This window comes from Rutidosis leptorrhynchoides, chromosome 11 (genome assembly GCF_046630445.1).
Source record: "Rutidosis leptorrhynchoides isolate AG116_Rl617_1_P2 chromosome 11, CSIRO_AGI_Rlap_v1, whole genome shotgun sequence".
NCBI lineage: Eukaryota > Viridiplantae > Streptophyta > Magnoliopsida > Asterales > Asteraceae > Rutidosis > Rutidosis leptorrhynchoides.
Genome location: NC_092343.1, coordinates 94,909,322 through 94,981,410, shown reverse-complemented (window position 1 = coordinate 94,981,410; position 72,089 = coordinate 94,909,322). Strand labels below are relative to the sequence as shown.

Sequence of the window (72,089 nt, the reverse complement as noted above, 5' to 3'; positions counted from 1 at the left end):
ACATGTTAATAATATATAGTTTCCAACAAAAATGTTAAGTAATCATTTTTAAAGATAACACGGTCGAAGTCCAGACTCAATAATGCATCCTAACAAACTCGATAAGACACACTAATGCAAATTTTCTGGTTCTCTAAGACCAACGCTCGGATACCAACTGAAATGTCCCGTTCTTATTGATTAAAAACGTTCCATATTAATTGATTTCGTTGCTAGGTTTTGACCTCTATATGAGACGTTTTTCAAAGATTGCATTCATTTTGAAAACAAACCATAACCTTTATTTCATAAATAAAGGTTTAAAAAGCTTTAAGTAGATTATCAAATAATGATAATCTAAAATATCCTGTTTACACACGACCATTACATAATGGTTTACAATACAAATATGTTACATCGAAATCAGTTTCTTGAAAGCAGTTTTTACACAATATCATACAAACATGGACTCCAAATCTTGTCCTTATTTTAGTATGCAACAGCGGAAGCTCTTAGTATTCACCTGAGAATAAACATGTTTTAAACGTCAACAAAAATGTTGGTGAGTTATAGGTTTAACCTATATATATCAAATCGTAACAATAGACCACAAGATTTCATATTTTAATACACATCCCATACATAGAGATAAAACTCATTCATATGGTGAACACCGGGTAACCGACATTAACAAGATGCATATATAAGAATATCCCCATCATTCCGGGACACCCTTCGGATATGATATAAATTTCGAAGTACTAAAGCATCCGGTGCTTTGGATGGGGTTTGTTAGGCCCAATAGATCTATCTTTAGGATTCGCGTCAATTAGGGTGTCTGTTCCCTAATTCTTAGATTACCAGACTTAATAAAAAGGGGCATATTCAATTTTGATAATTCAACCATAGAATGTAGTTTCACGTACTTGTGTCTATTTTGTAAATCATTTATAAAACCTGCATGTATTCTCATCCCAAAAATATTAGATTTTAAAAGTGGGACTATAACTCACTTTCACAGATTTTTTACTTCTTCGGGAAGTAAGACTTGGCCACTGGTTGATTCACGAACCTATAACAATATATACATATATATCAAAGTATGTTCAAAATATATTTACAACACTTTTAATATATTTTGATGTTTTAAGTTTATTAAGTCAGCTGTCCTCGTTAGTAACCTACAACTAGTTGTCCACAGTTAGATGTACATAAATAAATCGATAAATATTATCTTGAATCAATCCACGACCCAGTGTATACGTATCTTAGTATTGATCACAACTCAAACTATATATATTTTGGAATCAACCTCAACCCTGTATAGCTAACTCCAACATTCACATATAGAGTGTCTATGGTTGTTCCGAAATATATATAGATGTGTCGACATGATAGGTCGAAACATTGTATACGTGTCTATGGTATCTCAAAATTACATAATATACAATACAAGTTGATTAAGTTATGGTTGGAATAGATTTGTTACCAATTTTCACGTAGCTAAAATGAAAAAAATTATCCAATCTTGTTTTACCCATAACTTCTTCATTTTAAATCCGTTTTGAGTGAATCAAATTGCTATGGTTTCATATTGAACTCTATTTTATGAATCTAAACAGAAAAAGTATAGGTTTATAGTCGTAAAAATAAGTTACAAGTCGTTTTTGTAAAGGTAGTCATTTCAGTCGAAAGAACGACGTCTAGATGACCATTTTAGAAAACATACTTTCACTTTGAGTTTAACCATAATTTTTGGATATAGTTTCATGTTCATAATAAAAATCATTTTCCCAGAATAAAAACTTTTAAATCAAAGTTTATCATAGTTTTTAATTAACTAACCCAAAACAGCCCGCGGTGTTACTACGACGGCGTAAATCCGGTTTTACGGTGTTTTTCGTGTTTCCAGGTTTAAAATCATTAAGTTAGCATATCATATAGATATAGAACATGTGTTTAGTTGATTTTAAAAGTCAAGTTAGAAAGATTAACTTTTATTTGCGAACAAGTTTAGAATTAACTAAACTATGTTCTAGTGATTACAAGTTTAAACCTTCGAATAAGATAGCTTTATATGTATGAATCGAATGATGTTATGAACATCATTACTACCTCAAGTTCCTTGGATAAACCTACTGGAAATGAGAAAAATAGATCTAGCTTCAAAGGATCCTTGGATGGCTTGAAAGTTCTTGAAGCAGAATCATGACACGAAAACAATTTCAAGTAAGATTTCCACTCGAAATAAGATTGTTATAGTTATAGAAATTGAATTAAAGTTTGAATATGATTATTACCTTGTATTAGAAATATAACCTACTGTAAGTAACAAAGGTTTCTTGATCTTGGATGATTACTTGGAATGGATTTAGAAAACTTGGAAGTAAACTTGCAATCTTGGAAGTATTTTTGATTTTATGAAACTAGAACTTTTGGAATTTATGAAGAACACTTAGAACTTGAAGATAGAACTTGAGAGAGATCAATTAGATGAAGAAAATTGAAGAATGAAAGTGTTTGTAGGTGTTTTTGGTCGTTGGTGTATGGATTAGATATAAAGGATATGTAATTTTGTTTTCATGTAAATAAGTCACGAATGATTACTCATATTTTTGTAATTTTATGAGATATTTCATGCTAGTTGCCAAATGATGGTTCCCACATGTGTTAGGTAACTCACATGGGCTGCTAAGAGCTGATAATTGGAGTGTATATACCAATAGTACATACATCTAAAAGCTGTGTATTGTACGAGTACGAATACGGGTGCATACGAGTAGAATTGTTGATGAAACTGAACGAGGATGTAATTGTAAGCATTTTTGTTAAGTAGAAGTATTTTGATAAGTGTCTTGAAGTCTTTCAAAAGTGTATGAATACATATTAAAACACTACATGTATATACATTTTAACTGAGTCGTTAAGTCATCGTTAGTCGTTACATGTAAATGTTGTTTTGAAACCTTTAGGTTAACGATCTTATTGAATGTTGTTAACCCATTGTTTATTATAACAAATGAGATGTTAAATTGTTATATTATCATGATATTATGATATATAATATATCTTAGTATGATATATATACAGTTAAATGTCGTTACAACGATAATCGTTACATATATGTCTCGTTTCGAAATCATTAAGTTAGTAGTCTTATTTTTACATATGTATTTCATTGTTAATACACTTAATAATATATTTACTTATCATTTAACATAATTAACCAAGTGTATCAATATCTTAATATGATTCATATGTACCTAGTAAGACGTTGTTATAACGATAATCGTTATATATATCGTTTTCGAGTTTCTTAAATTAATAGTCTCATTTTTATGTATATAACTCATTGTTAAAATACCTAATGAGATACATACTTATAATAAAATCATGTTAACTATATATATACCCATATATATGTCATCGTATAGTTTTTACAAGTTTTAACATTCGTGAATCACCGGTCAACTTGGGTGGTCAATTGTCTGTATGAAACCTATTTCAATTAATCAAGTCTTAACAAGTTTGATTGCTTAACATGTTGGAAACACTTAATCATGTAAATAACAATTTCATTTAATATATATATAAATAAACATGGAAAAGTTCGGGTCACTACAGCCAAAACATTGTGAGCTGGAAAAGTTTCCCATGCGATCGCATGGGAATTACACTGCCCAGCCATGCGATCGCATGGCAGTGGAAATCAGGCCAGGTCTATAAAGCTCGCAAGTTTTGTTCGAATTTATTTACTTTCTTCTTCTCAAATCTCTCTGTCTCTCAATTATATTATTATTATTATTATTATTATTATTATTATTATTATTATTATTATTATTATTATTATTATTATTATTATTATTATTATTATTATTATTATTATTATTATTAATATTATTATTATTATTATTATTAAGATTAATATTATTATTAATCTTAATATTATTAGTAGTAATATTATTAATTAGTATTATACATAAAATACTACGACGAGGTCATGCGCATGTCACTTTCAAAATGGGTTTTCGAGCGGGATAGAGTTAAGAAAACTATGGGTTATAGCTATGGAGGTTATGGATAATGTTCATGAGTATTGTTTGCAAATCAACCCTAGTGTTTATCATCTCTGTTGCGTCTACGTACTTTCCTGCAATATTGAATCACAATATTGATACGTGAGTTTCATATGATCCCTTTTACTCAATATATTTTTGGGCTGAGAATACATGCGACTGTTTATAAATACTGAAAATACTAGATTTATATGCATGAGTTTCATTTGCTACCTTTTTATTTGCTTTTGCAATCTATATTTTTGGACTGAGAATACATGCACTTTATTTTAAACGCAATGGATACAAGTACATACTAAATTCTACACCGAGTTTGAACCGGAAATCCCTTAGCTTTGGTAACTAGTAACTACCAGTTTATGAACTGGTGGGCGCGAATAGGTGTATATGGATCCATAGGGCTTGACATCCCCGTCTGTTCCAGGTATAGAAACCCTAGCCTGAACTATAAAACAGACGTATGCTATTTGAGTGTATTGTACATGTTGGTTGCATGTATGTTAAAACATGGGTACTTATTATAACGTTAAAGCTTAGTTACCAGGGTGCTCAATTTTGTAGAATATTTTGATAAATGTTTCTGGATGAAATAACTGAAATCTTGTGATCCACTTTTATATACAGATTATGCGAAACACTAAAACTATGAACTCACCAACCTTTGTGTTGACACTTGTTAGCATGTTTATTCTCAGGTTCCTAGAAGTCTTCCGCTGTTTGCTTATATGTTAGACAAGCTATGTGCATGGAGTCTTACATGGCATATTTATCAAGGAAACGTTGCATTCACCAAATCATCACCATGTATCTTATTTTGACTGCATTGTCAATGGAAGTACTATTGTAAACTTATTTACGGTGATTGTCTATATGTAAAAATCATCAGATGTCGAAAACCTTTGATTTAAATATTCATTTATGGTGTGCCTTTTCAAAAGAATGCAATGTTTACAAAACGTATCATATAGAGGTCAAATACCTCGCAATGAAATCGATGAATGACGTGTTCGTCCATATGGATTTGGAGCGATTGTCACAGTACCTGTTAATACAATATTTCGCCAAGTACCTTGGTGAGTGAAATCACCTCCTAACGTTAGGCCACCGCAAACACCATAAAGACTATGAATAACCTTAGCCCAAAGGGATGTTGTTTCGGTTTTAAACATCCACCACCATTTTTCCAATAAGGCTAAGTTTTTCGCGTTTAAGGACCCAATATTTAACCCCCCGTTCTCATAGTTGTTTAAAATATTTTCCCATTTTACCCACGATATTTTGTTGCATGTCCCGGACCCGCCCCAAAAAAAATGATCTCCTCACCCTCTCGAGTAATTTAATCACACATGGCGGAGCGCGAAAGAAAGAAAAGTAGTACAATGGGAGACTATTAATGATCGATTTAACGAGGACTAATCTTCTTCCAAATAACAACGAACACATTTTCCATCCCGATAACCGATTATTGAACTTTTCAATGACCAACTCCAATTTTTGAGTCTATTCATTTTCGAACCAATTGGTAGACCAAGGTATGTGCATGGAAATTTACCAACTTTGCATCCTAGGTAATTTGCAATGATATTCACTTCCTCATGATCCACCCCAACACCGAACACACTACTCTTTTGAAAATTAACCTTTAGGCCCGAGGCAAGTTCGAAGAATTTAAGAAGATTTCCAAGACTATTGACGTTTACCCTACTCCATTCACTGAAAAAAAATGGTGTCGTCCACATATTGCAAATGCGATACCATACCAAAACCTTATCATTACCAACTTCGACGCCCTTGAAAAGACCTTTATCAACCGTAACTTTTGTGAGTATATTCAAACCCTCCGCCGCTAGAATGAAAAGAAAATTAGATAACGGGTCTCCTTGTCGTACACCGCTTCCTATTGAAAATTCTCGTGTTGGGGAGCCATTAACTAGGATAGAAACGGAGGCCGATCTAAGACAACTTAAAATCCATTCTCGTGTTGCTAGCTATTTGGTCTTATTTTTCCGTTTCTATTGCTTGTTTGTGTTACTGTTATCAGTTGCAATTTGCAAGTGTCTTGATCTTCACTGTTGCGGTGAAGTGACCCGTAATAAAAGTTTTATTATTCTTAAAAAAGAAAAAACTTAAATCACAATCAATAATTATGTATAACTGAAAATTAATAAGTATAATAGTGAATTTTATAATAAAGATAAAATGTGTTAATTGTTAATATATACCTTGTGTCCTTAGATCATAAGTTAGTTACTACTCTCACCCTTATATCAAATACTATTCCACCATAATCATATACAAAGTAATATGTATTTAAATAATGTTAAATATTACTTAGTTGAAAAGAATCACTAATCATTTCCTGATAACATAAACAATAAAAACTAAAATGATTTAAATACTGTTGTAAAGAATAAATTTTTTTTTTTTGAAAAGCCAGTAATATATAGCAGAAGGAAAAAGAAACAACAACAAAGCTTGGACAAGAGCAGGCCAAGCAAAAAACACGAGAAAAAACGGAAACGAAGCTAAACTAGGGAGCAAAGATTGTAACCCATACAACGACAAAAACTAAGAGAATAAATACATAGACGGGTTGGATAACCAACAATGCCAATCGATGATCTTTCCTTTAAGCCTACACGAAATCCATTCGAACGACATAACTTGAATCTCATTAACGATAACCGGGGCAATAATTCCTTTACCTTGGAAAACCAACATATTACGATTCTTCCATAACAAATACACACAGATCCACTCCACGGCCTGCCAAATTTTTGAGCCAAGAGAAGACATAGCATGTGACGACTTACCACGAAGAGAATCAACAATGTTTAGAGAAGGATTATTTCCAAGATTCAACCACTTGAAAATACGAGCCCAAACATCAAAGGAGAACTTACAATCGAATAATGAGTGTTCCACCGATTCAAGACCATTATCACAAACGGGACATCGAACGCTATGTAAATCAACCCCTCTTTTGTCAAGCTCGGCTCTAACCGTAATCCTTTTTTTCAACGCTCTCCAAACGAAAACTTCAAGCTTTTTTGGAACAAGATTGTTTCTCAAAGTTTCTTGAGGAGAATGAGAGTCATTGTCAAGCAACTCTTTATCAATGAGATGCGATAATTTTTTGACCTCAAACAACCCATTACTAGCAAGCGTCCATCGCCAAGATTCATGTTTTGAGAAATCAAAGGGAATTGCAAGCAATGAGTTTTTTAGCTCAATGAACTCATCACCTGTACGACCTGTAGGAATTCTCGACCAAGACCAAATGAACCGAACACCATTGTTGCTGACTGAGCTAGAATTCTGACCCACCTAAACTGAATGGACCAGATCGAGGCCTGAAACTGAGGCCGAAAGGGTCTGACTACCATGAACCGAGGCTGAAATAGGCGTTGGAACTGCTGCTGAAGTATGAGCTGATGAAGAGCCTGCTGGGACTGCTGTTGCATGAACACAATTACCCTCTGGATTAGCCGTAGACAACTGATGTTGTTGCTGATCTACTGGAGTTGTTGTACGATGTTGCTGATCTACTGGAGCTGCTGTTACTCGATCGCTAATCTTCGCCTGTTTGTTAGTTTCAAACCTGTATAGCCTTGAAAACAAAATTTTGAGACTGTCTGAACCGCACCACACGTCATCCCAAAATAACGTGGATCTTCCATCACCTATACTTTTCAAGAATGAATTCTTGAAAGGAATATTTAGATCTTCGATTTGGTTACCTGCAAGAATGATGTTATTCCAAACTCCCGAGGTCGAGGGATGAGCATGCCCATCACCCGACCGCAAGCCACCATCAATTCCATAGATACTACGAATAATTTTGACCCAAAGGCAATTGGTTTCAGTATAAAACCTCCACCACCATTTGGCCAAAAGAGAAAGGTTTTTGCTCTTTAAAGAGCCAATGTTTAAGCCCCCCGCCCATATGGTAAACAAGTGGAACCCCATTTAACCCAAGGAATTTTTGATCCCGAAAGATCCCCACCCCAAACGAATGACCGTCTCACTCTCTCAAGAAGTTTTAGCACACATGGCGGAGCCCGAAAGAGAGCAAAATAATACAAAGGGAGACTATTGAGAACCGATTTTAAAAGAACTAATCTTCCACCAAAAGACATCGATCTCATTTTCCAATCCGCAAGTCTCTTTTTTACTTTCACAATAATCGGATCCCAATCATTCAATTTTTTCATTTTAGCACCAGTGGGGAGACCAAGATAAATAAAAGGGAATTTACCGGCTTGGCAACCCATACGACTAGCTAAATTTTCAACTTCTACCGAATTAACTCCCACACCATAAAGACCACTTTTGTGAAAATTAACTTTTAAACCCGAGGTTAACTCAAAACAATTCAAGATATTTATGAGATTTCGGGCATTGACTCTCGACCATTCTCCAAAAAACATCGTGTCATCCGCATATTGTAAATGCGAGATTATAATTTTATCCCTACCAATTTCAACTCCTTTAAATAGACCTCTAAAAACCGCGGCTTTAGTAAGAATATTAAGCCCTTCGGTGGCTAGAATAAAAAGAAATGGTGAAAGCGGGTCCCCTTGTCGCACACCTCTACCAATTGCGAATTCTCGGGTCGGAGAACCATTAATAAGAATGGAAATACTAGCCGATCTTAAACAAGCTGAAATCCACTTACGCCACTTTGAACCAAACCCCATACTAGCCATAACCTCCATTAGAAAATCCCAATTTAAACTATCAAAGGCCTTTTCAAAATCAACCTTAAAAATTAGCGCTTTCTTGTTATTGGACTTCAAGAATTTGATAGATTCATTTGCCACGAGAGCACCATCCAAAATATATATCTCCTTTAGAAACGCACTCTGTTCTGAACCAACAAGTCTTGGCACCACATTTTTAAGACGATTGGAGAGTATCTTAGCAACAATTTTGTAAAAACTTCTGATAAGACTTATGGGCCGGTAATCACCAAGTGTAATAGGATCACTTTTTTTAGGCACAATGGTTACAAAGGAGGCGTTGCAACCCCTTGAAAATTTGCCCTTGTCCCAAAACCAAGAGATAGCATTGATCATATCGACTTTAATAACATCCCAAAATTTCTTGAAAAATCTAAGGTTGAAACCATCCGGTCCCGGGGCTTTTGTGGAACTACAATCATTAATAGCTTCTAAAATCTCCCCTTCTCCAATAGGTGCCTCTAACCCGTTTGCCTCCTCCAATGACAAAGACGGAAAGACTAAATTATCAAGACTAAACCTAGGCCCCGAACTCTCTTCGAAAATATTCTTAAAATGATTGAAAGCCGCCTCCTTAATAACATGAGGATCTTCACACCAAACACCATTTATAGATAAACCCCTAATATTATTTTTGTTATAGCCTCTTTTGATTATCGAGTGGAAGTACTTGGTATTTTCATCACCACATAGAATCCACCGAAACCGGGCCTTTTGTTTTAGCATGTTTGTTTTAACTTTTTCTCGACGGAACCATTCTTTTCGCGCATTTAACCATTGTAGTCTTTCCACATCAGTAACTTGCCCCAATTCAGCCCTAAGCTCGAGGGTGTTGGCAATCGATTTATACATCTCAATCTCCCCCTCTAAATTGCCAAACTTTTGAGAACTTTTCGCCTTTAAAGCTAGTTTGATCTTTTTCATTTTATTTCTAAGACAACAATCCAATCGAGATCCCCCACCACCATTTTCAGCCCACACTTCTGTTATAATGTCATCAATGCCCTCAATATCAAGCCACTCATCAAACACTTTAATTGGTTTTGGACCAAAATTTCTATCATCATCTTTGAGAATGATCGGACAATGATCGGATTTTCCTCGATCTAAAGCAACTACCGAAAAACACGACCATAAATTGTGGAACACATCATTGGCAAGGAATCGGTCAAGCTTACTAAATTTGAGACCATCATCGCTAACACGGGTAAAAATTCGACCACCCAACGGGATATCAATTTACTTGGACTTTTCAATGAATTCGTTGAACCTCTTCGCTCTACTTTCAATAAAGTTAGTATTGAATCTTTCATTAGCATTTTGAACTTCATTAAAGTCACCACAAACGATCCAAGCATCAGTCGAGTCATTTGTGATCACATTATGTAAGAACTCCCACAACTTCACTTTATTATGATTCTCATGGGGGCCATATACGTTTATAATGTTAAACTCAATCCCCGAACTCTTCCATGTACCACGAACCCCAATACAAAATTTAGAAATACACGAGTTAGCAACATCAAAATAATCCGTATCCCAAATAATTAGTTGACCACCCGATTTTCCAACCATTTCTTTTTGTATAAAATCACAATTATTGCTTCCCCATAACCCCCGAACCCAATTAAGATCTAGCTTATGAAGCTTAGTTTCCTGTAGCATCACAATATTAGGTTTTTCTACACGACAGAGATTTTTAAAGCAACCAACTTTACTTTCAGTCCCGACCCTAAAATCCCTAATATTTAGAGAGAGAATCTTCATTAAAGACAAAAGAAAGAACGATCAGAAAATACATAAGAGGCCAAAGATATTAGTGAGTGGATTTTTCCACCCACTTAAGCCCAATTCGATGTCCAAATTCCTTTACACCATCAATAGAAACAGAGAACGAGGAGGCAGAGGAATTAGAAACATGCCTGGAAGAAGTAGATTGTTTTGGATTCGGCTTTGGGACTTCAGCACAAGAGGTACAAGTTGATCTTAAACCCTTGGCACCCTGCTCTTTTCTAGCGACATATTTCCAATTCATTATCCTAGAAGAGGCTTTCCAATTACGAATACCTGTTCTGCAGTAATCGTTTCTTTGTGGGGCATTTGACTTCTTTTTGTTCGAACAGTGTTTATGATCAATTTAAGTAGGGTTCTTTTTATTTTTCTTGAACACCTTAATATCTTTTAACTGATCGGCCTGATGGGTAATAGGTTTAGCATTATTAGGCTCATCCATCTTATCCTCCAGTCCACTATAATCTTTAGATAAATGACCTATATCTTCCTGGGCCACCAACTTGGGACCAATAGGTGTAGATGGGATATCACAATCTAAATCAATTAGTCCAGTCCTAACTGGGCTGAAAACCTGATTTAAATTTTGGTCCATTTCAGGCCCATTATTCTTTCCCATTGAAACAGTCCCATCTTGGCCCACGACACCCTTCATATCCCTAAACGTATCCTGCACAACACTTTTACCTGAACTGTTTTTGTGGGGCTCGATATCTTCACCTACCGCATCATTACTTTTGCTTTCTTTTGAGAAGTTGAAATTATTAACATTCCAACGTTCAAACTCATCCTCTTTATTGTCACTGACATGATCTTTTGTCTCCCCACTGAGATTGTCTTGGAGATTGGACCCCGTATTCAAACATCCAGACTCTTGATCTTCAACCTTACGATTGTCTGACATATTCATCTGATCGGAATTAGCTACCGGAGAAGGATCGCCGGTTACGTGATTCTGAACAAGGTTGTGTTCTTCTACAAGACCTTCTTCAAATAACTGATAATCATCGTCTGACATATCAAATGTATCATCAATAAAATCGTCATCCGAACTACTTTTATTTTTTGCTTCTTTTTCGTCATTAACCTCACCAGTGCTAACCAGTTCTGGTTCCAGTTGAATAATTCGAGTACTACTCTCATTTACAGTAGCATATGTAAGAATAAGATCATCGATGATGAGCTTTGCAGACCCATGAACATGACCCCTATCAAAGAGGTGGATAAGAACGTGCCCGGATAATAGATTTTGGTTTACCTCTGTGATCGAGCAATTATCCATCTCGATGACTCTTCCCCATTTAGAAGCAATCAAACTAAAGACCTGCTCATTCCAGCAAGTAGCAGTCACCCCTTTAATTTCTAACCATACTAACCTCCCTGTAATTGGCCAATCGTTAATTTTGGGTCGATCAAGCTTTTTGCACCATCTCTTCATCGGGTGATCTTCGTTCATGATGATATTATCAACCGTTTGTTTTGACTTACACATCACCAAAATTTCTAAACCACCCAAATATTTAACTGAGAATTCATCAATACCCACCGCCTTACATAAAGATTCAAATTGATTAAGAAAATCTATCTTCTTAAGTTCAGCGACGATACATCTCTCCATGATTCCCAGATTGCTATCACTTTTGTTGATCACCACCTCCCTTTCATCTTTCACATCTTCTACTTTATCACCTTTGATCTTGTTAAGTTTTTTCCTTAGATCTTCTTTATTCTTGTTCATGGTAAACCTCAAGTCACCATGAGGACTACTAGCAACGTCACTGTATCTTCTGCCATCCATGTAGGCATTGTTTCTTTCATTGAGCTTATACTGTCTTCTTTCGACATTTGGGAACCTAACAGGCCCATCATGTACACCGGCTTTGTATCCTACCCCTTGAATTTGTTTCCTTTCATTTGCCTTAAAACCCCTAATTTGGTTACCATCAAACTTGATCTTCTCTAATGATGACAATAACCTATCCACGTTGCTAACATCGCCATATCTAACAAAGGCAAATCTTTGACCACTTCGTAACCTCTTGTTCACCATGTAGATATCTTTAAGATTGCCTTACAATCTGAAGATCTTCCAAAGGTTAGCCATATTCCAATTATCCGGATAATTGAAAAACATGAATGATGTCCATCGGTTTCTAGTTAGTCTTGTACAATCGTCTCGACATCTCCCTTCGTATTGTCTCTACTTTGAATCGGAACTCCCTTGTTTGAAACATGTGTGCTTAGCTCTCTCTCTCCTCTCACTCTCTCTCTCACCATGATAAACAGAATTCAGTTAGATGACTTTGACATAGAAGATATTTGTGTTCGCGGTTGGTGTTCCCGTGTGTTTTTAGGTTCGTAGTTTGGTTTGTTGCGATCATTGTGGTATCCTCTTTGTCCTGGTATACGTATCTTTGCTTGTTGTTGGTGTTTAGGTTGTTTCCGCGATCCCCGTTTGGTTGGTGTTCAAGTTTAGTTGTCTATGTGGTTCGTTTTGCTTCGTTTATGGTTTCGTTGCTTCTATCGCGTTTTTCATCTTTGTGATGAATTTCCGTGGTAATAGAAAATCTTACAGTTTTTTTCGCAAGAAAAAAACTCGAAAATAATAAAGACCAGAGCTGCTATAATTATTTTAGCGACAGCTGCTTATTGAAAACATCCTTAATTCTCGATTCATTCTGTGGCTCATAATCTATCACTGACTAAACAATCACGAAAATCAGCTAAACACACTTTTATTAATGCATAGGTAACAAAACCGGGCTATTCACCAAAAAACATTAAAAAATACTCAATATCACCACAAACTATATAGAGAATTTTTTTTATTTTTTTAATAATTGTATAATTTCTAAAATAAATGATAAATGATGAGTCTTTATCAACTTTGAGCTTATACCTATTCTTTCTACTCCTATATATTCTCACGCAACAAGTACACTTTCTCAAGTCACTCTCATTTTTTACCAACATGTCGAAACAAACATACAAATTCTGCTTGTGTTTTCGCCGGCGGTTTAAGCTCGGTGTAGGCGGTCCACCGGACGACGTGAAGGATCTCTTTAGTCGTTATTCGGATAACGGTGTAATGACTTCTGATCATTTACAACGGTTTATGGTGGAAGTTCAAGGAGACCATACCGCAACGAAAGAAGATGCTGAGGTGGCAATCGATGCTACTATCAAAGAGATGAAACATCTTCCGATTTTTCATCGGAGAGTTTTGAATCTTGATGCATTTTTTCGGTATCTTTTTGGTGAATCTAATCTTCCTCTACCATTTCCTCCTAAGGTTCGTTTTTAAAGAACTCTGTAAGTGTTATAATATGATGATGCTGATCATAACATTCTTTCTTGCATAGTTAGTTGCATTCATGTGACTTTTGTTGATTATATTACTACGTTTATGTAGATTTTAACTAAGGAAAGAAAATTATACATGATGAATTGATCCATAAGACTTTTATTCAATCCACATATCACTATATTTTTACTGGCTATTAATTAATATGTATGATGATCCATATCACTATATACGGGCTATTAATTAATATATTTTTACACCAACTAATTTTCGCTTCTAGCGGTATCCCAACACCTTGTGTGTTCTCATCCTATAATTAATCTGTCTAACCTAGGGGGTTTTCTCCCGGGATGCGTGCGTGACAAATGAGAGTATTCGATGCCGACTCTTGCCTTTAAAAAAAATCATTATGTTTTTACAAAAAATAGATATATTTATATTATTACTTGTTTAAAAAAAATTATCCAACTTACTATTTATATGTTTCAAGATAATTATTCATTTATTGAAAAATAATAATAAATTTTATTAAACTCTAAATTTCCCTCCATTTAATCATCTCTATATACCATTTATATAAGTTGCCTACTACCCTGTTGAGTTACTGTTTCATTTGGATTGAATTAATTATTTATTTTTAAAATAAATTAGGTTAAAAAAATAATACTAAAATTTTTCAATAGTCGTCATCGTAATTAACAATGAGTATTCCCTGTGTCGAGACGAGTATTCCCTGTGTCGAGACTTGAAAAACGAGCCCTTGTAAACTTTAAATTTTTCAATACATATAAAAAATAGTACTAAAAGTTATCTTTATCTTTATAAATAAAAAGTGCGTCAAAAAAACCGTAATAAAATGTTTTATCCTTAAATAGTCGTCATCTTAATTATTATATGTAAACTATCATTTACATACACCTATTGTTTTAGCATTTTTATAAGCAAAGTCGTCGATGAACCTTTTACAGTCAGTATGCTCTAATAGGTCGTTCTCAATAGTTATCACCGTCGTTACATTAAGTTTTTTCTATGACATAGTAGACCGCAAGTATATATAAAATATTTTTAAGAATGGCCCTCTCAAAATTTCGAGCCTTGTTCGACTGCCTATACTCGCATGTCCTAAAAAACGCCCCTGAACATACACTACTATATTTGTATTAAAGTGGAATATATACTTCAATAGAATATACACATCCCGTATTTTAATTAAGATTATGTATGTCGACATTATATTAATTTGACACATATCAATCAGAACATAATGTGATACATACTAATCATAAAGAAACTTTCAAAAGTATATGAACATGGTTAATATTTAAGGGCACTGATTGCATAATACGGTGTAGTTTCTTTGTTAATTATGAGTAACTTTTCTTCATTCATCAAATTCACATTTCCAATTTCTACGTTATTTATTTGAACTAACTTAAAAAATTTGTAGTTCTCATTTTATTCGTCTTTCTCTTTTTCTTCTTCCTCTAGTGATCATTTTTAATCAATTGACCGTTTCCTAGATTTTAAGTTCAGATTATCTTTTACCAAGAATTCAATTAAATTTATGTGTGTAAATGATTATTTGTCCCATTTAAACCAGACGGTCATCAAGCACGATATATAAAATTCAGTGGGATCCATACACTTACCTAACCACCATAAATCATAAAGTATATATATATATATATATATATATATATATATATATATATATATATATATATATATATATATGTCATTTAATTCGATAAAGATGGAGATTTTAAGTTTTGGATTATATTTGACCAATTAAATAAATTAAAATTCGTAAAAAACTTATATATTTGGTTCGAGTTAGATTTTGCTAGTACCAAAAATAAATAAAGGGGATGAAGCTAAGTGGTAAGCCGGTAATTTTTGTCATTCGTAATTAAAAAAAATGTTTGGTTTAGAGTTTTGAGTAAGAAAAAAAAATATATCAAATCTATTAGTTACAAAGTCACTTTTTTTTTTTGAATAGCGACAAACTTTGTTATTTTCTACTATCTATTTACATGTAGTAGTACCTTATTACTACAATATGCAAAAAAAGTTCATTGTATCTTTTCTAAATTAAGCGTTTTTTTTTTCTTTTTCATTTATCTTTGAGAGTGTTGCCTGGTCAATGACTTTAAAAGTCACATGGCATATACTACCTAACACATGGTACACACAAATTAAATTAGCATCTTTTGGTGACACATAACATAAAAATAATACTCCGTATATAAAAATACATATATACACATATATATACTTATGTAATATGAAGATAAGTTAAGATATATTTTTTAACAAATTTATGCTTAATTATTTACTTAGATGCTTGTATTTTTTTATTTATTTATTTTTTTTTTTTTGAAAAGCAAGAGCAAAAATTTATATTATCAAATGATCAGTACATATGGTAGGCATTATGCATTGAGCATATGCATAGATGAAAAGTGACAGACATGAAATTTACAAAGGGAAACCGAATAAACTCGAAAGTTGACAAACATTTGATTTAGCCGTGATCATCGTATACACTCGGGTTGATGAGCCACTGATTCCATTCGATTTGTGTCTTCTTTAAACGTGAGGAGATACATAGAAAACTCTTCGATTGTATTTCGCTCAATACCATGGGAATGTTCCAGCTTCTGTTTTCGAAAAGTTTTTTGTTTCGACTTTTCCAAATTGTATACCCGGTAATCCATTCTATTGCTTGCCACATTTTTGACGTAGAGGAGGGATTGTTAAGCGAGATGTACCCCCGGAACATGCTGTCCAAAGACGAGTATGTGTGGTTACATTTTTTCCACCATTGAGATATCCGCAGCCATAACTCTTGAGCTTTTGGACATGTACGCATCATATGGTCGACGGTTTCAATATCGGAGTCACAGATTGGGCACCGAACCGAATCGAGATCTATTCCTCGTTTGTCTAATTCGAACCGGACCGGTAGTCTGTTTATGATTGCACGCCAAACGAATATTTCGATCTTATGAGGTACGAGGTTGTTTCTCATAGTAGAAGATGCCAAACGTGCCGAAGATAGCAGTGAGTTGTTCACAATGTAACTTAGAGCCTGAGTTGAGAAAATACCACTACTATGAAGTGTCCAAGTCCATGAGTCCTTTTCCCTACCTGCAAACTTGAAAACACTAAGTTTATTTTGGAGTTGCATTAGCTCCGCTGCTGTCCTGCCAGTTGGTGATCTCGACCAATTCCAGATTGCGATCGAGCTCGAGCCTTCCATCTTTATTATGTCTGATACAAGTGCGTCCTTGTTTGTTTCCAACCTGTAAAGTCTCTCGAATTTTTCGCACAACATGATGTTATCGAGCCAAATGTCTTTCCAAAATAAAGTATCGTCACCATTGTTAACCATTTTTGCAAAAGAGTGAGAGAAATCCACATTTAACTTTGCGAAAGCAGAACCAAGATCTTGAATATTATTCCAAATTGTTGTTTTTCCTCGGGATTGATTATTAAGTGTTGAACCCAAACCCCCGTCCCGACCATAAATGCTTTTAATGATTTTTACCCAAAACGATTTCTTTTCATTGTAAAAACGCCACCACCATTTGCCTAATAAAGCTAGATTTTTTGCTTTAAGAGAACCAACATTTAACCCCCCCATGATCATAACCCGAAAGAATGGTATCCCATCCCAGCCAAGATAGTTTATTACTTTCACTCGACCCGCCCCAAAAAAAATTTCTTCTCATACCTTCAAGCAAGTTGATGACACCCGAGGGAGCGCGGAATATGGAGAAAGCATACAACGGAAGGTTTCCAAGGACCGACTTAACAAGTGTGAGACGACCACCAAATGACATCGATTTTGACTTCCAATCCGCTAATCTACCCCGTATTTTTTCAATGTAAGGATCCCAATTTTTTATTTTATGCATTTTTTGTGCTATTGGTAAACCAAGGTTAAACATGGGTAGGCTGCCTTTGTTGCATCCGAAAGTGCAGTCAATTTATCAAGTGAGTTGCCCGAAACTCCAATCCCGAATAAAGAGCTTTTCGCGAGATTTATTTTGAGGCCCGAGATTTTTTCGAAACATTTAAGAATTTTCATGAGGTTCGATATGTTCCGTTTACTCCATTCTCCAAAAAGAATAGTATCATCCGCATATTGTAAGTGTGACACCACAACCTCGTCCGATCCTATTTTCACACCTTTATATAGCCCTTTACTTATGGCACGTTTTATTAAGAGACTAAGTCCCTCTGTTGCCAAGATGAAGAGATAGGGGGATAACGGATCCCCTTGTCTAACCCCCCTCTTTAGGTTAAATTCACGAGTCGGGGAGCCATTGACTAAGACTAAAATCGAGGCCGATTTGAGACACGATTCCATCCATGCTCTCCATTTTGTACCAAATCCCATCAACTTCAAGACCTCAAGAAGATAGCGCCAATTAATTTTATCGAAAGCTTTCTCAAAATCCGCTTTAAAAACAAGACTTTTAAACTTTCGCACCTTCAATTCATCAACAACTTCATTAGCAACTAAGATGCCATCCATAATGCATCGCCCTTTAATGAAGGCGCTTTGCTCAAATCCAACAAGCGTTGGAATCACTTTTTTGAGCCGGTTTGCAAGTATCTTTGCGATTATTTTATAAAAGCTACCTATCAAACTTATTGGCCTATAGTCATTCAAGCTCATCGGGCACTTCTTTTTAGGAATTAATGTCAAGAAGGAGGCATTGCATCCCTTAGAAAAGGACTCGTTGGACCAAAACCACTCGACTGCATTAACCAAATCTTCTTTGATTAGCCACCAAAATTTCTTATAAAAACCGAGGTTGAGACCATCCAGGCCGGGTGCCTTTGAATCCGCACATCCTTTTAGAGCAGCCCAAATCTCTGATTCAGAGAAGGGATGTTCCAGCTTCTTTGCTTCCTCGATGGTGATCATTTTAAAATTTAGGTCCTGTAATCCATCGAGAATCCGTGTACTGGAAGTTTCCTGATCAAAAAGAGATTGATAAAAATTAAAGATTTCACTTTTAATTTTATCGGTGCTTTCTTGCCAAATTCCATCGATGTGAAGACCTCGGATTTTAGTCTTGTTTAATCGCCTTCTAACAAAAGAGTGAAATAATCTTGTGTTATCATCACCTTCCGCAGCCCATTTTAATCTGGCTTTTTGTCTGAGCATTTGTGCCTTAATTTTATCTTTTTGCAGCCATGTATTTCTGGCTTTGATCCAAATCTCGCGCTCACAATCGTCTAGCTGTGTGCAGTCAGCCTTCTTTTCCCATTCAAGAGCATCTGATTTGGCCTTTTCAAGTTCGATATCGATAGCACCGTATTTCTCTTTGCTCCAGGTGCGTAATGCTTCTTTCACATTCTTTAGCTTGTTTCTAAAGACACAGTCTTTTCTAGTGCCGTTGACTTCGACATTCCAAGCATTAACTATTACTCGTTCTGCATCTTTTGATTCCAACCATACGTCAAATAAACGAAAAGGTTTCGGTCCAAAGTCATCGTTTTTATCTCTAAGAACAATTGGGTAGTGATCCGATAATTTCCTATCCAAAGCAACCACTGATACGTCGTCCCACATTTGGAGAAAAGAATCTGAAACTAAGAATCGATCGAGCTTACTAAATTTTGATCCATCGTCACTAATTCTAGTGAAGTTTTTCCCCATGAGTGGAACTTCATAAAGACCCGATTTGTCAATAAAAGCATTGAATAAAGCTGCTCTATTTTCATGATATACACAATTCTGTCTTTCTCCAGCATCTCGGACTTCATTGAAATCCCCGCATACTACCCATGTTGCATTCGGGTAAGTCATTAGATCTTCCAAAGTATCCCACATTTTTTCCTTAAGTTGATCACTATAAGGGCCGTAAACATTGACAATTATTGACTCTTCGTCTTTCCCGACCCAATTTCCTTTAACAGCTAAAAAGAAGTCTTTCACCACTGCTTAGTTGACCACGAAAGTGTTTGGATCCCAAATTATCATAAGACCTCCCGACTTACCGACCATAGGTTTTTGAACAAATTCGAATTCAGAACTGCCCCATATAAATTCTATGAAGTTTTCTGTGACTTCTTTACATTTAGTCTCCTGGATAACCGCAATATTTGGTTGCTCAGAAACTCTCATACTCCTAAACCAATGGAACTTTCCATCTACACTTGTATCCCGACCAAAACCTCGAATATTAATAGACAAAATCTTCATGATGATGGATTGACTTACGGTTAGGCAAATGGGGGTTTTATTGGGATTTTGATTCCCAACGCACCCCTAAATTTGCAGCAAATTCTTTTAGACCAACACTTTCCTCGGAGCATTCAGACCTATTTTTTGGAACTCTTCCAGATATGTGCGATTTGGATTTAGATCTGGTTTTAATTTTTGATTGGGAGCGAGTGTTGCTTACCTTATCAGTATGCTGTTGTTCATGGATCATTCTTGCTGTTTTTTTGGCGTTGAGTATACGAGATGATGACTTCCAGCTCATGATTGAACTCCACGTTTTGTCTTTCGCGTGCTTGATAGTTCGATTTCTGAGGTATTTTGACTGATAAGATGTTTTGCTGTTACCAGTAGTCGAAATCGATCTCTGACTTTTCGATTGTTCTTTCTGTAGGGTTTTATAGTTACAGGAAGGAATAGGGTTTGATTGATTGTTTTGATTATTGTTGGTGGGGATTGTACGATTGGGTTTGGTTGTAGGTTTGGGATGACTCGAATTTGTGGTTTTGGGTGGAATTTTACAAGGTGAAGGGTAGAAATCAGAGCTGATGTTTAAGTTTAGCTTACGGATTGGAGAGGTATGGCTAGGTGTATGAGTTTGGGGAGGGATGAAGGTGTGGACAGCAGGTGATGGGCTGGGACGGTTATTGGACGAAGAGTGAGTTGGGCTATGGGCTTGAGGGGTTTTTTCTGGAGAGTGCGAGGTATTTGGAGGGCAGGTGGGCTTATTCATGTTTGCTTGGTTTAGGTTATCATCGTTAGCTGGGTCTTTTGGCCCAACAGTTGAAATGTTGTTTTGGGAGTTGTTAGTGTTTACCTTACCGTTCAGATGGTGGACCCCCTTTGATCCACTTGATTGATCTTTTTGCTTCTCGAGAGACACTTTGTCTTGGGTAATATTGACTTTTGCACCGATTACAGGATCTTCATCATTACAATTTTTAAATTGATCGCTAGTTTCGAAACACTTTGACGCTTCGTCTTCTACTTCCTTTGATTTAAAATTGGCCGGAATCTCGAATTCCGGCAAGGACTCTTCGTCTGAATTGATTTCCGTTTCAGAGTATATGCTGGAACACCACTCGCTATCGCTATCAGACGAAATGAAATCCAGTTCCATCACATCGCTGGCTTCCTCTATAACATGCGCATACACTATTGTAGTTTGTGATGTGGATTGGACCTTGACATTTACAGAACTGTGAATGAAATTCGGAACTCTTTTTTTTATCAGGACGCTACCAGCAAGCAAGTTTTGGTGCTCATCGTTGATTTCACAGTTTCTAGTATCTAGGACCGGACCCCACCATGATGCTATCTGCTTGAACGTGTTGGTATTCCAACATGTGACAGGGATGCCGTAGATGTTAATCCATGTTTGTCTGCCAGGAGATAAATGGTTTGGTTCACATTCACGAATGTTCACCATCCATTTTCTAATCCAGTGGTTTTGTTCTTTTAATATGTTGTCTACAGCCTTACGATTTTCAAAAAGAAGCATTATTTCCAAACCTCCAAGGTATTTCATGGTATAGTTGTTGAGTCCTTCTTCTTCACATATGAGTTGAAATCGTTTGAGAGTGTGGAGGTTTGTTGCTTCTCCCATGAGTGCTCTTTTTAGGATTTCTGTGTTTGCTTTATCTATATTAACCGATACCACACGATCTGTCTGAGTTGTATTGCTCGGATGTTGTGGTTTTGTTGAGAAATTTGGTGTTTTGTGATGCATTTTCACAGCATTTCCAGCAACTTCGTTAAATCTTCTTCCGTCTCTGAAGGATTCGTTCCATCTTTTGTATGCTCTTGGGTTGTCGTTTGTGTCTCTGACATTTCGAGATTGTCTTGCCTGTTTATCTTCTTCTCCATCCTGCTTTGTATGAAGATTTTCTTTGCTGTTGATTGCCTTGTAGACTCTTAATGGGGTGTTACCAATCAAGATGGTGCTGAGATATTTTGCGAAAGCATCAGTATCTCCGATCCCTTCAAAGCGGACAAAACCAAATCGTTGTCCACTTGCTAGTGTTTTCCTTGCTATGTAAACATCTCTAACATTACCATACTTCTTGAAAAGCTTCCAGAAATCTACAACCATCCAGGTTATAGGGAAATTGAAAAACAAAAAGGATGTCAATCGGGTGCCGAATACGCTTGAAGAACGATTGTTGTATCCCGTACTGTTGTAGCTTCCATACGCCGCCGCCGTGCTCCTTGGGTAGCCATGAACCGCCGCTCTCTCTCTCTCACTCCTCTCTCTCTCATATTTGAGGTTCCCCTACACATGTTTACTTAGATGCTTGTATGAAAAAGATATCATAAAATAAAATTAAGTTAAATAGAAAAATACAATTACAACGTCTTTATATTAATTTTATTTAAGGAGTCAACATGATGTGAATGATGCGAAATGTGGATAATGTGAAAGGGGGAGTGGGGGCCGTTTGAAAATCAGATTGTACAAGTATATAAATTCCACTTATTTTATAAATACTACTCCGTAAATACTAAATTTATGATCATTTATAATGATAGTTAGTATTGATATTATATTATTCAGTATGGTTTTGTCTTTGTAAGATCAATATTGAAAACAAAATTGAATTGAGGTCCTATAATTAGGATACTTATAACTATATTTATAATTATACTTATAACTATAACTATATGGGAATCCATACAACTTTAGTGTTTAAATCCTTTAGATTTAAAAGCATATCTCAATTTAACGATTAAAATTAAGATATTTTTGTAAAAAAAATATATGTTCAAACTTCCCTATCGATAATTATTAATTTTAAGGTGATTTAGAAAGGGTCAAAAACCGACCGTTGCGACTGCTCTAAGTAAAAATATGCACATTCTCCTCGTGATATGAATAGAAAATATCAAGATTTAAATATATCAACATGTTTCATGAATGAGATTAGGAAAACAATGTTCTCTTAAATATGTAAATTCTTGAATGGTGTAATCTATATCTATTCTAACTTAACAACGTGTTATACGCTTTTTTTAGTTTTGCCCTTTCTTAAAATCTTACTAATATAGAGTGGACGAATAGTCCTTATAGAAATGCAAAATCTTTTTTTCAATTACGAATATTCCAAGTTTTAAAAGAAAAATGCTGATAACCAATACCTTTGATCGACTTACATTGTTTCGTATGCTGATAGCCCACTAATTAGAGTGTTTCGTATAATCATGAAACATGAATATTGTTTACTTTATAAAATTTTTATATGATATATGATATATTGCATAGAAACTTTAACAAAGATGGTGAATATACATTGCATTTGAGTTTATATTTTATTTTAATAAAAAAATCAAAACAAAATGTTAAAGTTGTTTTATACTTTCATTAAAGGATTCGTCAGTCGTCATGTTGTGGTACCCAACTTAAATGCGATGGCCGGGTGCAATAAAGGTGATGTTTAAGTAACCAAGTAAACTTTGTAAACTTCAAGTTTATACTCCGTATTAATTAAGAGGAAAATGTTTGTATTAGTTAAATGCTCGATTGTGATATACCAGTTGATGCATAAGAATCTATATATAGTTACAGTTATAACCTTTAACTTGTATAAAGAAACATATTTGGTCCCTCTTTCAGCATAACATAACATATATTTACGTTATGTTACCGACTTGTCACACTCACTTTTTCCGATGATGACTTAGTATTATACTCTCTATGTCTCAAATATATTGTTTCTGCACATACTTTAAACAAAAAAATGACTGTCACATGTATTTTTTTAACTTTTCAGTCTTATCTTTTACCTTTTATCTATCATTTTATCTTACATGTATAAAGTAGGTGCATTAAAAACTTTATCTGATATTCTTTTTCATTTATGAAAATGGACAATTAATTTGAGACAATGAGACATTTATAAAAAGGATTATTGGACAATATAATTGGGAGAAATGAGTATTCATTACATTAGACATTAGCGGAAGAGCTAAAATATTAGACATTTTTGTGTTGTTTGTTTTTAAGACGTTTGTTTAAAGATCCGCGGACTATGTTTGTAAAGAATATGTGGCCTAAGACCATTCTTATTGCAGCGTGATGGCTCCGGCATCAACACCACCGCGCCTCCATCGCGCCCATGTGCGGCGTGATGGAGGGAAATTTTGTTGGGCGCGATGACTCCATCACCGGAGAAGCATGGTTCGTTTATCGAATGGAATTTGGCCACGCGGATTGCAACGGCTTTATAGCCATTTGAATTTTCAGTTTTAATTTTTTTTTTTATTATTATTATATATACCACTCTTCCCATTTTAATTATTCACACACTTTCTTCACTATATCACTTATATACTTAAAAAAAAAAATTCAATGGCAAAAGCTTTGTTTAAACTTTTTGATATATGGGATTCGGATGATGAAGACGAATTGATGATTTTACGAGAAATGGCCGAAGAATTAGATGTTGAAGACGCTGCAGCTGAAGAGGCTTCAAACAATGTACGTGTTCCACGATCTCGAATTTACATTCGTAGAGATCTTGAACCTGCAGGTGAAAACCTATACAAACACTACTTCCAAGAGAATCCAGTTTATCCTGAAAATAGATTCAAGAGACGTTTTAGAATGAGTAGTAGATTATTTAAGCGTATCGTGAATGATATAATGAATTACGATGTCGATCCATTACCACTTCATTTTGAATATTTTAAACAAAAAAATGATGCTCTTGGTCGACAAGGTTTTACTACGATACAGAAATGTACATCCGCGATGCGTCAATTGACTTACGGTACAACAGCGGACATTTTTGACAAATACTTACAAATGGCTGAACAGAGATTCTCTGCATAAAACTATTGCTTTAATAAAGCTGTATTGAGCAGAGATGCTCTGTATAAAGTTGTATTGAGCAGAGATGCTCTATATAAAGCTTTATTCAACTATTGCTTTATTAAAGCTGTATTCAACATGTGTTTATAAATCAAATATTGGATTCGTTCAAACAAGTGATTCTACCGCTATAAATACTACCCCTCATTTGTTATCAAACCACACCTCATACACTTCTCTACTAATTCTAAATTTTATAAGTTCAAAATGTCTCAAATTAATGTTATGCTTCAAGTTAACTATGGTGGGGAATTCGGCCGCGAGGTCAAGAATTACTCCACCGTTAATTCTGAACAGAGGGGGTATTGCATGAATGTCTAAAGTTATCCGTTGTCTGAACTACTTGATTTTCTCAAAGAGGACATACCTCTTGCATTCTCACAAGTGTGGTTCTTCAAGGAACCAAATGTTCCAGCCAGTCTTCTTAAAGATGAAGAAAACTGGACCATGCTTGTGGGTCGAGCTGACCAACAACGAAATCATCAAGTTGTATATCGAGTTCCGGGATGAGAGCGAAAACATTGTGTCTGATGAAGAGGACTACGTACCCTCCGGGCCACAGTACGACACGGATGGCAAATTCTATTCGTCTGATTCTCCTGATCTCAATGATTTCTAAATGTTGTGTTGTATTATCGTTGTTTAGCTTTATTATCGTTGTTATTGTGTTTAATCTTAAGTTTAAAAAAATTGTAACCGTGAATTTGTTTTAATAAAAGTGCCATTAAAAAAAAGTTAGTGATTTATATTTGTAATAATAATAATAATAATAATAATAATAATAATAATAATAATAATAATAATAATAATAATAATAATAATAATAATAATAATAATAATAATAATAATAATAATAATAATGAAAAACTAAATTAAAATTAACTCATCACATAACCATCACGCCATCACCTTTGTCAAATCAGCACTATACCCCACAAAAACACCTCATCACGCCCCATCACCCGGGCACCACTGTGAATGGTCTAAAGGTCTGTATGTTGAATAGTGAAGACTGTTTGTTTTTATGTTTGTAAAATAACTTAATCATGTCTGCAGCATTTAGAAGCATATTTCTAAGTCTGTGAGGTTGCAGACAGAATAAGACAAACAGTTTATTGTAAAAACATCCGAGGCCACGCAAACATAATACATAATAAGAGCTTCATACTGAAAAGCAAAGAACACCTTAATTAAATATTACTCCTTCGTCTTCAACCTATTGTCATAAGCAAAAAAATACGTAGTTTAATAAATATCATTATTACACTACACATTTTGTTAATTTTTCAGTTTTACTTCATATGTTTGCATGTCTTATATACCATGTATGTTTACATTAGTTGTTTACATTAGTTGTTTACATTAGTGATGTATTAGTTGATGAAATTTATATGAATATATTGTGCTTTTAACACGTTTTCATTTATATAAAAATTTCATTAAATAATATATAACATAAACACAGATATTTTAAGTTAAAATTAGTAAAAAAAAAAAGATTTGAAAAGTCAAATACGGACTATTAAATTGAGACAGAATGAGTACTAAAAAATAGGCCATAGGATGGTTTTCCTAGCGTTTTAATCCTAGCATGTAATGTAATGGACTAACATTAATCAACGTATAATAAGCAGGTGATGCATGATATGGATGCTTCTTTAGCACATTATTTCATATTCACGGGCCATAATTCGTATCTAACCGGTAACCAAATAAGTAGTAATTGTAGCGTCGTGCCAATTATTGAATCGCTTAAGAGAGGTGTTCGTGTGATTGAACTCGACATGTGGCCTAATTCAACCAAAGATGATATCGACATTGTCCATGGAGGGTAAGTTTTTCCATCATTGATCTTTTCATTATTAAGCTAAACGACATATGACTATCAATTAACTTAAACTAATTTAATAAAGTTTGTATACATAATATACAGGACACTAACAGCGCCCGTTAAATTGGACAAGTGTTTGGAAGCCATTAAAACGTACGCGTTTGTTGCATCAGATTATCCTATCATCCTTACTCTTGAGGATCACCTTACTCCTGATCTTCAGGCCAAAGTTGCAAAGGTAATTAAATGATTAACTTGATAAAGAATGATGTCATGTTTTTTTGATTGATTTCCAAACATAACACAAAGCCATATATAGGCATATAACCCTAATCAAACTAATTGGGCTGAGCCTATACAATACTAATAATATGGGCTATGGGCTAAATATCTAGTCTAACATCCCCCGCAGTTTGAGCGGGAGTACTTCGGACGCTCAAGCTGGATCTGAACTCGTCAAACAATGCATGCGGGAGGCCTTTGGTGAAGATGTCAGCAAACTGGTACCTGGATGGAACATGCAAAACCCGGACCTGTCCCTGAGCAACAAGGTCACGAAAAAGGTGAATGTCAATCTCTATGTGTTTGGTCCGCTGGTGTTGAACCGAATTAGAAGACAAATAGACGGAGCTGACATTATCACAGTAGACAAGAGTGGCAGTAGTGAGAGGACAATGAAGTTCCCGAAGAAGATTGCGGATCCAACATGTTTCAGCAACAGCATTGGAAACCCCACGATATTCGGCCTCTGCGCTGGATCGTGATGGAGTGGGTTGCCATTTCGAAGACCATGAGAGAAGATTGTTGCCGAGAAAAACACAATAGCCTGAGGTGGAGCGTCTAGCGGTCGGGCAACCAACCCAGTCAGCATCAGAATAAGCAACCAATGAATTAGGGGAAGAAGCATACAACTGAAGACCCAGATCAGTAGTACCCTTAATGTAGCGTAGGATGCGTTAGAGAGCATGAAAATGTTGCTCACGAGGATCATGCATGAAAAGACAAATCTGTTGAACTGCATATGAGATGTCCAGGTGAGTGAAAGTCAAATACTGAAAAGCACCGACAAGACTGCGATACATAGTCGGATCAGACACTGGGGGGCCGTGAGCAGTAAGTTTGGCTCCAGGTTCAACCGGGGTCCTGCAGGGGTGACACGTAGCCATATCAACCCGCTCAAGTATCTCGATAGCGTATTGTTTCTGGGATAAGAACATTCCAGAAGGAGTACGACTAGCAGAGATGCCGAGAAAATAGTTCAGCGGGCCTAAGTCAGTCATGGCAAATTCCTTATGTAAGGAAGTAATGATCCACTGAAGGAAGCCAGTAGAGTTTTGTGATGCCCCGTACAAAACCATCGTGTACGAATCATCAACAACAGGATCATTACAAGGTTAAGTACTATATGCGATTTCAAAAAGAGTTTGCATTCATAAATAAAGTGATGTCTAAACCAACATCGAATGTTTTACAATCCAAAAGCATGCTTCACTAAGTAGAAGAAAATAATAAGTGTATGTGACCACAATGGTCGTTACAAGTCATAGTTCAAAAGTACTAAAGTTTGAATGCAAGGTAAAGTAGTTCATGCGATGACAACTCTAAGCAGCGGGTGTCTACAGCACGACTAGTACACAGCGGAAGCTAACCTCAAGCACCTGAGAAAAACATGCTTAAAAACGTCAACACAAAGGTTGGTGAGCTATAGTTTAAGTATAACAGTATGTAAGGTAGGCCACGAGATTTCAGTGCTACAAAGAGCGTTTCAAAACAGTATGATAAAGTATATGTTAACTGTGGGCACTTGGTAACTAACTTAACGTTTATACCCCCTGAAAGTATACTTGGCAAGTGCGTATGCCTACGAAGTATTAAACACTCGTTAAATGCTAGCGCTAGTAGCCCGAGTGGGGATGTCAAACCCTATGGATCCATATCTAAGATTCGCGTTCACGGTTCAAAAACCAATGATTAAACGTTACCGATCTAAAGGGAATGTTTCTGCCGTTGTATAACCCACACATATATAAGTTTAAGTACTCGTGCCTAGTATGTAAAACATAAAATCCGCATGTATTCTCAGTTCCCAAAATAAGTTAAAGTAAAAAGGGAATGCTATAACTCACAATGATAATGTAGCGGTAAAAGTCGAGTCGGGAAAAGTGTGCAAGTAATCGGTCCGAAAGGTCCAACGAGTCCTCAACCTAATTCAAATAGTACTAAGTCAGTAAATCGTCTTAATAGGTTTAAAAGTATGTAAATAAGGTCTTAAGGGTCATCATCATTCATCATTAACAAAAGGTGTAAAGTAGGTTTCGTTCATGAAAGTAGTTTAAAACAAAGGCTGAATTCAGTCAGTCACCACGGCCTCTACCCTTACTGAATTAAGGTGAGACCAGTGGCCATGGCTCCGTATATGAGTCCTTTAAGTGTGGTAAAATTTACAGAAGCAAACTCGTCTTCGTTTGACCGTGGCGAGTAGGTCAGAAATTTCTGCACAACGTTATAAGGACATAGTGACGATCGGAGGGCCATAAATCCTAAACCGTAACTCGGATTAAGACGAGTCCTATATGAAAAGTTATCTACTCGAAAAGATCTATTTGAAAATCAAGGTCTCAGTAGCCCAGGTCTACTGGTCTATTACAGAAACAGTAGGACAGAGGGCTATAAACAGAAAACAGGAAGTTAAAAGTGAGTTCCGGTGGTCTTGGTGCTTGATGCTTATCATGGTTCTCATCCTTGATGCGTATAGCTTCAAGTGTAAAACTCATTGATGTGTTTACATCATCTTTACCAAGTTTTGACCATCATAACCCTAATGTAAGTCTAAGACATGAAGCACAACTCACTTAAGAGTTGTATGAAGTTTGATGAACCAAAGTTACATCAAAGTCTTAGATCTAACACATACATGAACTTTAAAAGTAAAAACAAGTTACAAACTTGAAGTAAACTTATGAAATCAAGATCTTAAGTAGTAGAACATAGTTCTTAGTTAGATCTTGAAGATCCAAGACTCAAAAGTCTAGATCTAACATAAGTGTACAAAGTTATAATTAAAAAGTTTCATTTACATGTTCTTGAACTTTTAAAGTTACTTTTAGTTCAAGATTAATGAGATCAAAGTTAACTAGTAACATTTGACCAATCACAACCAACAAACAAGAAATTAAAGTGCATAAAATGAAGTGATAAACTAAGTAAACAAGTAAAAGGTTCATGGTTTGTTCATACTTTTAAAGATTCAACCAAGGTTTGATCTTTAAGTAAAGTAAACTTTAAGTTACTTCAAGAACTACAAGTATGATTTTAACCAACACATGAACTTGCAATCTTTTAAGAAAGTATATGTAGAACATAAACTAGTAAGTTTAGTTCTTGAGTGTTCTTGAAATTACAAGATAAATGAAGAATGAAACTAGTGAGTTTGATTCTTGTATATGTAAGTAAGTAACAAAGTAACAACAACTAGAAATTAAGTAACAAATAACAACATGAAACAAGTAACAACAAACAACAAAGAGTGATGATGATTGTGTAGCCAAGTGCTACGGTTTTGGACAAGGAAAAAGGAAGGAGAAATTGTTCAAGTCACTTACAAGAAAGAGAGAAAAAAGAGAGAAAATATGAAGCAAGTGAGTAGGTGTTTTTGAGAGAGTAAACAAGTGAGCAAGTAGTAATGAAAAATGAAACCAAAACTCCCATCATAAGGCCTATAGGCCACGGTTTTGCTGCAGAAAAATGGAGAGGGATGAAGTCCAAAATGTAATTGCATGTTAAAGCTTGAAAAGGTGGATAAAAGATGGCTATGCATGGGGATAAGGTGCTAACTATATTCCAAGTCTTTTAACTAGCTAGTTATAATTAAATAGATACTTACATGCATGAATGGGCTAAATAAGTCCATTAAAGTGTAGGGTGGGCTTCTAAAGTCCACTAATACTAATAAAGGCTCAAGTTCAAATAAAAGCCCAAGTAGGTATGTAATTAACAAGTTAATCCAATTAAAAGCCCAAGTAACTAACTAACAACTTTAGTTAATTAAAATGATTAATAAACTTAATCATGAATGCAAATAATATCTAAAAATATTATTCGTGAAAGTTCCGGGTGTCACAAAGACGTTTCGGGCAATTTAAAGTCAAGTTCGGGCAATCATGGCAACATGTAAATGTAATAACATACATTCGTTTAATCACACGTATTAATAATAATAATTATTAATAAATAAACGTTGGAAAATCCAGGGTCGTTACATTACCCACCTGTTAAAGAAAATTTCGTCCCGAAATTTTAAGCTGAAGGTGATGGAGGAGTCGGGAAAAGGTGAGGATACTTCCGCATCATTTAGTCCTCTCGCTCCCAAGTAAACTTAGGTCCTCGTTTGGCATTCCATCGTACTCGTACAATCAGAATCTTGTTGCGTTTCAAAGTTTTGATCTCACGATCCATAATCTCGACAGGTTCTTCCACGAAGTGAAGTTTGTCATCAATAGTAAGTTCCTCAAGTGGTATGATAAGTTCAGGTGCAGCAAGACACTTCTTCAAGTTTGACACATGGAAGGTAGGATGAACTGAGCTCAATTGTGCTGGTAGATCCAAACGGTAAGCAACGGGTCCAACACGTTCCAAGATTTCAAAAGGACCAATGTATCGTGGGTTTAACTTTCCACGTTTTCCAAAACGGATCACACCTTTCCAAGGTGCAACCTTTAACATTACACGGTCGCCCACGTTGAATTCAAAGTCCTTACGTTTAAGATCAGCATAACTCTTCTGACGATCGCGGGCAGTCTTAAGTCTAGCTTGAATCTGAGCAATCTTCTCCGTTGTTTCATGGACTACCTCGGGTCCGGTGATTTGCTTTTCGCCTACTTCGGCCCAACAAATAGGAGATCGGCACTTACGGCCATACAATGCTTCAAAAGGTGCAGCATTAATGCTCGAGTGATAACTGTTGTTGTACGAGAATTCGCCGAGTGGCAAATGTCTTTCCCAAGCCTTTCCAAAATCAATGACACATGCATGTAACATGTCCTCCAAGGTCTGAATCGTTCGTTCACTTTGCCCGTCGGTCTGTGGATGGTAAGCAGTACTCATGTCAAGACGAGTTCCCATGGCTTCTTGCAAAGAACGCCAAAATCTAGAGGCAAAACGGGGATCGCGATCGGAGATGATCGATAAAGGTACACCATGACGAGATACAACCTCTTTGATATATAATTGAGCAAGTCTTTCCATTGTATCTGTTTCCTTCATCGCTAGAAAGTGTGCAGATTTGGTAAGGCGGTCAACAATAACTCAAATAGTATCGTATCCGCCCACCGTCTTCGGCAGCTTAGTGATGAAATCCATTGTTATCCGTTCCCACTTCCATTGTGGGATCTCCGGCTGTTGAAGTAAACCAGAAGGTCTCTGATGCTCGGCTTTAACCTTTGAGCAAGTCAAACACTTACCAACATAAGTCGCAACGTCCTTCTTAAGATTCGGCCACCAATACTGTTTTTTAAGGTCGTGGTACATCTTGCCCGCACCGGGGTGAATCGAATATCTCGACTTGTGGGCTTCATCAAGTATAAGGTTCCGTAGATCTCCATAAAGAGGTACCCAAATTCTTCCGGCATAACATCGGAGTCCAGACTCCCTAACCTCGAATCGAGAGACAAGTATGTTCAAATGTTCATGAGATATATTCTCCTCCTTGAGAGCCTCATCTTGGGCTACTCTGATCTGGTTGTTGAGGTTCGAATGGATGGTGATGTTCAGAGCCCTAACACGAAGAGGTGTCGTCCTCTCCTTTCGGCTTAAAGCGTCAGCTACAACGTTGGCCTTGCCAGGGTGATAACGGAGTTCACAATCGTAGTCGTTGAGCGTCTCGATCCATCGACGCTGTCTCATATTCAGTTGCTTCTGATCGAAGATGTGCTGGAGACTCTTGTGATAGGTGAAGATAGTACTCTTAGTTCCATACAAATAGTGTCTTCACAATTTGAGTGCAAAGACAACAGCTCTAAGTTCAAGATCATGAGTAGTGTAGTTCCGCTCGTGAATCTTCAATTGGCAGGAGGCATAGGCGATAACCTTTGATCGTTGCATCAGTACACAACCAAAACCACTCTTCGATGCATCACAATAAACAACGAAATCGTCACTGCCTTCGGGAAGCGATAGGATAGGTGCGGTGGTTAACTTCTTCTTCAAAGTTTGAAATGCTGATTCGTGTGCGGGTTCCCAAATGAACTTCTTGCCCTTGTGAGTCAGCGCGGTCAAAGGACGCGTAATCAGAGAAAAAACCTTCGATAAACCTTCGGTAATAACCGGCGAGACCTAAAAATTGGCGAATATGCGTCGGAGTAGTGGGGGTCTCCCACTTGCTGATGGCTTTAATCTTGGTGGGATCAACTTTGATACCCTGGTCGCTCACAACATGACCCAGAAACTGAACTTCCTTCAACCAAAATTCACACTTGGAGAATTTGGCGTAAAGTTGCTCTTGTCTCAAGAGCTCAAGCACTAGTCGGAGGTGTTGCTCATGTTCTTCTTCGCTCTTAGAGTAGATGAGGATATCATCTATGAAGACGATAACAAACTTATCCAAGTACGGCTTGCAGACACGATTCATGAGGTCCATGAACACGGCAGGTGCATTTGTCAAACCGAATGGCATCACGAGAAACTCATAATGGCCATAACGGGTCCTGAATGCAGTTTTCATCACGTCACTTTCTTTCACCCTCAACTGGTGATAACCGGATCGCAAATCGATCTTTGAGTAGACACTCGATCCTTGTAGTTGATCAAAAAGATCGTCAATTCGTGGAAGAGGATACCGATTCTTGATAGTCAATTTGTTGAGTTCACGGTAGTCGATACACATACGGAAGGATCCATCCTTCTTCTTTACAAACAACACAGGTGCACCCCAAGGCGAGAAACTTGGTTGGATAAACCCTCGGTCAAGTAGTTCTTGTAGTTGGCTTTGTAATTCTTGCATCTTGGAAGGTGCGAGTCTATAAGGTGCGCGAGCTACAGGTGCAGCTCCTGGCACTAAATCAATCTGAAACTCTACTGCTCTCTGTGGCGGCAATCCAGTCAATTCCTCTGGGAAGACATCGGAAAATTCGTTCACAATTCGAACGTCGTTCACGCTCTTCATCTCGGTTTCTACCACTTTCACATGTGCTAGGACAGCAAAACGTCCCTTCTTCATAATCTTTTGCGCTTTCACGCAACTAATGAGGTTCAGCTTCGAGGTACATCTCTCTCCATAGATAACCAGTGGTTCGCCATCTCCTTGTAGTATGCGAAGTGCTTTATCTCCACAGATAATATCGGCTCTTATCTTGCTCAACCAATCCATACCGACGATCACGTCAAAACTTCCCAGTTTGATAGGTATCAAATCAATTTCGAAATCTGCACCAGCTATGTTGATGATAGCTCCACGACTAATATGGTCAACCTTTTCAAGTTTTCCATTGGCGACCTCGACAAGCATACTCTCTTTTAACGAGACTAATGACCAATTAATCTTATCGCAAAAATGTCTACATACATAACTTCTATCCGCACCAGTATCAAACAAGACAGAAGCTAAAAGATTGTTGATTTTGAATATACCTGTCACCAAGTCGGGATTCTCGCGTGCGTCCCTTGCATTAACATTGAAAGCTCTAGCACGCGGTGGTCCGCCGTCTTTTCGCTTATTTGGACACGCATTTCTGAAATGGCCCGTCTGTCCGCATTCGTAACACTTCCTCGGCCCTGTGGGGTTCGGCTTCCCATTCAAAGTGGTGACCTTGCAGTCTTTTCCAACATGCACAGACCGTTGGCACTTCTCGCAGACAACATTGCAATACCCAGTGTGGTGTTTGTAACACCTCTTGCATTGTGGTAAGGTTCCCTTGTAGTTCGGGTTGGAGTTGGTGTTGTTGTTGGGGTTGGGGTTTCCACCGTTGTTGTGCCTCTTGGCGGGGGTCTGGTCATAGGTTCTCCCCCTGTTGTTGTGGTTGTTGTTGTTGTTGTTGTTGTTGTTATTATCCCACTTTCGCTTTTCGCTACTACCAGCTTCAAACTTAGCCTTTTCCGGCTCATCAATAATGATTTGGTTCATGAGAGTATGCGCCATGCGCATTGCTTCGGGAATATTCGGTGGTTTGGACGATGTGACGTTTCCTTTGATGGACTTAGGGAGTCCCCAGAAGTATCTCTCCATACGCTTGAATTCCGGGGTGACCATGGTCGGACACATCAGGGCTAATTCCAAAAATCTCCTGTTGTAACTATCAAGGTCGTTCCCAACGGCCTTTAACTGCATGAATTCCATCTCCATCTTTTGTATTTCGGTTCTCGGACAATACTCATCAATCATTGCCGCTTTGAATTCCTCCCATGGCGTAGCATACGCCTCATCGATGCCTTTCGCTTGAGCTAACGTGTTCCACCACGTTAGCGCGCCGTCAGATAGCGTGCACGAAGCAAACTTGGTCTTGTTGTCCTCCGAACAGTTGCTAACTCGGAATACTGATTCAAGTTTCTCGAACCATCTGGTGAGACCAACCGGTCCCTCGGTTCCACTGAAGTTATGTGGTTTGCAGCTCTGGAATTCCTTGTAAGTACACCCATTTCGAACGGGTGGGATAACCGGTGGTGGTGGCGGTGGAGCTTGGAGGTTTCTTTCTGCTAGGGCTGCGGCTACACGTTCTTGGATCATCTCTTCAATTTGAGCAGTGGTAGGTGTGGATCGACCCTTAGCCATGGTGTTCTATACAAATATTTTGACTCAAGTCAAAATCCAGCATTCAATATATAGTAATATAGTATATAACAACCAACATGTAAACACCACAACACATGTTAATTAAGTAACGCAAGTTGATACAAGTACCGCAAAACACCATACAGTAACGTAAATAGAACACTTGTGCAAAAAGTAACATCACAAAGTTTCCATTCATTAATAATAAGTTTCATACATCATGATAGATTCGTACAATACATAAGTGAAATATGAAATTACAGCTAGATTACATCATGAAATCTAAATACAAAAGTTCCTACGGTGAAGGTGGGTGTAGGATGTCGAAGGTGGGTGTAGGATGTCTAAAACCTGAGCCAACTGCTCCTCGAGCTCAGTAACCCGAGCTCGGAGGATTCCCACCTCCCTTGTCAATTCCTCGACAGTGGGAGCTGGTGGGGCGGGCGGTGCTGGTGGTGCAGGTGGAGCGGGTGATGCTGGTGGAGCGGGTGGTGCAGACCGCACGAAGCGGGGTGCAGATGTCCCGGCTCCAGAAATAGTCAGCACGTAACGAGGTGCCTTACGTATGAGTGGGTCGGCAGGGTACGGCACAAGCCGCTTACGGGCAGTAACCCTCCGACGCCGACCAAAAGCGTCAGTGAAAGCAAGACATCCATTCACCCCTGGAATGACGGTACTATCAGGACGGTACCGCTTCTTCGGTGGGGTAGAGGGTGGCTGAATAGGTATATCAGCAGGGTCCTCGTTGTCACTGGAGGGTGATGAGGAATCATATGATGAAGAATCGGCGGATGATGAGTCATCCGAATCATGTGGTGGTGACACGGGTGGCTGAACTGGCAGTCCGAAGGCGGCCAACATCTCTCTGTGTCTGAATGGCGGAATCGGCACTAAACGTCCATCTGGAGCGCGTCGGCACGGCATGCGCATAAGGTTACGGAATGGCCCTTCCCCGAACTCCGCGGGGATCACAACACCACCGATGCGGGGCTGTGACTCCGAGGATCCGGGAGCAGACGGAGCTGGAATCTCCGTAGGGTCCATGTGTCCGTCAATAGTAGCCACTGGTGTAGGCGGCTGGCTGCTAGTCCCGGAAGATGAAGCGCCGGGGTCACTCGTGCGTATCGGGATCGGTGGATCGGCAACGGTGGTAGGTGGGGTAGCTGAAGAGTCTAAACTGCCCAAAACGATAGCAGGTGGTACATCCGACATCTGAACAAGGAAAAATAAATTTTCCATGTCAGTAAGTCATAAAGCAAGCACGTATTAGGCCAACAGTTTAAATCATGTATAACAATAAGTAGCATGGCAATAATAATGAATCGTACAGAAGTAGCATGCAATCGGAAGCAAGTAATATCATATAGTAGTGAAATCATGTAGTAGCATACGGCATATAGCAGTAAAAGTAAGCAGCAGCATGCAGTAAGTTCAGCGGAAACAAGTAAACTAGCAAGTTGTAGATTAGTCCTATTAGTGAATCCTACTCGGGTCGGTCTTAGACTTCACTAATGCAACCTAATTCCCTACAACCAACGCTCTGATACCAAATGTGATGCCCCGTACAAAACCATCGTGTACGAATCATCAACAACAGGATCATTACAAGGTTAAGTACTATATGCGATTTCAAAAAGAGTTTGCATTCATAAATAAAGTGATGTCTAAACCAACATCGAATGTTTTACAATCCAAAAGCATGCTTCACTAAGTAGAAGCAAATAATAAGTGTATGTGACCACAATGGTCGTTACAAGTCATAGTTTAAAAGTACTAAAGTTTGAATGCAAGGTAAAGTAGTTCATGCGATGACAACTCTAAGCAGCGGGTGTCTACAGCACGACTAGTACACAGCGGAAGCTAACCTCAAGCACCTGAGAAAAACATGCTTAAAAATGTCAACACAAAGGTTGGTGAGCTATAGTTTAAGTATAACAGTATGTAAGGTAGGCCACGAGATTTCAGTGCTACAAAGAGCGTTTCAAAACAGTATGATAAAGTATATGTTAACCGTGGGCACTTGGTAACTAACTTAACGTTTATACCCCCTGAAAGTACACTTGGCAAGTGCGTATGTCTACGAAGTATTAAACACTCGTTAAATGCTAGCGCTACTAGCCCGAGTGGGGATGTCAAACCCTATGGATCTATATCTAAGATTCGCGTTCACGGTTCAAAAACCAATGATTAAACGTTACCGAGCTAAAGGGAATGTTTCTGCCGTTGTATAATCCACACATATATAAGTTTAAGTACTCGTGCCTAGTATGTAAAACATAAAATCAGCATGTATTCTCAGTTCCCAAAATAAGTTAAAGTAAAAAGGGAATGCTATAACTCACAATGATAATGTAGCGGTAAAAGTCGAGTCGGGAAAAGTGTGCAAGTAATCGGTCCGAAAGGTCCAACGAGTCCTCAACCTAAGTCAAATAGTACTAAGTCAGTAAATCGTCTTAATAGGTTTAAAAGTATGTAAATAAGGTCTTAAGGGTCATCATCATTCATCATTAACAAAAGGTGTAAAGTAGGTTTCGTTCATGAAAGTAGTTTAAAACAAAGGCTGACTTCAGTTAGTCACCATGGCCTCTACCCTTACTGAATTAAGGTGAGACCAGTGGCCATGGCTCCGTATATGAGTCCTTTAAGTGTGGTACAATTTACAGAAGCAAACTCGTCTTCGTTTGACCGTGGCGACGGTCTAAGTGCGAGTAGGTCAGAAATTTCTGCACAACGTTAAAAGGACATAGTGACGATCGGAGGGCCATAAATCCTAAACCGTAACTCGGATTAAGACGAGTCCTATATGAAAAGTTATCTAATCGAAAAGATCTATTTGAAATTCAAGGTCTCAGTAGCCCAGATCTACTGGTCTGTTACAGAAACAGTAGGACAGAGGGCTGTAAACAGAAAACAGGAAGTTAAAAGTGAGTTCTGGTGGTCTTGGTGCTTGATGCTTATTACGGTTCTCATCCTTGATGCGTATAGCTTCAAGTGTACAAATCATTGATGTGTTTACATCATCTTTACCAAGTTTTGACCATCATAACCCTAATGTAAGTCTAAGACATGAAGCACAACTCACTTAAGAGTTGTATGAAGTTTGATGAACCAAAGTTACATCAAAGTCTTAGATCTAACACATAATGAACATTAAAAGTAAAAACAAGTTACAAACTTGAAGTAAACTTATGAAATCAAGATCTTAAGTAGTAGAACATAGTTCTTAGTTAGATCTTGAAGATCCAAGACTCAAAAGTCTAGATCTAACATAAGTGTACAAAGTTATAATTAAAAAGTTTCATTTACATGTTCTTGAACTTTTAAAGTTACTTTTAGTTCAAGATTAATGAGATCAAAGTTAACTAGTAACATTTGACCAATCACAACCAACAAACAAGAAATTAAAGTGCATAAAATGAAGTGATAAACTAAGTAAACAAGTAAAAGGTTCATGGTTTGTTCATACTTTTAAAGATTCAACCAAGGTTTAATCTTTAAGTAAAGTAAACTTTAAGTTTACTTCAAGAACTACAAGTATGATTTTAACCAACACATGAACTTGCAATCTTTTAAGAAAGTATATGTAGAACATAAACTAGTAAGTTTAGTTCTTGAGTGTTCTTGAAATTACAACATAAATGAAGAATGAAACTAGTGAGTTTGATTCTTGTATATGTAAGTAAGTAACAAAGTAACAACAACTAGAAATTAAGTAACAAATAACAACATGAAACAAGTAACAACAAACAACAAAGAGTGATGATGATTGTGTAGCCAAGTGCTACGATTTTGGACAAGGAAAAAGGAAGGAGAAATTGTTCAAGTCACTTACAAGAAAGAGAGAAAAAAGAGAGAAAAGATGAAGCAAGTGAGTAGGTGTTTTTGAGAGAGTAAACAAGTGAGCAAGTAGTAATGAAAAATGAAACCAAAACTCCCATCATAAGGCCTATAGGCCACGGTTTTGCTGCAGAAAATTGGAGAGGGATGAAGTCCAAAATGTAATTGCATGTTAAAGCTTGAAAAGGTGGATAAAAGATGGCTATGCATGGGGATAAGGTGCTAACTATATTCCAAGTCTTTTAACTAGCTAGTTATAATTAAATGGATACTTACATGCATGAATGGGCTAAATAAGTCCATTAAAGTGTAGGGTGGGCTTCTAAAGTCCACTAATACTAATAAAGGCCCAAGTTCAAATAAAAGCCCAAGTAGGTATGTAATTAACAAGTTAATCCAATTAAAAGCCCAAATAACTAACTAACAACTTTAGTTAATTAAAATGATCAATAAACTTAATCATGAATGCAAATAATATCTAAAAATATTATTCGTGAAAGTTCCGGGTGTCACAAAGACGTTTCGGGCAATTTAAAGTCAAGTTCGGGCAATCATGGCAACATGTAAATGTAATAACATACATTCGTTTAATCAAGCGTATTAATAATAATAATTATTAATAAATAAACGTTGGAAAATCCAGGGTCGTTACAAGTTTGCTGTTAACACAATATCATCAACATATAAGAGCAGGTAAGCAATATCATATCCCTGCCGATAAATAAATAATGAAGTGTCACACCGACTGTGGTGAAAACCAATCCGCTGAGCATACCCTGCAAATCGCTGAAACCATGCACGGGGGGCCTGTTTGAGGCGATATAAAGATTTCTGCAAAAGGAAAACATGATCGGGATATCGAGGATCCCGAAACCTTGGGGGCTAATGCATGTAAACGGTCTCTGAAAGTTGTCCATGAAGAAAGGCGTTCTTGACATCTAGCTGATGAACGGGCCAGTGTCGAGAGATAGCCAAACTCAGAACGGTGTGTATCGTAGCCGGTTTGACAATCGGACTAAAGGTCTCATTACAATCAATACCAACCTGCTGACTGCACCCGTTAGCAACGAGGCGAGCCTTATATCTGCTCAAGCTACCATCTGCATTAAACTTGTGCTTAAATAACCACATGGAGCGAACAATGTTCGTGTCCGATGGGCGTGGCACAAGTTTCCAAGTACTATTATTAATTAAAGAATTATATTCGTCTGTCATAGCTTGTTTCAAGTTGGGGTCATGGAGAGCATCTGGGTAGGTACGTGGGATGGGGGAAATGGGAGAGGTATGAAGATTAAGACGTTGAACGGGTTTGGTGATGCCAACCCGTGTACGTGTAACCATGGGGTGCGTGGATTGGGTAGTAGATGGTGGTGGAACAGTGGTGGCGGTAGTCTCAGTAGGAGGAGACTGTGTCTCCGGTGCTGGTAGAGGTGGTGGAGGTGGGGGAGGCGGTGGAGATGGGGGAGTAGTTGGAAGTGATGAATTGTGCGAGAAAAAATGTTGGGTGGAGGATCAAGAAAATCATAAGATGGTGGTTGAGTAGGTGTCATGGAGCCATAAGGGAATTCGGTTTCGTCAAATGTGACATGACGAGAGAGAATAATCTTGTTTGTGGCAAGATCAAGACATCGATACCCACGATGGTTAGATGGGTACCCGAGAAAGATGCAAGGAGTGGAGCGAGGAGCACGTTTGTTGGTAGTATTGAGATGGGGGAAGCACATGCACCCGAAAACACGAAGGGTGGAATAATTTGGTGGTTGTTTATATAAGCGAGTGTGTGGGATCTAGTTGTTAATGGCAGATGATGGAAGAAGGTTGAGAAGATATGTGGCCATGTTAAGGGTTTCAACTTAAAACGTCGGAGGAAGGTGAGCCTGAAAGAGGAGAGTGCGGACAAGATTGTTAATAGTTTGGATCATTCTTTCTGATTTTCCATTTTGCTGAGAGGTTTGAGGGCATGAGAAACGGATTTGAATACCAATGGTTTGACAAAGTTGTTGCATAGAGTTGTTGTCAAATTCACCACCATGATCACATTGAAATGCCTTAATTTCAGAATGAAATTGAGTTTTAATGTAAGCACGAAATTGTACAAATATATTGAAAACATCAGATTTATTTAGCAAAGGAAATACCCATAGATAATGTGAAAAATGATCTAAGAAAATGACAGTATTTTACACCGCTTAGACTCGGAACTGGAGAAGTCCACAAGTCCGAGTGTACAATATCAAATAATGAAGAAACACTAGAACTAGAAACGGAAAATGGAAGTCTCACATGTTTTCCCAGTTGACAAGCATGACAAAGTGGAGGAGATTTCATTGTATCACAGATTATTGCACGACTAGAAAGTAAACGACGAAAAACATCATTGCCGGGATGCCCGAGGCGTTGATGCCAGGTTGTAGGAGTGGTGATAAGAGCTTGATGAATAGGCTTTGAGACTGGAGGGGTAACAGGGTAGAGATCTCCGGTGCTGTCACACCGGAGGCGAAGGTGTCGAGTCAAATAATCTTTCACAGAAAAATCAAACTCGTCAAATTCAATAGAGACTTTATTATCACGAGTAAACTGACAAACGGATATGAGATTTTTGATAATATTCGGGGTAACTAAAATGTTATTGAGGTGGAGAGGGCGGTGTAGGTTTGGAAGCATGCTATGGCCAGTGTTAGTAACCGGAATTGTGTTACCATCACCAACAACGACAGAAGGATATATGCGATTATTAAAAATAGTACTCAGATTATTAACGCTAGAGGTAAGATGAGAAGATGCACATGTGTCCATGTTCCAAGTTGCGGAACCAAGATTATGTAAAGTGGTGTTGAATGCGTGTGGCGTTTTAGTTTCCTGACCTGTAAAAGAAACAGGTGGTGGGCCAAGAATAGAACATTGTTGGGCTGTTGGATATGCGTGGACCTGCTTTACATCGCCTAAGCCATATAGGGCTAGCATCTTACTTTGGGCTTCAATAATGTTAAGTAATTGAGCATGTGATAGACTACTATATTGTTGCCAAATTCCAAATTCCATTGCCGTAATTATGAAAAAAAGGGAAAATAAAAGAGGTTGAAATTTACTTTTGCGAGACGCCTTGTTGGTTCACCAGTGGAAAAATAGGAGTAAGGGTGCGTTTGTTTGCCTCTTAATGGAATGATTCAGCGCTGAATGCTGAACCATTCAGCATTCAGCGTGTTTGTTTCTGACCTCTGAATGACATATGGTGCTGAATGGTTCAGAATTCAGTGCTGAACCATTCAGAGTTGAAACACTCTCTTAATCATTAAGAGCCTAATTGTTCTGTAAAATTCTTTTCAAATCACACCCAGAACGTGTAACCAACAAGTATATTGTATTTTTTATTCATGTAACACGTCAATAAGGTAATTTTACTCGATTCATATCGTTCATTTAAAATGATTATCAAACAGCTTATTTTCATTCAGAGCAAACTTTATTCAGAGGCTCTGAACCATTCAGATTCTGAACCATTCAGCGCTAAATCATTCAGTTTTATCAAACGAACCCTAAGTGTGAAAGCAAAATTAAAAGGCAATATGAAAAGCAATATTGAAATCTAATATAGAAATTGCCTGTTTACGTGTATAGACCTTCAAGAGCTTTTTCCTTTCTTTGTACAAAGAATCCACACAAAAGGAATATTAATTGTTGTGGTCGGTGTATGAGGCTAGAGAAATTGAACTCTTGCAGTAGAAACAATTGAAGAAGAAAAGATCAAAACTTGCGTCGTATTTTTATCAATAAGCCGTAGGATTTTTTTTTGTTAGGAGAATTTTTAGCTCTGATTACCATGATAAAGAATGATGTGTTTTTTTTGATTGATTTCCAAACATAACACAAAGCCATATAACCCTAATCAAACTAATTGGGCTGAGCCTATACAATACTAATAATATGAGCTATGAACTAAATATCTAGTCTAACATAACTATCTGTCAACAAATTTTGGTCAAATATGTTGTTGATTACTTAATTATCTACTTAATTATCGTCCAAATGATGCGAACATTTGGGTTATTAGTGTAATATTTATGATATGTATGAATAAAGAAAATTTGTAGTTCATTTATACTTTTCGTCCCTAAAAAGCATCCAAGATCCGTCACTGCTTATCTTAAAGTATAATTTCAAGGAACCTAAACCAAATCGTGTCAGCGTAAAGGAATTTTTACTTTTATTTTATATTAAGTGTTGTTTGGATATAAGTCGGTTTGGGAAGGATATTCTTTTTCTAAGTCTTTTATAATTCTAGGTCTTTTATAAACCCACATTTCTTCGGATTAAGTGAAATGAAACAGCAATTTAACTTTTTGGATTAAAAGCTATATAGAAACAAACCACACAGACTAGCGTGAGTGGCCACTGAGTTACCCGATGAAGCACACCACTCGGGTTCGAATCTTGACAAAGCCATTTCGTTCAAAAAGGGAGTGTGACCAGAGCGTGCGCCTTGTGCGCAATTCACCGGTACCAGGTCTCGCGCTTAGGCGGCTTGATTACCCGAGGTTTATGGGGGAGCAATTTACTTATTCATAGGGAGGTTTCATCGCAAATCCATAAAAAAGCTATATAGAAACAGATAAATAAGTGGAAACTAATAGTTTTTAATATATATTATTGAAGTCTCCATATTTAAAAAATTATTGTTCTTTTTTCATGATCTTCAAGCTTAAATACTTATGCAGAAAGAGTGGGTAACCTTTGGTTCACGTGACTACAAACTTTTGTACATACAAAATAATTGTTGTATTAAATCTTTAACGATTTACAATCTCAAAAAAGCCTCATTTGGGTTTACTGACTTATGCCTAATGACGATCATATACTGTTTTGTTAGATGGTGACCGAAACTTATGGAGATGTCTTGTATACGTACACTGGAACAGACGCTATGAAAGATTTTCCGTCCCCTGAGTCACTAAAGAAACGAATTGTGGTCTCAACGAAACCACCGAAAGAGTATTTAGACACCACCAAAAGTATGAAAGAACATGACGAAGACTCGGTGAAAATAAATGCCTCAGCTGAAGAGGATGTATGGGGTGTAGAATTATCAGACCCTTTTGAGAAACAGAAACTCATAGATGAGGTTGGTTACTTACTTTTACTTATTCATATAATAATAACAAATCAATCTATTCGACATTGAGTAAATTATACCGATAGTACATGAAATTACACCAATAATCCTTATCTTTTGAAAATCACACAGTGTTCTTGTAGTATTCATAAAATTACACCAATTGTCTTTTCTTTTAATAATTTCAACGATTGTCCTTGGCTTGCCTAAAAGTGTATGTTGATGGTCCCTAATTTACATAAAATGTGCATTGATAATCCCTTTAATTAGCACGCATTTTAAGTAAGTCGGGACCGCCGACCTACATTGTTATGTAAGTAAGGACAATCTGTGTAATTTTTAAAAGATAAGGACGATTGGTTTATTTCATGAAAATCATAGGGACGACCGTCGTCCACTACCAAATCAATCAGCGATAATTAGTATAATTTGCAGAGATAAGAAGAGTTGATGTAAATTCATGTAAACCACAAGTACTACCGCTATAATTCACTCTTTTTAGTTTATGCATAGACATATATTTACATTTATGCAGAATCATGAACAATGCCAATAATCTGAGAAGGCCGAAAAAATCTTTAAAACTGTTCATTAGGCTTTTGAATGTGCAGAAATTAGCTTGATTATAAAACCCTTATTTACAGGATTTCAAGTGTAAAGATTACATATGAAACAAAATGATGAAATTTATATGAAATCGATAATATAAGTTACAAGAATTTTGGTTGAAAAAAAGATGATATTTTATATAGGATCACAAGGATGAAGATTTTCAATATGAAGAAGAGACTGTAAAACAAAATGTGGAGCCTGAGTACAAACAACTTATCGCAATTCAAGCGAAGAAACTAAAAGGAGGTGTAAAAGACTGGTTACATGATGATCCTACAGCAGCTAAGCGGATTAGCTTAAGGGAAACACGACTCGAAAAGGCCATTGAGAATCATGCAGCAGATGTCATTAGGTAAAAATACAGTTTGTTTGAAATCTAGACTATTTAAGTGATTATTAATGTGAGTATGTGACTGAAGATTGTTTCATTTCTGTGTAAGGTTTACGCAAAGGAACTTGTTGAGGGTGTTTCCAAAAGGGTCACGAGTTGATTCATCAAACTACAATCCGTTAATCGGTTGGACTCATGGAGCTCAAATGGTTGCATTCAATATGCAGGTTCGTTCCCTTCAGATTTCGTTTCATTTTGAGTGACTTGCTGCTGTTCTGTGGGGCTAATCACCAAAACGATCATTTTTTTAATGAAATATAACAACTTGCCCAAAAAGTAACAAATTTGTGAAAATGCCCTCGTCATTCGCAAGGCGGCATTGCGAATTGCATTAAAAAACGGTCATTACCGGAAAATTATTCGGTCTATAACCGGTTTTTTGGGCTTGCGACTAGGGACAATTTCAGGTCACGAACTGAAATTTTTCGGTCATGACCAGTTTTTTAGATCACAACCTATAAATATTGAAATGTCATATTTAGTAAATAACCCTTGTTTTGTCCCAAATGAATTCAATTGGTCCATTTGGGACTATTGTTAGCACCATATCCAAATGGGCTAAAGCTATAAAGCATGTAAGATTGTACGGGTCGGATTAGGTTGTGTAAATTACACTTGTTTGTCCTTTTTCTTAATGGTATAGATGATTAAAGTGAATACTTTACTTTAATTAATTATTAATTAATTAATTACTATGATTACAAAAGCCATAATATGATAATAGGACAATAATCTAATATTTGGAATGATAGGATTTAACAAAACTTGCGAGTATTTCAAAAAGTTCAATTCTTTATATGATATAAGTTGTTAATTTTAGTTCATAAAAATAAGATTGTAAATTAGCATCTAATCAAGAAATTTAATAGAATATGAAATCAGTATTAGTCAACCCATACCGAAGTCATTTGATCCTTTTAAAATTACATGTTTTGACCCGTTACCCAATTTGACACAACATTCCCTACTTTACAAAAAGTAATCTTTTTTTGTTTTTTTTTTCTTTTTTTTTTTTTTACATTACAGACCCATGGAAGGTCATTGTGGTTGATGCAAGGAATGTTTAGAGCCAACGGAGGTTGCGGATACGTGAAAAAACCAGATTTTTTACTTGAAAATGGCGATGTTGACAAGATCTTCGATCCTAAAGCTACACTCCCTGTCAAGAAGACTCTCAAGGTATCGTGTAAACTGTAATGTGTATAACATTTTTTTGTATCCGTTCGGGCTCGAGTTTTTGACTCACTTTGCAAGCTGACTAATCTCGAGGCAACAACCTGCTTTGCAAGCTCTGTGTAGTCATGCATGATGCAAGCTGCTTCATTGTGTATAAACATGTGGATCACAAGTTCAAGGTTTATTCGAATATACAAATATTTTTATTCATTTGCAGGTCAAAGTATATATGGGAGATGGGTGGCATTTAGATTTTAAAAGAACACATTTTGATGTATATTCACCACCCGATTTCTACGTCAAGGTTGACTTTTATTCCCTTCTTGCAATTTAGTTGACTTTTTATCGTACTTTGACTTTTTTAGCGTTGAGATTATTATAAGTTATTCCATTTTTTCAGGTTGGAATAGCGGGAGTTGGAGCTGATTCAATGATGAAGAAAACGAAGATCATACAAGACGATTGGATCCCAAAATGGGAAGAAGAATTTGAGTTCCCATTAACGGTTCCAGAACTTGCATTGCTTCGTGTTGAGGTACATGAATATGATATGACCGAAAAAGATGATTTTGGAGGCCAAACTTGTCTTCCTGTTTTTGAATTACGGTCAGGGATTCGAGCTGTACCCCTTCATGATGAAAAGGGTAATAAATACAAGTCAGTGAAGCTGCTTATGCGTTTTGAATTCGTATGATTCTTTGTAACTATATATCTTGGTTTTTCTTTTTTTGTAATACTTCAATATGTAAATGTTTTTGTGAGTGTTTGAATTCATAGAATGATTTTTATATACAATGAGGAATAAAGAATGTTTAATCTTGTTTTCAGCATGATCTGTAATAATGGAACTATAGTCAAATACCTTAAATTTCAACTTTCAAATTGATGTTATTTCATTGTTTTTTAACATAGTTTGAGTGCTTACCTTACAAAACAATTAACACAACATTAGACACCAACAGACTTTTTGGTGTAAAATAAGTTATTAATGTATATAACTTGGAAGATTTGTGACATTAATTTTGACCTAAAAATTCAAAGGTTTTAAAAGCAATTGGCAATAAAGTAAGTAGTAGGCTGGTAGCTCATATCATGCAAAAATCATACCATTTGTACATCAATTCTTAATATGAGTTGAAAAGTGATGAAAAACTTGAAAAGGTGAGTCAACAGATCTACTGATGTTTGACTGATATGGTCAAAAGTCAACATGTAAATTAATTATTCTTTCCTACAGCTTGTAACAAGATAAGGACCTTAAGAAAGTAATAAGATGCACCTCCAATTGTGGCATACTGTAACTTTTCAGGCCCTTCGACTTCCGGGAAATCTTCATCAACGGCACGGTTGAATCCTCCAGCCAACCATCCCAAATTCGTGTATCCGTTTTTATGTAACTTTGAAGTTGCCATCATTGACCTGCAACATAATAACAAAAGTTTGAAACATAACGTCTATTTTTTCTTCTTTTTAAGAGGTTGAAGCATTGCACTTTTGTTTCAATATTGCCAGCAGTTTTGAATAACTGGAATGCAACCTCCTCGCGCACCAATAATAAAGGAAAAAAGATCGAGTGGCTAGATTGGTTGTCAAATCCGATTCAATATTGTATAGATTAGTTGTTCTTGTATATTAGTCGTTGATCTTTCAGGTTGCTTTCTTTGCAACAAGTAGTCTTCGTGTCCATAGTGCCCCACGTCATGTAATGGGCAACTATGTCTCGTGTTGTATCTTTGCTTCTCGTGCTTATAAAAATTTTGCCTTTCGAAAAAGAAAAAAAAAAATCGACATAAGCTTTAGGATGACATGGTGTAAATGGTCAACAAGTTGCTGATCATTTTTTAAGAAATAATTCGCTATATCGAAATAGATTTCAAACTCGAGTGGTGAAGCCACTTAAATACCCAAATGGAAAAATTGTGTAGGATCAAAAGGTGTATGTTTGGCAGGGACACCCCGACCCTGTGTTTCCTATAGAAACCCATCAGACCCACTCGAAAGATTCGGATGCCGTAAAATTACCTCCACCGGGTCCCCACACGGAGCAATCATCATCTCGCTGCCACAAGAATACGAGTGGAGATCGGAAAATCGCCATTTTTAAGATAAGCTTCCACATGGCAGGTCCTAGCTTCAAAGATATTGAGTACCACCGACCTAATGCTACATTGGTCTAGTTAGTGGTTTTTGCCCCTACCATTGAAGGTAAAAATGATATGTGCTGTTAGCTGCACAAATCTTGCAGACTGCCTTCTGAATCAAACATGGTCCTTAAATATATACATATAAGATTATGATATTATGGACCAATTCCACTCTAAATGCACACCTCGCAGAAGGTCCTTATATCTAGGTTCAAACCTTACTAACATCGTATTTTGGGTGGTCTGTTAAAGAGTCGGACGATCACTAAATGACCTGATTAGGTCGCATACATCAAAGTAAAAATATTTATGATCCGTATTCATTTTCTTGACCTTTTTAAATGCAACTACATGCAAGCAGCCCACATCATTTCCCATTAATAAGATATTACAATTGATGATTTTAACATTTAAATTTAATGTGTGTGTGAAGGCAAAGGCAATACAGAATACCTATTTTATCATTAATCATAAAATAACTAAACTAATTTAAATGTTGAATTTATCAATTACATAAATGGTACCTTAAACCTTCACCACAAGCAATAAGGACCTTGGTGGTCTTATCAGGAACCATTTTCTCTACTTGATCAACAAAATCAGGATTCATCATTGTAAAATTTTGACCAGTCCATGCACCAATATAACCAAAATGAACCCATTTCTTTAACAATGTGATGGGACCATTATCCATGTCTTGAACAAACAATGGCACGTGCATGGACCCTGACACACGTGACTTCTCTCTTTCCCATTCTGGCCTAATGTCCAAGAGTTGATATCCATCCTCATTAATGGCTTTTACGGCATCTTTAGGAAGAATGGCAACTACTGTGCCGGATTGTATTAGTTGTTTACCGTTGCCGGAGACTGCGTGGAGTTTAACGGTGGTTGGACGGTGGTGGGGAGAGGTGGTGAAGAGTGGTGGTTTTGGATGGTTCAAAGAGAATGTGTGAAGATTGTTTACTTGGATTTCCATCTATCTAAATCTCTCTCTCCTTATCAAAGACCAATGGCCAATATACCATACCATGTGTACATAATGAAAGAAAAAAGATAGATATTTAATAAAAAATAAATGATAAGATGAAAGTTTTCAGATTGTGTGTACACAATCTAAGAAATAAAATAAACTAGTTCATTGACCCGTGAATTCACGGGTTGATGCAGAAATCTATATTATAATATCAGTGTCATTGACCCGTTAATTAATATTTATTACTCCGTATTTACTTAATTTAATTGAATTTAAATATTCATAATATATATAATTTATTATAAAAGAATCTTTTGAACAATAACCATAAATCTCCTACTCCCCAAGTTTTCGGGAAATTGAAGAACATAAATGACGTTAAGAGTTTCGTGTTACCACTCGTTGATATCCCTGTTGATCGATCACTGTAGTAGTTACCCTTGTGTGCTCCTCTTTGCTTTGTCCATTCCCCATTGCTGTCGTCGAAATCTTCTGTTGGATATGCCGTCGCAGTGTTTCTCACTCTAGAAGTTTCTTACTCACACATTCTCTCTCTATTTACTCTTATGCCAATACAATATTGTAACTTCTTTTTTAGAAGTGTTTAGTAAAACTAAGTTGTTTACATTCAAAGATATTGAAAAAATTTTTTTGAATAACTATATAAATAAATTAGAACAACAACAAACATAATCCCACATGCGTGGGGTATGGGAAACTATATAAATAAATTGTGTAGCCTTAAGATGTTGAGCATTGTGAAAGCTTGTCAAATATATATTTCTAATGTATTTTCATTAGCCATTCATTATATGAATATAAATTAAATTAAAGATTATGACATCATTAAATTGGAATGTTACAACCCTTATAGCATTTATTACAGCTTATAGAAGCATATGTGACCTCACCAAAAACTCTCATTTATTAGATAAAATAGATCGGATAATTATAAATATTGAGAGTTTTTAGGGGAGTTTTTTATTCCAAAAGGATAGTTTATTAGAGTCAAATTAAATTAAATTTTGTTTAGATTTTACAAAAAAATTTCAAAGTAAATACCGAACAGAGTAGAAATTGAATAAATGGCAAATAATATCGATCAATCAATTGAAAGATGAATTGATTTTGAAAATTTTGAAAGATGAAAGTAAAAAGATGATTTAGTAAAATTTTTATTTTTTTAACCGTAAATAAATTTTTATTTTTCTAACATTGATATAAATTTAAAGTCATTTACTATGATACTTGTTTGAAAATGGTGGTGCACATACACCAATAAAGCATTCTTTAAAATGATGGATAAGTCAATTAAATTAAAGTTTCTTGTCTAAATTTTACTCCGTATTAACTATTTAATTCACTTATTAAAATAACAATAACAATAGATAAATTTGAATATTTAAAAAGATAACATTATTTTTCATGAAAAACATATGACATCATCAAAGCTAACCTTACAACTCTTAAAAGCACATAGCACAACTCTTAAAAGCACATGATGACCTAAGCTTAAACTCCCATTTATTAGATAGAATAGATACAGTAATAATTATATTTATTATGATGCGTACAAGTAATCTAAGACAATTTACCTTCTTTTATAGCAAACGAGGTCAGTTCCCATTTCTTCTGTTCACAAATGTGGGAGAAAAAATCAATATTCTTCTTTTTTTTTTAAAAAAAAAAAATCAACAAATCTCCACTTTAAAATAAATAAAATTTAATTCCTACATTATAAATTGTGTAGACCGATAATCACAATTATAACAGAATTATTATACTCTATATCTCATGATCACAATTTGGAAATCTATTTTAAAAGTTTCATTTTAGCACATATTGAAAACTTGCCAAAAGGTTATATTGAAACTTCATCTGGCTAACTTGAAAGTTCATCTGCCATCACCATCAATTGACTCCACACATCTTACATTAAAGTCAAACCAATACTCATGTGTATACTCGTGAAACCACTAACAAACATCTCATTATCTTAGTGGCACGAACACACCACGAGGATGTCATGTCTTAAAAGAATTTGTCATTCTCCATGACAACGGAGACATTGTTAGCTGAGTTGGAGCCGTTTGCAGAATCAACCCCGCCCGAATATCACCTTGACTTGCCTAGATTTCTCGAACTTCAATACCTTGTGTAACTAAGATTGAATCAACATATACTTGACATGAACTTACCAAAAGTGACCTTTACATTAAATTTCTATGCTTCAAACATCATTTGACACAACTTTAACATTGTATAAAAACACTCGGTTCTTACAACAACAACAACAACAAAACTCAATCTCACATAATTGGGGTCTAGAGGAGGTAAGATGTAGACATTCTTTCCTCTATACTAGAATAAAGAGAAGTCATTACTCCACCCGGAGTGAAACACCTCAATAGTAGAGAAAGTCATCCCTCTCAATGTTTCATGGATAGATAGATTGCTTCCAAATGGACCTCCAAAATAAATAGGTTAAAAATAAGAAGAAGAAAAAAAGTGTGACACGCCATGAAAATGGTATAATTATATTTCCATGGGTTTTAAACCTACACGAAGTTCAATTTAGGCTCTAACGACAGTCAAATTATCAATAAATCGACGTTGACTGTTGACTCGATTAATAGAGCCATTAATCATCTTATTTGATTAACGCATAATAAAGAGACGGTCAAGTCGTCAATAAACACTCGGTTCTTTAAAAATAAAATTTCACTACTTAGAAGATTTAACGCACAATACTAAGAGAAGAAGTTGTGATGTGGTCCAGCGTTTGATGGTCTGTCTCCTTTAGGGGAGGTTAGGAGTTCGACCCCCGTTGGCTACATATTAAAAACACAATTTTCATCCATGCCATGAAGTATCCACTCATGGCACATTTCCCATATCGTTTGGGGGGTAAAGGGGAGGGGGTTTTACTTGGGCGTGCCCTTGGATCGGTTTCAAGGTTTCCTCCAGGGCAGCGATGGGGGCGGGGTTATTATCGCTGCATCGACATAGTCGAAACAGGAGATGATCGTAACGGGTGGTTTAGTCCCTGATGTTTTAGCAGAGTAGTATATAAAATAGCTTATATTTTTACAGAAAATACTATTAAATACGATACAATTTTACACAAGATATTTATTTATTTATAGAATGGATATACTTAAACCTTGCTACAACACTTATAGGCAGTGTACCTAATCGTACAGTAGTGTAGTTTTTAGTAAGTCCGGTTCGTTCCACAGGGAATCTTTTTAAACAAAGCTTAACGCTATATTAGTTTACTTTTATAAAAATACAAATATATATATATATAAGTAATATTATTATTATAAAGGGGGGTTTTTACCGTATAATGACCGGTTTGTCGATTTTAAAACTTTAGTCGCAGTTAAAACCAAATGTAAAATATTAAAAATAAATACAAGACTTAAATTAAAGCATAAAGTAAATAACGATAATGAAATTGCGATTAATAAAAATGCGATAAAATAAACTTGCGATAATTAAAAGTGCAATTAAATACAATAACAATAAATAAAAATGCGATAATTAGAAGTGCAATTAAATATAAAATAAAGGAAATTAAATATGAAATAAAAGAATTATGCTTATTTAAACTTCCGTAATCATGATGTTTGACGTGTTGATTTTAGTTTTATGCCCATGGGTTAATTGTCCTTTGTCCTGGATTATTTAATATGTCCGTCTGGTTTTTGTCCATAACAGTCCATCAGTCATAAATATAAAGTGCGAGTGTCCTCGTCAAATTATTCTTATACCCGAAGTTAAATATTCCAACTAATTGGGGACTTAAACTGTAACAAGATTTTAATACTTTGTTTAATAATTACACCAGGATGTCGACTGAGTGTAACCCAAGGTTTTAATATTTTGTTATCAATTATACCAAGTGTCCTTGTACATAATTTCACCCCTATTTTAATTATTCTAGTGGCTATTAATCCATTCCCGTGTCCGGTTAAATGAACGATTATTCGTACATATAAATACCCCGCCCATCGTGTCCGATTGAGTGTATATGGTAATTTATAGGGACACCCAATTGTAAATCTTTATATTAACATTAACAAACTATCATTTAGTTAAACAAATATAAATCTCATTAATAGCCCATAGTCTAATTTCCACAAGTGTCGTTCTTTTGTCCAAACCTCAATTATGGTACAAAGCCCAATTACCCAATTTTAGTAATTAGCCCAACATCATGATTACTTCGGATTAAATAAGCATAATAATAATTTAGCTACGAGACATTAATGTAAAAAGGTTGAACATAACTTACAATGATTAAAAATAGCGTAGCGTTACACGGACAGAATTTCGACTTACACCCTTACAATATTCGCTAACATACCCTTATTATTAGAATTATAATTAAAATTAAAATTAAAATTAAAATATAAATATAAATATTTACTTAGTATTATGAGAGAAGAAGAAAAAGATGATGAAAAATGCTCAGAATTCGGTTGGCTTTATAGGCAGTTTCTCATTTTGGGGGTCCGCGACTCGCGGCCAATTTTGCCTTCAAACTCCGCGAGTCGCGGAGTTTGAAATTACAGCTCAGAGGAGTTTGGCTCTTTGTTTACCGACGGTTTTAAATAAATATAATATATTAAATAATTATAAGAATTATTTAAATATTATATTATATTTATGTGCATAGTTAACTTGTAATTTTTAGTCCGTTGCGTCGAGCGTTGAGAGTTGACTCTGGTCCCGTTTCCGGATTTTCGAACGTCCTTGCGTACAATTTAATATCTTGTACTTTGCGTTTTGAATCTTGTACTCTTGTAATTTCGAGACGTTTCTTGTCAATAATTGGAACCTTTTTTATTGTCTTTTGTACTTTTGAGCTTTTTGGTCGTTTGAGTCTTCAATTCGTCGAATCTGTCTTTTGTCTTCACCTTTTATTATTTAAACGAATCTCACTTGTAAATAGAACAATTGCAACTAAAAGCTTGTCTTTCTTGAGGAATAATGCTATGAAATATATGTTCGTTTTTAGCATTATCAGTCCCCCTCGGGTGATCCCAATCGCTGTTAAAAAAATATAAAATAAGAGAAGAGAGAAAAATAATCATCTTATTTCAAATGTAATGTTGATGTGGATTTTGACAATTTTGAATCGAGGCTATGACTTACTTTTATAGTCTTTTTTTTTGTTGCTAAAAACGATTATTATAAACACGGTTAAATCATCAAAAAGATGAGAACCGAACCAATCCCAACAAACATATAACACGAAACATATAACACGAAACAACAAAACAAGAAACATACATCACAACCCAAAATGAACCTACAAGATACAAACAAACAAAAGCACCAAACCAAAATAAACAAACGCACCTCCACCTTATTGGATTGACTTCTTCATTTTTCCATCAACTGTCTCCCGATAAATCCGCATTCTAGCCCGATTAACAATCTTGTACGTTAAAACGTTTGTTGACCCGTCTCCAACTAAAACAGCCGAAGACAAAACGATAACACCACGATCTTCGAGATCTTTGAAGAAACCCTTCACAAACTTAACTTTGCCCTGGCTCCGAAGAACTCGCCCCGCCATCTTCAACACCAACTTCTTGAAAGAGATTTTGGATCGAAGCTCCAATGTCATCGTCTTCGACGTTATCGACCAAACTAAAGGAACGCGATGCTTCCCTAACTTTCTTTTTACCACCCATTTTACCACCTTCTTTAGCCACATAATCTTTAGAGCCCGTGTCTTTCAATTTATCCTTTATTCAGTTTAATCCATTCCCGACAAAAATCCACAAAAGTTGCAATATAACAATCGCAAAACAATCTACCGCCACGACCAATGTTATTAGACGGGGAACAAAAGGAACACACTTATCAGCGGGTCGAACAATGTAATCTTCACCAACCTCATTAGATGCCTCGGATACCCTTATAGCAAAATACTTTCATTAGCCGCCTAATTTATGTCTAGTAGCTTCAAACCCAACATTTCTAACATTAGAACACTCAGTAGCATTGTTTGACACCAAAACACTATTGGCCGTAATACAATCAGTATCATGATTAGGCAACGAGTGAGGAATTTCATCCCTTTATAAGAATACCGTTGTGCCATAAAAAAAGCGTTATGCTTTATTTTACGTTAAAGAAAAAATTTAAAACTAATATTGTAGAGCTTTACCCTTAAAAAGGGAGCTCTTCCAGAAATTCTCGATGGCTCCGAGAGACCCAAAGCCAAGGAGGGGGTTTGGAAATAGTTTTCAACCAGCAATTGACGCGTCTCGGTTATTACCTCATTAACTGCGTCATTGCCCCAAGCGCAAAGATGTTTTTTTGATAAGTTGGAAATGTCAAAAATGACTAAAAACTTGACCGCATTTAGTATGTAGGATATCTCGGTTATTACCTCATTAACTGCGTCATTGCGCCAAGCGCAAAGATGCTTTTTTAACCTCCATATCCTTCCCATTATATACACCCACTTCCTTTGTATTTGCTTATATAACTACCGATGTGGGACATCCAATATTTCCAGCCAACTACAAAATTTCTATTTCTAGTTATATTTTTATAACTGAACGTCTATTTCTACTTTTATTTACATGCTACTTATGCTAAGCTACTTGTTTTAATGCTTACGATTTTTTTTTTTTTTTTTTTTTTTTATGCTAAGCTACTTGTTTTAATGCTTACGATTATTAATTAATTAATTAATGGTGCATTTCAATTGCAATTTCAATGGTTGTCTGATATCATAGCTTCTACTTTTTAATAATTCATCCGTGTTATTGTATTATACACATTGAATTCTCAGGCTTTGGCTTGAACTAAAACTCTTCGTTCGAGAAATTAAGTAATTCGAATGGATTTTCAAGCGCTTCTCTGAGATAAAGATACAATGGCATCAGTGGCTTTGTAATCCAAGTTTCTATTGTGTATCAGGTGTTGAACGTATGGGGGTGGGAGACTGGGGGTTGAACCCATATCTGTTAGTCTCACTCTTTGATCCTCATGCTCATTATATGTACTTATTCGTCTTTGCATTGGAACTTATTTTATGCGGATGATACTTTATTAATTTCGGAATGGAATGAGGAATCTATGAATAATATAATGCGCATTCTTCAATTTTTTTTTATCTTGCTTCGGGTTTAAAAATAAATGTCTCCAAATCAAATGTGTATGGAATTGGTGTCTCTAATGTTGAATTGGATTTGATTGCTAATCGATTGGGGTGTACTCGAGGGTGTTTTCCTTTTAAATATCTTGGGTTACCTATGGGTGCAAATATGAATCTAGTGTGAAATTGGGATGATCTCATTCAAAAATTCCGATTACGGTTATCTCGTTGGAAATGCAATATGTTATCTTTTGGTGGAAGGCTAACCCTCATAAAGTCGGTTCTTGGAAGCTTGGGGATATATTATTTATCTCTTTTCAAATGTCCAGAAACCATACTAAATGAATTGGAAAAAATTCAAAGTGCATTTTTTGGGGGAATTAATGAGGGAGAAAAGAAAATTCATTGGGTTAAATGTAGGGATGAGATCGGTTTCGGAACCGTACCGGAACCGGTTAGTACCGATACCGAAATTGGGTAAAATGGAGAACCGAAACTGTACAGAAATTTCAATACGGTACCGGTACGGGACTGGTATTTTTCGGTTTTTTACCCACTTAGTACCGCAATTTTTTGACAATAGTGTAGATAACACGAGTGATGTGGTATGATTCATTTGCATGTTTGATATTTACCTATTTGGTAAAAATGATGAAAATGTAACACTTAATGTACTTATATCAATTGCATTATTTTGATTCATTTGAAAGTTTGATGACGATTATGAGTCTGAAAGTTTGGTATGTACGCATTTGGTATCAAACAATGTAGATTTATTCTATGGGGATCGATGATTTATTTGTATCACTAATTCATGCATATTAGATTACATGGGGTGTGTGTGTGTGTGTGTGTGTGTGTGTGTGTGTGTGTGTGTATATATATATATACTAGATTTATGAGTCCGTGCATTGCACGGGTACTCATCCGAAAATTTTATATAGTATATCGCAAATGTATATGAAATAACGATATTATATGGTTTTAGAGCTCGTGCGTTTCACAGGTTGGTACCAAACCGTGCAAACATTTCCACAAACTGCTATATATATACTCTGTACAAAGTTTAAAAGGGGCTATAGAATGATATCTTTAAAGCATAACCATTGTGAGCACCAAAGTTAGACCCATATATGTATACCACACCAATATCTCTACAACCTAGAATATGAGATTTGTAGCCCATTTAGCAACCAATTTAGCAGTGACCCGAGAGATTGCTTGGTGTTATCCTTTGATAACATGATTGTCCGCAAAGATTGCATCTTATCTGTCAAGATATCATATGTAATGTTATCGACAATCTTCAACGACCCATAATTTTTCGGTTCTTCAAAGATGTAAGTACATAGAAATTAAAACTCATATGTAAAGAACATGTAGTCTTCAAATTATAGAAAAATTTATAAATTGTGAAATCAATCAATCTTCGGTATCGTCTCATCCGTCCATGTCGTCGATTCAAGTTCTGCTAATAGGTGTGCACCATACATCCATTATAACCAATTATGAATGACAATACATTCCCAAAGATTTCCCCAATTTGCATTTAATTTAAAACTTACTACATTACAAATCATGAATTAAAATTTATGAATTCAAAGATTAAGAACCATACAATAATTTAACCAAAAAAAAAAAAAAACATAAAATCTTTATCACCATCACAAGCATTAAAAAAACAAAGAATATATTTTACCAACTCTTCATCAGTGTCATCCTTCGACTTCGGGCACTTGTGGAGAGATAATGAAATTAAAGAAACTTTCACAGGCTTCCATCTTTGTGATAGACTTAGCAATCTTTAGCCGAACATTATGTTAAGAGTAAATATGTAAAATAGTAACATCTTGATCATCGTCATCATTAAAACTAAACGAAGCATAAAATAGAAATAAAACCTAAAAGTTTGAGTATTGTGGATCGATGATATATACCTATATTGATACATAGTAATACTCTTCAGTCATCATCAGCATCGATTTTAAAATGAATAAATAAACGATGTCTATTTATAGATAGCTAAAAGCTAACAGATGGTGAGCATGGTCTAGAAATAATTACCATTGCAACGTCTGGCCCATTCTAAAATTATATAAGAATCAATAAGTACATATTTCACATTTTTCTCTTCACATACATCATAAAGCAGCTCAGATGGGTCATAAATGGATCTCTCTTCACATTTATCATCCCAAATGGGCCATAAATTCCCACTTACAACTATAACATGATAACTATTCATTCATAAAACGCCAATACTTGCACACTTACGTAAATCAATGTAGTGGATGTGTCGACGTTAACCATTACCAATATTGACAGTATCGAACCTAAATGGGTCTGCCTAGATACTAAAGTCAACTATTGACTTTTGCTGACCAAATTAAATACTTTCAAAAATCAAAATCCTACATAAATTATAGGGAGCAAATTTACCATTATAATTTTTAACAACCAAACATTAAATAAGAAATATATGTGAATCCAGTTCAAACTTAATACTCCAGTTTCAAATTAATTCGATTAAACTTAACTCAAATAATACATCCAGTTTCAAATTAACTCGATTAAACTTAACTCAATCAAATAATACATCCACTTTCAACCTTAATACACGTACATCCAGTTTCAGACATTTACTAACAATACTTAATATATGTACATTCAAATTTAAATTAAGTCAATTTGAGAATACAATAACAATCTAACATTTAGTAAATTTAGTAAAAGAATATAAGTACTACAAATAGTTGAAATGCAGTAACAATCAAATATTTAATAAAATGACATACCCTAATTCTGTGACGAATCAATAGAGCGAGGATCAAGATCAACACAAACATTCTCAACCAAACCTATACAAATCCAAAAAAATAACAACAATGTAGTAACAAAAGAACCTTACTAGTTGCTGAAAGATAACCTTCTCCTGCTATATAAGTTCATCATCAGTTTGAACATTATAATGTTGATTAACACCAACTATCCCATCACCCATTACAGAGCCATTTAGTCCATATAATTGCTCACCATAATTCGCAGATTGACTATTTAATTCCTTGATCGAAGAACTTTAAACTTGAGCCCAAGTTTGGCAATTGTTGGTTTGAAATCTTGAATCATGATAATTACAGAATCCATGACTACAATAGAGATCAATATATTAGTTATCACTTCCATTTACAATGAAGTATTGTTTTCATAAACGATAATGACGTTTACACCACCGTATTAACAAAAACCAACTATGTAAATATGTTACTTACATGTATCTGTCCATAAAATGATGCGAGGTTGACAATTCTTGGCGAGTTAGAGAGTTAGAGAAGAGGTAGAAACACCTTTATGACCCGTTTGGTTCCGTAATAATTTGTTTTTATATAATCTTTATCCAAATCGTAAGGCTCCTAAAAAAGTGCGCTCAAAAGGTGTGCATTTTCATCACAAACTTGCTGCTCACAAAACCATACACAATACCATGTTTACTTACAATAAGTTGGATCACATACACTATGAAAATTGCCAACTAAGTTGTTCAATTATAGAAATTTGGTATTTTTTTACCACTTATTTTTTCAATAATGGCAAAGTTTTGAAGATCATATAATTTGCCAAATTAACTTACCTATTCTTTTTCTTTGAAGGCTTTATATTCATCAGCATGCATAATTGTTCCATTTACTCTAACATTATTCACCTATTCAAAATATCCAATTTTAAAGATAGATAACTAAATACATAGATTACATTACATAATAGTATAATAAGATATACTATTACATTACTTTAGTACTTCAAAAACATATGTGGAAATAAATAGTCCTGCTCACCAAGATATCGAATTATTTGAACAGGTATTTAACGTGTTTAGCCCAATCGATCAACATGACAGTAAAGCATTGAACATTTAAATAAAAAAGATTTAATAAAAAGAAAAACATACCTCAGCAGCTACCATATCATCTCATGGTATGTGATCTTCTTTGGATTGTCGATGTAAGTTTGTGCCCATATCATCCCACTCTGCTTCAAGCATGGTTGGATTGGGCTAATCGAATTATCACTATTGATCCCATAACACCTGTGTGGGTTAATTAATTATTCAGATAACATAACAGAAACAATAGAGATTACAAATGTCCCAAATCGACCCATTCGCAAGTAAATGGGTCCAAAAAAGTTGTTGCTATGTGAAATGTGTATTTCCAAAAATTTTCTCAAAAATGTTACTTAGCCACTGTACATATTGATCTCAAAGAGTTACCATATAATCAACTTTTTGCATTCTTTTGTGTACTTTAAGGGTTTTATATACAACAACAACAACAATAACAACACTCCCAAGATCATGTTCGATCTCTAACGACATCCTATCCCTGTCAACATCATTTCGCCAACTTCATCCCACATAATCTTCATTTCGTAACCAAACCGTCCAAATTAGTTGTATCCTAATTGGATCTGACCTTGCATAATCGTTTGAAACCGAACCATCTGATACTGACATAACTTTATGCATAAATTTGTTAACTACAAAATCACATATGAGCATTTGGATGCTATCAAAACACAAATACGCAATTTTATATAATACAATTAATTAATACATAAAAATCAATATTGATATATCATAACCTGGATACAAAAAGTTGAAATCTGATGGTTTGAAATCGATCAGGTTAAAGGTTGAGGCTACAATTTTCGAGCACGCCATAATGTCAGCAAAACATCGTTCTTTAGCCAAAATTGATTCATCAAAAGTCGAAACTCTAATTTGTCCGACAACCAAAATCTTCCATGAATGAATGTATGTCGGTCGTCAGTTGTTGGTTACGAATCAAAAGAATGGTGTTATGGTTCTTCACGATTTAGGATTGACACCCCAATTGTACAATCGATTTGTAAAACTTGTATATATAATAAATGTAGAAAAATTTGTACTATGGTTAAATCGTACGGATTTATTGATGGTGGTTGCATCGATTAAAAGTCGCCGGAATATAACGTTTCTGACCGTCAAAAGGGTGCGGTGGTGGTTGGGTTTTCATGAGAGAAGTCAGATGAGAGAAGGAAGAGATCTAATTGATTGGTGCAGTTAATTGTGTTTCTACAGGGACACGTGTCAGCAGCAGGTAATTAGTGATTAATTTAATTCAAAATTATGAGAAAATTAGGATTTGTGAGGAGAAATCTGGTGCTGCCACGTGAATTTACACTACCGGATTAGTAATATAGAGGATATATATATATATATATATATATATATATATAATAGTTGAAAACAGTGAATATTTGATTTGTTCCTGTAAAATGACTTCGAAATATGAAGGCTGACATAGTGAGTCTAGAAAAATGCATATCAAGATTAAAAAATACTAGAAAAGAATAGCAATACTTACAAACATCACTATATGTAGTCACATTACCATACATCTTATCAGAATAAATGCATACATTGTTTGTTTATAAAAAAAAAAAAAAGTTCAACAAAAACTCATGTAAACATATACAGGAGTTTCATGTGTGGGATAAAGACACCCGTATTGTTTATAATTCTAGTTGGATTAAAGGTCAAAGCTTAATTGGTAACAAGATCTTTACGGAGTATATAAGGTATATGATATAGGCCTATTATAAAGAATAAGATCTATAATGTTAAATTTCGGTACCAAATACCGATTCCCGAAAAGAATACTGAAACCGTACCAAAATAAAAAACGTCCGATTTCTGGAACCGAAACCGATATCGAATCCATTTCGGTTCGATTTGCGGTACCGGTTGAAATGTCCCGTTCTTATTGATTAAAAACGTTCCATATTAATTGATTTCGTTGCGAGGTTTTGACCTCTATATGAGACGTTTTTCAAAGACTGCATTCATTTTTAAAACAAACCATAACCTTTATTTCATAAATAAAGGTTTAAAAAGCTTTACGTAGATTATCAAATAATGATAATCTAAAATATCCTGTTTACACACGACCATTACATAATGGTTTACAATACAAATATGTTACATCGAAATCAGTTTCTTGAATGCAGTTTTTACACAATATCATACAAACATGGACTCCAAATCTTGTCCTTATTTTAGATGCAACAGCGGAAGCTCTTAATATTCACCTGAGAATAAACATGCTTTAAACGTCAACAAAAATGTTGGTGAGTTATAGGTTTAACCTATATATATCAAATCGTAACAATAGACCACAAGATTTCATATTTCAATACACATCCCATACATAGAGATAAAAATCATTCATATGGTGAACACCTGGTAACCGACATTAACAAGATGCATATATAAGAATATCCCCATCATTCCGGGACACCCTTCGGATATGATATAAATTTCGAAGTACTAAAGCATCCGGTACTTTGGATGGGGCTTGTTGGGCCCAATAGATCTATCTTTAGGATTCGCGTCAATTAGGGTGTCTGTTCCCTAATTCTTAGATTACCAGACTTAATAAAAAGGGGCATATTCGATTTCGATAATTCAACCATAGAATGTAGTTTCACGTACTTGTGTCTATTTTGTAAATCATTTATAAAACCTGCATGTATTCTCATCCCAAAAATATTAGATTTTAAAAGTGGGACTATAACTCACTTTCACATATTTTTTTACTTCGTCGGGAAGTAAGACTTGGCCACTGGTTGATTCACGAACCTATAACAATATATACATATATATCAAAGTATGTTCAAAATATATTTACAACACTTTTAATATATTTTGATGTTTTAAGTTTATTAAGTCAGCTGTCCTCGTTAGTAACCTACAACTAGTTGTCCACAGTTAGATATACAGAAATAAATCGATAAATATTATCTTGAATCAATCCACGACCCAGTGTATACGTATCTCAGTATTGATCACAACTCAAACTATACATATTTTGAAATCAACCTCAACCCTGTATAGCTAACTCCAACATTCACATATAGAGTGTCTATGGTTGTTCCGAAATATATATAGATGTGTCGACATGATAGGTCGAAACATTGTATACGTGTCTATGGTATCTCAAGATTACATAATATACAATACAAGTTGATTAAGTTATGGTTGGAATAGATTTGTTACCAATTTTCACGTAGCTAAAATGAGAAAAATTATCCAATCTTGTTTTACCCATAACTTCTTCATTTTAAATCCGTTTTGAGTGAATCAAATTGCTATGGTTTCATATTGAACTCTATTTTATGAATCTATACAGAAAAAGTATAGATTTATAGTCGGAAAAATAAGTTACAAGTCATTTTTGTAAAGGTAGTCATTTCAGTCGAAAGAACGACGTCTAGATGACCATTTTATAAAACATACTTCCACTTTGAGTTTAACCATAATTTTTGGATATAGTTTCATGTTCATAATAAAAATCATTTTCTCAGAATAACAACTTTTAAATCAAAGTTTATCATAGTTTTTAATTAACTAACCCAAAACAGCCCGCGGTGTTACTACGACGGCGTAAATCCGGTTTTACGGTGTTTTTCGTGTTTCCAGGTTTTAAATCATTAAGTTAGCATATCATATAGATATAGAACATGTGTTTAGTTAATTTTAAAAGTCAAGTTAGAAGGATTAACTTTTGTTTGTGAACAAGTTTAGAATTAACTAAACTATATTCTAGTGATTACGAGTTTAAACCTTCGAATAAGATAGTTTTATATATATGAATCGAATGATGTTATGAACATCATTACTACCTCAAGTTTAGTAGGTAAACCTACTGGAAGTGATAAGAAATGATCTAGCTTCAAAGGATCTTGGATGGCTTGAAAGTTCTTGAAGTAGGATCATGACACAAAACAAGTTCAAGTAAGATTTTTACTCGAATTAAGATAGTTTATAGTTATAGAAATTGAATCAAAGTTTGAATATGAATATTACCTTGAATAAGAAAGATAACCTACTGTATATAACAAAGGTTTCTTGATCTTAGATGATTACTTGGAATGGATTAGAAAGCTTGGAAGTAAATTAGTAAACTTGAAGGGATTTTTGAAGTGTTCTTGAAGTGTTCTTCCTATGATGATTATAGCTTGATTCTTGAAGTGATTTTTGATGAAGATGATGATTAACTACTGGAAAAATACATTCATAATAGTGTGTGTGTGTGTTGAGAGAGAATTAGAAAGAGAATTGGAAGTGAAATGGAGTGAATGATGAGTGGTAATTGGTGAGTGGGGTTAAAAGGAGTTCTAGTTAGTTGACTAGCTCATGGTAGAAGTTAAAATTGATTAGTCATACATGACATAATCAAGAGTGGAATCCCATGCTAGTTCCTATTTGTATATACCCATAGTAAGTACGTTTTGAAGCTGTGTATAATACGGGTAAGAATACGACTAGAATTCTTGATGAAAGAAAAGAATGGGAAAGTAACTGTAACTATTTTCGTTAAGTATGAGTGTTTTGATATATGTCTTGAAGTCTTCTAAAAGTATTTTAATACATATAAATACACTACATGTATATACATTTTAACTGAGTCATTAAGTCATCGTTAGTCGTTACATGTAAGTGTTGTTTTGAAACCTTTAAGTTAACGATCTCAATTAATGTTGTTAACCCATTGTTTATTATATCTAATGAGATGTTAAATTATTATATTATCATGATATTATGATATATTAATATATCTTAATATGATATATATACATTTAAATGTCGTTACAACGATAATCGTTACATATATGTCTCGTTTCGAAATCCTTAAGTTAGTAGTCTTGTTTATATGTATATAACTCATTGTTAATATACTTATGGAGATACTTACTTATCATAATCTCATGTTAACCATATGTATATCCATATATATATCGTCATGTCGTTTTTACAAGTTTTAACGTTCGTGAATCGCCGGTCAACTTGGGTGGTCAATTGTCTATATGAAACATATTTCAATTAATCAAGTCTTAACAAGTTTGATTGCTTAACATGTTGGAAACATTTAATCATGTAAATATCAATCTCAATTAATATATATAAACATGGAAAAGTTCGGGTCACTACAGTACCTACCCGTTAAATAAATTTCGTCCCAAAATTTTAAGCTGTTGAAGGTGTTGACGAATCTTCTGGAAATAGATGCGGGTATTTCTTCTTCATCTAATCTTCATGCTTCCAGGTGAACTCGGGTCCTCTACGAGCATTCCATCGAACCTTCACAATTGGTATCTTGTTTTGCTTAAGTCTTTTAACCTCACGATCCATTATTTCGACGGGTTCTTCGATGAATTGAAGTTTTTCGTTGATTTGGATTTCATCTAACGGAATAGTGAGATCTTCTTTAGCAAAACATTTCTTCAAATTTGAGACCCGGAAAGTGTTATGTACAGCCGCGAGTTGTTGAGGTAACTCAAGTCGGTAAGCTACTGGTCCGACACGATCAATAATCTTGAATGGTCCAATATACCTTGGATTTAATTTCCCTCGTTTACCAAATCGAACAACGCCTTTCCAAGGTGCAACTTTAAGCATGACCATCTCTCCAATTTCAAATTCTATATCTTTTCTTTTAATGTCAGCGTAGCTCTTTTGTCGACTTTGGGCGGTTTTCAACCGTTGTTGAATTTGGATGATCTTCTCGGTAGTTTCTTGTATAATTTCTGGACCCGTAATTTGTCTATCCCCCACTTCACTCCAACAAATCAGAGACCTGCACTTTCTACCATAAAGTGCTTCAAACGGCGCCATCTCAATGCTTGAATGGTAGCTGTTATTGTAGGAAAATTCTGCTAACGGTAGATGTCGATCCTAACTGTTTCTGAAATAAATAACACATGCTCGTAGCATGTCTTCAAGAGTTTGTATCGTCCTTTCGCTCTGACCATCAGTTTGTGGATGATAGGCAGTACTCATGTCTAGACGAGTTCCTAATGCTTGCTGTAATGTCTGCCAGAATCTTGAAATAAATCTGCTATCCCTATCAGAGATAATAGAGATTGGTATTCCATGTCTGGAGACGACTTCCTTCAAATACAGTCGTGCTAACTTCTCCATCTTGTCATCTTCTCTTATTGGCAGGAAGTGTGCTGATTTGGTGAGACGATCAACTATTACCCAAATAGTATCAAAACCACCTGCAGTCCTTGGCAATTTAGTGATGAAATCCATGGTAATGTTTTCCCATTTCCATTATGGGATTTTGGGTTGTTGAAGTAGACCTGATGGTTTCTGATGCTCAGCTTTGACCTTAGAATACATCAAACATTCTCCTACGTATTTAGCAACATCGGCTTTCATACCCGTCCACCAAAAATGTTTCTTGAGATCCTTGTACATCTTCCCCGTTCCAGGATGTATTGAGTATCTGGTTTTATGAGCTTCTCTAAGTACCATTTCTCTCATATCTCTAAATTTTGGTACCCAAATCCTTTCAGCCCTATACCGGGTTCCATCTTCCCGAATATTAAGATGCTGCTCCGATCCTTTGGGTATTTCATCCTTTAAATTTCCTTCTTTTAAAACTCCTTGTTGCGCCTCCTTTATTAGAGTAGTAAGGTTATTATGAATCATTATATTCATAGATTTTACTCGAATGGGTTCTCTGTCCTTCCTGCTCAAGGCATCGGCTACCACATTTGCCTTCCCCGGGTGGTAACGAATCTCAAAGTCGTAATCATTCAATAATTCAATCCACCTACGCTGCCTCATATTCAGTTGTTTCTGATTAAATATGTGTTGAAGACTTTTGTGGTCGGTATATATAATACTTTTAACCCCATATAAGTAGTGCCTCCAAGTCTTTAATGCAAAAACAACCGCGCCTAATTCCAAATCATGCGTCGTATAATTTTGTTCGTGAATCTTCAATTGTCTAAACGCATAAGCAATCACCTTCGTTCGTTGCATTAATACACAACCAAGACCTTGCTTTGATGCGTCACAATAAATCACAAAATCATCATTCCCTTCAGGCAATGCCAATATAGGTGCCGTAGTTAGCTTTTTCTTCAATGACTGAAACGCTTTCTCTTGTTCATCATTCCATTCAAATTTCTTCCCTTTATGCGTTAATGCAGTCAAGGGTTTTGCTATTCTGGAAAAGTCTTGGATGAACCTTCTGTAGTAACCAGCTAGTCCTAAAAACTGGCGTATGTGTTTCGGAGTTTTCGGGGTTTCCCACTTTTCAACAGTTTTTATCTTTGCCGGATCCACCTTAATACCTTCTTTGTTCACTATGTGATCGAGGAATTGAACTTCTTCCAACCAAAATGCACACTTTGAAAACTTAGCGTACAATTCTTCCTTCCTCAATACTTCTAACACCTTTCTCAAATGTTCACCGTGTTCTTGGTCATTCTTTGAGTAAATAAGTATGTCATCAATGAAAACAATGACAAACTTGTCAAGGTATGGTCCACACACTCGGTTCATAAGGTCCATGAACACAGCTGGTGCATTAGTTAAACCAAACGGCATGACCATAAACTCGTAATGACCGTAACGTGTTCTGAAAGCAGTCTTTGGAATATCATCTTCTTTCACCCGCATTTGATGATACCCGGAACGTAAGTCAATCTTTGAATAAACAGACGAGCCTTGTAGTTGATCAAATAAGTCGTCGACTCTCGGTAGTGGGTAGCGGTTCTTGATGGTAAGTTTGTTCAACTCTCGGTAGTCGATACACAACCTGAATGTACCATCTTTCTTCTTGACAAACAAAACAGGAGCTCCCCACGGTGATGTGCTTGGTCGAATGAAACCACGCTCTAAAAGTTCTTGTAATTGGCTTTGCAGTTCTTTCATCTCGCTGGGTGCGAGTCTGTAAGGAGCACGAGCTATAAGTGCAGCTCCTGGTACAAGATCTATTTGAAATTCAACGGATCGATGTGGGGGTAATCCCGGTAATTCTTTCGGAAATACATCGGGAAATTCTTTTGCAATGGGAACATCATTGATGCTCTTTTCTTCAGTTTGTACTTTCTCGACGTGTGCTAGAACAGCATAGCAACCTTTTCTTATTAGTTTTTATGCCTTCAAATTACTAATAAGATGTAGCTTCGTGTTGCCCTTTTCTCTGTACACCATTAAGGGTTTTCCTTTTTCTCGTATAATGCGAATTGCATTTTTGTATCAAACGATCTCTGCTTTCACTTCTTTCAACCAGTCCATACCGAGTATCACATCAAAACTCCCTAACTCTACTGGTATCAAATCAATCTTAAATGTTTCGCTAACCAGTTTAATTTCTCGATTCCGACATATATTATCTGCTGAAATTAATTTACCATTTGCTAATTCGAGTAAAAATTTACTATCCAAAGGCGTCAATGGACAACTTAATTTAGCACAAAAATCTCTACTCATATAGCTTCTATCCGCACCCGAATCAAATAAAACGTAAGCAGATTTATTGTCAATAAGAAACGTACCCGTAACAAGCTCCGGGTCTTCTTGTGCCTCTGCCGCATTAATATTGAAAACTCTTCCGCGGCCTTGTCCATTCGTGTTCTCCTGGTTCGGGCAATTTCTAATAATGTGGCCCGTTTTTCCACATTTATAACAAACTACATTGGCATAACTTGCTCCGACACTACTTGCTCCGCCATTACTCATTCCGACACCATTTGTTCCTTTCGTTCTATTAACCCCTGGTCCGTAGACCTCACACTTCGCCGCGCTATGACCATTTCTTTTACACTTGTTGCAAAATTTTGTGCAGAACCCCGAGTGATACTTTTCACACCTTTGGCATAGCTGCTTCTGATTGTTGTTGTTGTTGCGGTTATTATTGTTGTTGGGATGATTGTTGTAGTTGCTGTTGTTGTTGTTGTTGTTGTTGTTGTTGTTGGGCCGTTTGTTGTAGTTGCGATTGATGTTGCGATTGTTGGGATAATTGTTGAGATTATTGTTGTAATTGCTGTTGTTGTTGTATTGGTGATTCTTATCACCGTTTTTCTCCCACTTTCTTTTGACTTGCTTCACATTGGCCTCTTCAGCAGTCTGTACTTTAATTCTTTCTTCAATCTGGTTCACTAGTTTGTGAGCCATTCTACATGCCTGTTGTATGGAGGCGGGCTCGTGTGAACTTATATCTTCTTGGATTCTTTCCGGTAATCCTTTCACAAACGCGTCGATCTTCTCTTCCTCATCTTCGAATGCTCCCGGACACAATAGGCACAATTCTGTGAATCGTCTTTCGTACATGGTAATATCAAATCCTTGGGTTCGTAACCCTCTAAGTTCTGTCTTGAGCTTATTGACCTCGGTTCTGGGACGGTACTTCTCGTTCATCAAGTGCTTGAATGCTGACCACGGTAGTGCGTACGCATCGTCTTGTCCCACTTGCTCTAGATAGGTATTCCACCATGTTAACATAGAACCTATGAAGGTATGCGTAGCGTACTTTACTTTGTCCTCTTCAGTACACTTACTTATGGCAAACACCGATTCGACCTTCTCGGTCCACCGTTTCAATCCGATCGGTCCTTCGGTTCCATCAAATTCCAAAGGTTTGCAGGCTGTGAATTCTTTGTAGGTGCATCCTACACGATTTCCTGTACTGCTAGATCCAAGGTTATTGTTGGTATGTAGCGCAGCCTGTACTGCGTCTATGTTTGAAGCTAGAAAAGTACGGAATTCCTCTTCATTCATATTCACGGTGTGTCGAGTAGTCGGTGCCATTTCCTTCAAAATAGTCAAATGGAACAAGTTAATCATACAGAATATCAAGAGTAGTTAATAGTATTTCGTAGCATAATATGAACTCATTTATAAAAGCTTTTTCTTCATATTTGCGTTTTATAAATTTAAATTCGGGTAGTACCTACCCGTTAAGTTCATACTTAGTAGCTAATATACAATTCAACTACTACAATTCTATATGAGAAACTGATTATAATAATATTTCGCGTTCAAACTTTTATACAATATTTTACAAACTTACAATACCGCTTATTTTACATAAAGCATGAAATATAGCACACAATAACTTTGATACAAGATAGTTGTGAAGATAATTCTAGCTAGTACACAAGTCGTTCAGCAAAGGCAATAAAGACACGTAATTCATACGTCCAGAAACAAGTCATGCATTCTGGTTTTACTAGGACTACTTCCCCATCCTTGGTCTTGTGGAACATAACCATTATGGCCATTGATAAGACAGCGTGTTGTAACGTCGTCAAAGGGACGAGGGTTACGTAATGTCCAACAGTCCCGTAACAATCTAAAAACCTCATTTCTTACCCCAATTACCGACTCCGTCACTTGTGGGAACGTTTTGTTTAATAGTTGTAGGCCGATGTTCTTGTTCTCACTTTGGTGAGAAGCGAACATTGCTAATCCGTAAGCATAACATGCTTTTTTATGTTGCATGTTAGCCGCTTTTTCTAAATCACGAAGTCCAATATTCGGATATATTGAGTCAAAATAATTTCTTAACACATTGCGTAAAATAGCATTTGGGTTCCCCGCAATATATGCGTCAAAGTAAACACATCGTAACTTATGGATTTCCCAATGTGATATCCCCCATCTTTCGAACGAAAGCCTTTTATAAACCAAGGCATTCTTGGAACGTTCTTCGAATGTCTTACAAACTGATCTCGCCTTAAATAGTTGTGCCGAAGAATTCTGACCGACTCTAGACAAGATTTCATCAATCATGTCTCCGGGTAGGTCTCTTAAAATATTGGGTTGTCTATCCATTTTGTGTTTTTATACTGTAAAATAGACAAGAGTTAGATTCATAAAAAAAAAATACTTATTAATACAAGCAATTTTTACATATATCATAAAGCATAAGCACACTATATTACATATATTACACCACACGAATACGACTATCTTATTCCGACTCGCTTGTTTCTTCTTCTTCTTCTTCGGTTTTGGTTCGTTTTGCCAAGTTTCTAGGGATATATGATGTTCCCCTAATACGAGCCGTCGTTATCCACATTGGTTTAGAAAAACCTGGTGGTTTAGAGGTTCCCGGGTCATTATTACAACTTAAGGACTTTGGGGGTTGACGATAGATATAAAGTTCATCGGGGTTGGAATTAGATTTCTCTATTTTTATGCCCTTTCCCTTATTATTTTCTTTTGCTTTTTTAAATTCAGTTAGGGTAATTTCTATAACATCATCGGAATTCTCGTCGGAATCCGA

The 72,089-nt window shown here is 35.9% G+C and overlaps 2 protein-coding genes and 1 non-coding gene across 4 annotated transcripts; 1 reads left to right on the top strand and 2 right to left on the bottom strand.

The window, feature by feature from the left end:
- Window positions 1–13,535: 13,535 nt before the first annotated feature.
- On the top strand, window positions 13,536–47,577 carry LOC139876679 (phosphoinositide phospholipase C 2-like). 2 transcript variants are annotated; one of them, XM_071864050.1, is made up of 9 exons: window positions 13,536–13,880; window positions 26,635–26,831; window positions 26,934–27,069; window positions 44,297–44,548; window positions 45,292–45,503; window positions 45,592–45,709; window positions 46,569–46,721; window positions 46,936–47,022; window positions 47,119–47,576. In XM_071864050.1, the coding sequence occupies exons 1-9, from the start codon at window positions 13,560–13,562 to the stop codon at window positions 47,410–47,412; spliced, it is 1,770 nt and encodes a 589-aa protein (XP_071720151.1). In that variant the 5' UTR covers window positions 13,536–13,559; the 3' UTR covers window positions 47,413–47,576. The 2 variants fall into 2 exon arrangements, with proteins under 2 accessions (XP_071720151.1, XP_071720152.1); XM_071864051.1 differs by lacking the exons at window positions 26,635–26,831; window positions 26,934–27,069 and having other exon boundaries at window positions 47,119–47,577.
- Window positions 47,578–47,811: 234 nt separating this feature from the next.
- On the bottom strand, window positions 47,812–49,924 carry LOC139876982 (rhodanese-like domain-containing protein 10). The gene is made up of 2 exons (XM_071864384.1): window positions 49,387–49,924; window positions 47,812–48,137 (listed from the first exon to the last, which is right to left on the bottom strand). Exons 1-2 carry the CDS (start codon window positions 49,839–49,841, stop codon window positions 47,936–47,938), a joined length of 657 nt encoding a protein of 218 aa, XP_071720485.1. The 5' UTR covers window positions 49,842–49,924; the 3' UTR covers window positions 47,812–47,935.
- Window positions 49,925–56,017: 6,093 nt separating this feature from the next.
- Window positions 56,018–56,171, bottom strand: LOC139878855 (U4 spliceosomal RNA). The gene has a single exon (XR_011769715.1). It is a non-coding gene; the product is annotated as a U4 spliceosomal RNA (small nuclear RNA).
- Window positions 56,172–72,089: the final 15,918 nt, after the last annotated feature.

What these genes read in the sequence shown, in the direction of transcription:
- LOC139876679 (XM_071864050.1), top strand. Translation starts at nt 13,560, where the DNA reads ATGTCGAAACAAACATACAAATTCTGCTTGTGTTTTCGCCGGCGGTTT. An exon ending in CATGCAGCAGATGTCATTAG is followed by an intron (nt 45,504 to 45,591) that starts GTAAAAATACAG and finishes TTTCTGTGTAAG; the next exon opens with GTTTACGCAAAGGAACTTGT. An exon ending in TGGTTGCATTCAATATGCAG is followed by an intron (nt 45,710 to 46,568) that starts GTTCGTTCCCTT and finishes TTTACATTACAG; the next exon opens with ACCCATGGAAGGTCATTGTG.
- LOC139876982 (XM_071864384.1), bottom strand. Translation starts at nt 49,841, where the DNA reads ATGGAAATCCAAGTAAACAATCTTCACACATTCTCTTTGAACCATCCA. An exon ending in GCTTGTGGTGAAGGTTTAAG is followed by an intron (nt 48,138 to 49,386) that starts GTACCATTTATG and finishes ATTATGTTGCAG; the next exon opens with GTCAATGATGGCAACTTCAA.